Here is a 72089-nt window from a genome sequence, read left to right as displayed (position 1 = left end):
AAATTACATTTCTCGGCCATATCGCATAGATCTCACTGTGAAAAGGCTTAAATGACTTTTTTAATTAAGTTTGATGATTGCGCTCAAACAAAATTTCCTAGAACAAAATTTTCAAATGTAACTACTAGATTATGATACAATACACTATTGGGTGAAGTTTGGTTGACTTCTGCGCAGCGGTTTGGGAGTTAACATCAAAATTACATTTCTCGGCCATATCGCATAGATCTCACTGTGAAAAGGCTTAAATGGCTTTTTTGACCTAAGTTTAATGATTGCGCTCAAACCAAATGTCCTAGAACGAAATTTTCAAATGTAACTACTAGAATGTGATACAATACACTATTGGGTGAAGTTTGGTTGACTTCTGCGCAGCGGTTTGGGAGTTAACATCAAAATTACATTTCTCGGCCATATCGCATAGATCTCACTGTGAAAAGGCTTAAATGACTTTTTTTAAATAAGTTTGAAGATTGCTCTCAAATCAAATGTCCTAGAACTAAATTTCCAAATGTAACTACTAGATTGTGATAAAATACACTATTGGGTGAAGTTTGGTTGACTTCTGCGCAGCGGTTTGGGAGTTAACATCAAAATTACATTTCTCGGCCATATCGCATAGATCTCACTGTGAAAAGGCTTAAATGGCTTTTTTGACCTAAGTTTAATAATTGCGCTCAAACCAAATGTCCTAGAACGAAATTTTCAAATGTAACTACTAGAATGTGATACAAAACACTACTGGGTGAAGTTTGGTTGACTTCTGCGCAGCGGTTTGGGAGTTAACATCAAAATTACATTTCTCGGCCATATCGCATAGATCTCACTGTGAAAAGGCTTAAATGGCTTTTTTGACCTAAGTTTGAGGATTGCGCTCAAATCAAATGTCCTAGAACCAAATTTCCACATGTAACTACTAGATTGTGATACAATACACTAATGGGTGAAGTTTGGTTTACTTCTGCGCAGCGGTTTGGGAGTTAACATCAAAATTACATTTCTCGGCCATATCGCATAGATCTCACTGTGAAAAGGCTTAAATGGCTTTTTTGACCTAAGTTTAATAATTGCGCTCAAACCAAATGTCCTAGAACGAAATTTTCAAATGTAACTACTAGAATGTGATACAATACACTATTGGTTGAAGTTTGGTTGACTTCTGCGCAGCGGTTTGGGAGTTAACATCAAAATTACATTTCTCGGCCATATCGCATAGATCTCACTGTGAAAAGGCTTAAATGGCTTTTTTGACCTAAGTTTGAGGATTGCACTCAAATCAAATGTCCTAGAACCAAATTTTCACATGTAACTACTAGATTTTGATACAATACACTAATGGGTGAAGTTTGGTTGACTTCTGCGCAGCGGTTTGGGAGTTAACATCAAAATTACATTTCTCGGCCATATCGCATAGATCTCACTGTGAAAAGGCTTAAATGACTTTTTTAATTAAGATTGATGATTGCGCTCAAACAAAATTTCCTAGAACAAAATTTTCAAATGTAACTACTAGATTGTGATACAATACACTATTGGGTGAAGTTTGGTTGACTTCTGCGCAGCGGTTTGGGAGTTAACATCAAAATTACATTTCTCGGCCATATCGCATAGATCTCACTGTGAAAAGGCTTAAATGGCTTTTTTGACCTAAGTTTAATGATTGCGCTCAAACCAAATGTCCTAGAACGAAATTTTCAAATGTAACTACTAGAATGTGATACAATACACTATTGGGTGAAGTTTGGTTGACTTCTGCGCAGCGGTTTGGGAGTTAACATCAAAATTACATTTCTCGGCCATATCGCATAGATGTCACTGTGAAAAGGCTTAAATGGCTTTTTTGACCTAAGTTTGAGGATTGCGCTCAAATCAAATGTCCTAGAACCAAATGTTCACATGTAACTACTAGATTGTGATACAATACACTAATGGGTGAAGTTTGGTTGACTTCTGCGCAGCGGTTTGGGAGTTAACATCAAAATTACATTTCTCGGCCATATCGCATAGATCTCACTGTGAAAAGGCTTAAATGACTTTTTTAATTAAGTTTGATGATTGCGCTCAAACAAAATTTCCTAGAACAAAATTTTCAAATGTAACTACTAGATTGTGATACAATACACTATTGGGTGAAGTTTGGTTGACTTCTGCGCAGCGGTTTGGGAGTTAACATCAAAATTACATTTCTCGGCTATATCGGATAGATCTCACTGTGAAAAGGCTTAAATGGCTTTTTTGACCTAAGTTTAATGATTGCGCTCAAACCAAATGTCCTAGAACGAAATTTTCAAATGTAACTACTAGAATGTGATACAATACACTATTGGGTGAAGTTTGGTTGACTTCTGCGCAGCGGTTTGGGAGTTAACATCAAAATTACATTTCTCGGCCATATCGCATAGATCTCACTGTGAAAAGGCTTAAATGACTTTTTTTAATTAAGTTTGAAGATTGCTCTCAAATCAAATGTCCTAGAACTAAATTTCCAAATGTAACTACTAGATTGTGATAAAATACACTATTGGGTGAAGTTTGGTTGACTTCTGCGCAGCGGTTTGGGAGTTAACATCAAAATTACATTTCTCGGCCATATCGCATAGATCTCACTGTGAAAAGGCTTAAATGACTTTTTTAATTAAGTTTGATGATTGCGTTCAAACAAAATGTCCTAGAACAAAATTTTCAAATGTAACTACTAGATTGTGATACAATACACTATTGGGTGAAGTTTGGTTGACTTCTGCGCAGCGGTTTGGGAGTTAACATCAAAATTACATTTCTCGGCCATATCGCATAGATCTCACTGTGAAAAGGCTTAAATGGCTTTTTTGACCTAAGTTTGAGGATTGCGCTCAAATCAAATGTCCTAGAACCAAATTTCCACATGTAACTACTAGATTGTGATACAATACACTAATGGGTGAAGTTTGGTTGACTTCTGCGCAGCGGTTTGGGAGTGAACATCAAAATTACATTTCTCGGCCATATCGCATAGATCTCACTGTGAAAAGGCTTAAATGACTTTTTTAATTAAGTTTGATGATTGCGCTCAAACAAAATTTCCTAGAACGAAATTTTCAAATGTAACTACTAGAATGTGATACAATACACTATTGGGTGAAGTTTAGTTGACTTCTGCGCAGCGGTTTGGGAGTTAACATCAAAATTACATTTCTCGGCCATATCGCATAGATCTCACTGTGAAAAGGCTTAAATGGCTTTTTTGACCTAAGTTTGAGGATTGCGCTCAAATCAAATGTCCTAGAACCAAATTTCCACATGTAACTACTAGATTGTGATACAATACACTAATGGGTGAAGTTTGGTTTACTTCTGCGCAGCGGTTTGGGAGTTAACATCAAAATTACATTTCTCGGCCATATCGCATAGATCTCACTGTGAAAAGGCTTAAATGGCTTTTTTGACCTAAGTTTGAGGATTGCGCTCAAATCAAATGTCCTAGAACCAAATTTCCACATGTAACTACTAGATTGTGATACAATACACTAATGGGTGAAGTTTGGTTGACTTCTGCGCAGCGGTTTGGGAGTTAACATCAAAATTACATTTCTCGGCCATATCGCATAGATCTCACTGTGAAAAGGCTTAAATGACTTTTTTAATTAAGTTTGATGATTGCGCTCAAACAAAATTTCCTAGAACAAAATTTTCAAATGTAACTACTAGATTGTGATACAATACACTATTGGGTGAAGTTTGGTTGACTTCTGCGCAGCGGTTTGGGAGTTAACATCAAAATTACATTTCTCGGCCATATCGCATAGATCTCACTGTGAAAAGGCTTAAATGGTTTTTTTGACCTAAGTTTAATGATTGCGCTCAAACCAAATGTCCTAGAACGAAATTTTCAAATGTAACTACTAGAATGTGATACAATACACTATTGGGTGAAGTTTGGTTGACTTCTGCGCAGCGGTTTGGGAGTTAACATCAAAATTACATTTCTCGGCCATATCGCATAGATCTCACTGTGAAAAGGCTTAAATGGCTTTTTTGACCTAAGTTTGAGGATTGCGCTCAAATCAAATGTCCTAGAACGAAATTTTCAAATGTAACTACTAGAATGTGATACAATACACTATTGGGTGAAGTTTGGTTGACTTCTGCGCAGCGGTTTGGGAGTTAACATCAAAATTACATTTCTCGGCCATATCGCATAGATCTCACTGTGAAAAGGCTTAAATGGCTTTTTTGACCTAAGTTTGAGGATTGCGCTCAAATCAAATGTCCGAGAACCAAATTTTCACATGTAACTACTAGATTGTGATACAATACACTAATGGGTGAAGTTTGGTTGACTTCTGCGCAGCGGTTTGGGAGTTAACATCAAAATTACATTTCTCGGCCATATCGCATAGATCTCACTGTGAAAAGGCTTAAATGACTTTTTTAATTAAGTTTGATGATTGCGCTCAAACAAAATTTCCTAGAACAAAATTTTCAAATGTAACTACTAGATTATGAAACAATACACTATTGGGTGAAGTTTGGTTGACTTCTGCGCAGCGGTTTGGAAGTTAACATCAAAATTACATTTCTCGGCCATATCGCATAGATCTCACTGTGAAAAGGCTTAAATGGCTTTTTTACCTAAGTTTAATAATTGCGCTCAAACCAAATGTCCTAGAACGAAATTTTCAAATGTAACTACTAGAATGTGATACAATACACTATTGGGTGAAGTTTGGTTGACTTCTGCGCAGCGGTTTGGGAGTTAACATCAAAATTACATTTCTCGGCCATATCGCATAGATCTCACTGTGAAAAGGCTTAAATGGCTTTTTTACCTAAGTTTAATAATTGCGCTCAAACCAAATGTCCTAGAACGAAATTTTCAAATGTAACTACTAGAATGTGATACAATACACTATTGGGTGAAGTTTGGTTTACTTCTGCGCAGCGGTTTGGGAGTTAACATCAAAATTACATTTCTCGGCCATATCGCATAGATCTCACTGTGAAAAGGCTTAAATGGCTTTTTTGACCTAAGTTTAATGATTGCGCTCAAACCAAATGTCCTAGAACGAAATTTTCAAATGTAACTACTAGAATGTGATACAATACACTATTGGGTGAAGTTTGGTTGACTTCTGCGCAGCGGTTTGGGAGTTAACATCAAAATTACATTTCTCGGCCATATCGCATAGATCTCACTGTGAAAAGGCTTAAATGGCTTTTTTGACCTAAGTTTGAGGATTGCGCTCAAATCAAATGTCCTAGAACCAAATTTCCACATGTAACTACTAGATTGTGATACAATACACTAATGGGTGAAGTTTGGTTGACTTCTGCGCAGCGGTTTGGGAGTGAACATCAAAATTACATTTCTCGGCCATATCGCATAGATCTCACTGTGAAAAGGCTTAAATGACTTTTTTAATTAAGTTTGATGATTGCGCTCAAACAAAATTTCCTAGAACGAAATTTTCAAATGTAACTACTAGAATGTGATACAATACACTATTGGGTGAAGTTTAGTTGACTTCTGCGCAGCGGTTTGGGAGTTAACATCAAAATTACATTTCTCGGCCATATCGCATAGATCTCACTGTGAAAAGGCTTAAATGACTTTTTTAATTAAGTTTGATGATTGCGTTCAAACAAAATGTCCTAGAACAAAATTTTCAAATGTAACTACTAGATTGTGATACAATACACTATTGGGTGAAGTTTGGTTGACTTCTGCGCAGCGGTTTGGGAGTTAACATCAAAATTACATTTCTCGGCCATATCGCATAGATCTCACTGTGAAAAGGCTTAAATGGCTTTTTTGACCTAAGTTTGAGGATTGCGCTCAAATCAAATGTCCTAGAACCAAATTTCCACATGTAACTACTAGATTGTGATACAATACACTAATGGGTGAAGTTTGGTTGACTTCTGCGCAGCGGTTTGGGAGTGAACATCAAAATTACATTTCTCGGCCATATCGCATAGATCTCACTGTGAAAAGGCTTAAATGACTTTTTTAATTAAGTTTGATGATTGCGCTCAAACAAAATTTCCTAGAACGAAATTTTCAAATGTAACTACTAGAATGTGATACAATACACTATTGGGTGAAGTTTAGTTGACTTCTGCGCAGCGGTTTGGGAGTTAACATCAAAATTACATTTCTCGGCCATATCGCATAGATCTCACTGTGAAAAGGCTTAAATGGCTTTTTTGACCTAAGTTTGAGGATTGCGCTCAAATCAAATGTCCTAGAACCAAATTTCCACATGTAACTACTAGATTGTGATACAATACACTAATGGGTGAAGTTTGGTTTACTTCTGCGCAGCGGTTTGGGAGTTAACATCAAAATTACATTTCTCGGCCATATCGCATAGATCTCACTGTGAAAAGGCTTAAATGGCTTTTTTGACCTAAGTTTGAGGATTGCGCTCAAATCAAATGTCCTAGAACCAAATTTCCACATGTAACTACTAGATTGTGATACAATACACTAATGGGTGAAGTTTGGTTGACTTCTGCGCAGCGGTTTGGGAGTTAACATCAAAATTACATTTCTCGGCCATATCGCATAGATCTCACTGTGAAAAGGCTTAAATGGCTTTTTTACCTAAGTTTAATAATTGCTCTCAAACCAAATGTCCTAGAACGAAATTTTCAAATGTAACTACTAGAATGTGATACAATACACTATTGGGTGAAGTTTGGTTGACTTCTGCGCAGCGGTTTGGGAGTTAACATCAAAATTACATTTCTCGGCCATATCGCATAGATCTCACTGTGAAAAGGCTTAAATGGCTTTTTTGACCTAAGTTTAATAATTGCGCTCAAATCAAATGTCCTAGAACCAAATTTTTACATGTAACTACTAGATTGTGATACAATACACTAATGGGTGAAGTTTGGATGACTTCTGCGCAGCGGTTTGGGAGTTAACATCAAAATTATATTTCTCGGCCATACCGCATAGATCTCACTGTGAAAAGGCTTAAATGACTTTTTTAATTAAGTTTGATGATTGCGCTCAAACAAAATTTCCTAGAACAAAATTTTCAAATGTAACTACTAGATTGTGATACAAAACACTACTGGGTGAAGTTTGGTTGACTTCTGCGCAGCGGTTTGGGAGTTAACATCAAAATTACATTTCTCGGCCATATCGCATATATCTCACTGTGAAAAGGCTTAAATGGCTTTTTTGACCTAAGTTTGAGGATTGCGCTCAAATCAAATGTCCTAGAACCAAATTTCCACATGTAACTACTAGATTGTGATACAATACACTAATGGGTGAAGTTTGGTTTACTTCTGCGCAGCGGTTTGGGAGTTAACATCAAAATTACATTTCTCGGCCATATCGCATAGATCTCACTGTGAAAAGGCTTAAATGGATTTTTTTGACCTAAGTTTAATAATTGCGCTCAAACCAAATGTCCTAGAACGAAATTTTCAAATGTAACTACTAGAATGTGATACAATACACTATTGGTTGAAGTTTGGTTGACTTCTGCGCAGCGGTTTGGGAGTTAACATCAAAATTACATTTCTCGGCCATATCGCATAGATCTCACTGTGAAAAGGCTTAAATGGCTTTTTTGACCTAAGTTTGAGGATTGCACTCAAATCAAATGTCCTAGAACCAAATTTTCACATGTAACTACTAGATTTTGATACAATACACTAATGGGTGAAGTTTGGTTGACTTCTGCGCAGCGGTTTGGGAGTTAACATCAAAATTACATTTCTCGGCCATATCGCATAGATCTCACTGTGAAAAGGCTTAAATGACTTTTTTAATTAAGATTGATGATTGCGCTCAAACAAAATTTCCTAGAACAAAATTTTCAAATGTAACTACTAGATTGTGATACAATACACTATTGGGTGAAGTTTGGTTGACTTCTGCGCAGCGGTTTGGGAGTTAACATCAAAATTACATTTCTCGGCCATATCGCATAGATCTCACTGTGAAAAGGCTTAAATGGCTTTTTTGACCTAAGTTTAATGATTGCGCTCAAACCAAATGTCCTAGAACGAAATTTTCAAATGTAACTACTAGAATGTGATACAATACACTATTGGGTGAAGTTTGGTTGACTTCTGCGCAGCGGTTTGGGAGTTAACATCAAAATTACATTTCTCGGCCATATCGCATAGATGTCACTGTGAAAAGGCTTAAATGGCTTTTTTGACCTAAGTTTGAGGATTGCGCTCAAATCAAATGTCCTAGAACCAAATGTTCACATGTAACTACTAGATTGTGATACAATACACTAATGGGTGAAGTTTGGTTGACTTCTGCGCAGCGGTTTGGGAGTTAACATCAAAATTACATTTCTCGGCCATATCGCATAGATCTCACTGTGAAAAGGCTTAAATGACTTTTTTAATTAAGTTTGATGATTGCGCTCAAACAAAATTTCCTAGAACAAAATTTTCAAATGTAACTACTAGATTGTGATACAATACACTATTGGGTGAAGTTTGGTTGACTTCTGCGCAGCGGTTTGGGAGTTAACATCAAAATTACATTTCTCGGCTATATCGCATAGATCTCACTGTGAAAAGGCTTAAATGGCTTTTTTGACCTAAGTTTAATGATTGCGCTCAAACCAAATGTCCTAGAACGAAATTTTCAAATGTAACTACTAGAATGTGATACAATACACTATTGGGTGAAGTTTGGTTGACTTCTGCGCAGCGGTTTGGGAGTTAACATCAAAATTACATTTCTCGGCCATATCGCATAGATCTCACTGTGAAAAGGCTTAAATGACTTTTTTTAATTAAGTTTGAAGATTGCTCTCAAATCAAATGTCCTAGAACTAAATTTCCAAATGTAACTACTAGATTGTGATAAAATACACTATTGGGTGAAGTTTGGTTGACTTCTGCGCAGCGGTTTGGGAGTTAACATCAAAATTACATTTCTCGGCCATATCGCATAGATCTCACTGTGAAAAGGCTTAAATGACTTTTTTAATTAAGTTTGATGATTGCGTTCAAACAAAATGTCCTAGAACAAAATTTTCAAATGTAACTACTAGATTGTGATACAATACACTATTGGGTGAAGTTTGGTTGACTTCTGCGCAGCGGTTTGGGAGTTAACATCAAAATTACATTTCTCGGCCATATCGCATAGATCTCACTGTGAAAAGGCTTAAATGGCTTTTTTGACCTAAGTTTGAGGATTGCGCTCAAATCAAATGTCCTAGAACCAAATTTCCACATGTAACTACTAGATTGTGATACAATACACTAATGGGTGAAGTTTGGTTGACTTCTGCGCAGCGGTTTGGGAGTGAACATCAAAATTACATTTCTCGGCCATATCGCATAGATCTCACTGTGAAAAGGCTTAAATGACTTTTTTAATTAAGTTTGATGATTGTGCTCAAACAAAATTTCCTAGAACGAAATTTTCAAATGTAACTACTAGAATGTGATACAATACACTATTGGGTGAAGTTTAGTTGACTTCTGCGCAGCGGTTTGGGAGTTAACATCAAAATTACATTTCTCGGCCATATCGCATAGATCTCACTGTGAAAAGGCTTAAATGGCTTTTTTGACCTAAGTTTGAGGATTGCGCTCAAATCAAATGTCCTAGAACCAAATTTCCACATGTAACTACTAGATTGTGATACAATACACTAATGGGTGAAGTTTGGTTTACTTCTGCGCAGCGGTTTGGGAGTTAACATCAAAATTACATTTCTCGGCCATATCGCATAGATCTCACTGTGAAAAGGCTTAAATGGCTTTTTTGACCTAAGTTTGAGGATTGCGCTCAAATCAAATGTCCTAGAACCAAATTTCCACATGTAACTACTAGATTGTGATACAATACACTAATGGGTGAAGTTTGGTTGACTTCTGCGCAGCGGTTTGGGAGTTAACATCAAAATTACATTTCTCGGCCATATCGCATAGATCTCACTGTGAAAAGGCTTACATGACTTTTTTAATTAAGTTTGATGATTGCGCTCAAGTGAGGAAAAAGCGGCATGGAAAATGAATGAAAAAAAGGATTGCGCTCAAACAAAATTTCCTAGAACAAAATTTTCAAATGTAACTACTAGATTGTGATACAATACACTATTGGGTGAATTTTGGTTGACTTCTGCGCAGCGGTTTGGGAGTTAACATCAAAATTACATTTCTCGGCCATATCGCATAGATCTCACTGTGAAAAGGCTTAAATGGTTTTTTTGACCTAAGTTTAATGATTGCGCTCAAACCAAATGTCCTAGAACGAAATTTTCAAATGTAACTACTAGAATGTGATACAATACACTATTGGGTGAAGTTTGGTTGACTTCTGCGCAGCGGTTTGGGAGTTAACATCAAAATTACATTTCTCGGCCATATCGCATAGATCTCACTGTGAAAAGGCTTAAATGGCTTTTTTGACCTAAGTTTGAGGATTGCGCTCAAATCAAATGTCCTAGAACGAAATTTTCAAATGTAACTACTAGAATGTGATACAATACACTATTGGGTGAAGTTTGGTTGACTTCTGCGCAGCGGTTTGGGAGTTAACATCAAAATTACATTTCTCGGCCATATCGCATAGATCTCACTGTGAAAAGGCTTAAATGGCTTTTTTGACCTAAGTTTGAGGATTGCGCTCAAATCAAATGTCCTAGAACCAAATTTTCACATGTAACTACTAGATTGTGATACAATACACTAATGGGTGAAGTTTGGTTGACTTCTGCGCAGCGGTTTGGGAGTTAACATCAAAATTACATTTCTCGGCCATATCGCATAGATCTCACTGTGAAAAGGCTTAAATGACTTTTTTAATTAAGTTTGATGATTGCGCTCAAACAAAATTTCCTAGAACAAAATTTTCAAATGTAACTACTAGATTATGAAACAATACACTATTGGGTGAAGTTTGGTTGACTTCTGCGCAGCGGTTTGGAAGTTAACATCAAAATTACATTTCTCGCCCATATCGCATAGATCTCACTGTGAAAAGGCTTAAATGGCTTTTTTACCTAAGTTTAATAATTGCGCTCAAACCAAATGTCCTAGAACGAAATTTTCAAATGTAACTACTAGAATGTGATACAATACACTATTGGGTGAAGTTTGGTTGACTTCTGCGCAGCGGTTTGGGAGTTAACATCAAATTTACATTTCTCGGCCATATCGCATAGATCTCACTGTGAAAAGGCTTAAATGGCTTTTTTACCTAAGTTTAATAATTGCGCTCAAACCAAATGTCCTAGAACGAAATTTTCAAATGTAACTACTAGAATGTGATACAATACACTATTGGGTGAAGTTTGGTTGACTTCTGCGCAGCGGTTTGGGAGTTAACATCAAAATTACATTTCTCGGCCATATCGCATAGATCTCACTGTGAAAAGGCTTAAATGGCTTTTTTGACCTAAGTTTAATAATTGCGCTCAAATCAAATGTCCTAGAACCAAATTTTTACATGTAACTACTAGATTGTGATACAATACACTAATGGGTGAAGTTTGGATGACTTCTGCGCAGCGGTTTGGGAGTTAACATCAAAATTATATTTCTCGGCCATACCGCATAGATCTCACTGTGAAAAGGCTTAAATGACTTTTTTAATTAAGTTTGATGATTGCGCTCAAACAAAATTTCCTAGAACAAAATTTTCAAATGTAACTACTAGATTGTGATACAATACACTATTGGGTGAAGTTTGGTTGACTTCTGCGCAGCGGTTTGGGAGTTAACATCAAAATTACATTTCTCGGCCATATCGCATAGATCTCACTGTGAAAAGGCTTAAATGACTTTTTTTAATTAAGTTTGAAGATTGCTCTCAAATCAAATGTCCTAGAACTAAATTTCCAAATGTAACTACTAGATTGTGATAAAATACACTATTGGGTGAAGTTTGGTTGACTTCTGCGCAGCGGTTTGGGAGTTAACATCAAAATTACATTTCTCGGCCATATCGCATAGATCTCACTGTGAAAAGGCTTAAATGGCTTTTTTGACCTAAGTTTGAGGATTGCGCTCAAATCAAATGTCCTATAACCAAATTTCCACATGTAACTACTAGATTGTGATACAATACACTAATGGGTGAAGTTTGTTTGACTTCTGCGCAGCGGTTTGGGAGTTAACATCAAAATTACATTTCTCGGCCATATCGCATAGATCTCACTGTGAAAAGGCTTAAATGACTTTTTTAATTAAGTTTCAGGATTGCGCTCAAATCAAATGTCCTAGAACCAAATTTCTACATGTAACTACTAGATTGTGATACAATACACTAATGGGTGAAGTTTGGTTTACTTCTGCGCAGCGGTTTGGGAGTTAACATCAAAATTACATTTCTCGGCCATATCGCATAGATCTCACTGTGAAAAGGCTTAAATGGCTTTTTTGACCTAAGTTTAATGATTGCGCTCAAACAAAATGTCCTAGAACGAAATTTTCAAATGTAACTACTAGATTGTGATACAATACACTATTGGGTGAAGTTTGGTTGACTTCTGCGCAGCGGTTTGGGAGTTAACATCAAAATTACATTTCTCGGCCATATCGCATAGATCTCACTGTGAAAAGGCTTAAATGGCTTTTTTGACCTAAGTTTGAGGATTGCGCTCAAATCAAATGTCCTAGAACCAAATTTCCACATGTAACTACTAGATTGTGATACAATACACTATTGGGTGAAGTTTGGTTGACTTCTGCGCAGCGGTTTGGAAGTTAACATCAAAATTACATTTCTCGGCCATATCGCATAGATCTCACTGTGAAAAGGCTTAAATGGCTTTTTTGACCTAAGTTTAATGATTGCGCTCAAACCAAATGTCCTAGAACGAAATTTTCAAATGTAACTACTAGAATGTGATACAATACACTATTGGGTGAAGTTTGGTTGACTTCTGCGCAGCGGTTTGGGAGTTAACATCAAAATTACATTTCTCGGCCATATCGCATAGATCTCACTGTGAAAAGGCTTAAATGGCTTTTTTACCTAAGTTTAATAATTGCGCTCAAACCAAATGTCCTAGAACGAAATTTTCAAATGTAACTACTAGAATGTGATACAATACACTATTGGGTGAAGTTTGGTTGACTTCTGCGCAGCGGTTTGGGAGTTAACATCAAAATTACATTTCTCGGCCATATCGCATAGATCTCACTGTGAAAAGGCTTAAATGGCTTTTTTGACCTAAGTTTAATAATTGCGCTCAAATCAAATGTCCTAGAACCAAATTTTTACATGTAACTACTAGATTGTGATACAATACACTAATGGGTGAAGTTTGGATGACTTCTGCGCAGCGGTTTGGGAGTTAACATCAAAATTATATTTCTCGGCCATACCGCATAGATCTCACTGTGAAAAGGCTTAAATGACTTTTTTAATTAAGTTTGATGATTGCGCTCAAACAAAATTTCCTAGAACAAAATTTTCAAATGTAACTACTAGATTGTGATACAAAACACTACTGGGTGAAGTTTGGTTGACTTCTGCGCAGCGGTTTGGGAGTTAACATCAAAATTACATTTCTCGGCCATATCGCATAGATCTCACTGTGAAAAGGCTTAAATGGCTTTTTTGACCTAAGTTTGAGTATTGCGCTCAAATCAAATGTCCTATAACCAAATTTCCACATGTAACTACTAGATTGTGATACAATACACTAATGGGTGAAGTTTGTTTGACTTCTGCGCAGCGGTTTGGGAGTTAACATCAAAATTACATTTCTCGGCCATATCGCATAGATCTCACTGTGAAAAGGCTTAAATGACTTTTTTAATTAAGTTTGAGGATTGCGCTCAAATCAAATGTCCTAGAACCAAATTTCTACATGTAACTACTAGATTGTGATACAATACACTAATGGGTGAAGTTTGGTTTACTTCTGCGCAGCGGTTTGGGAGTTAACATCAAAATTACATTTCTCGGCCATATCGCATAGATCTCACTGTGAAAAGGCTTAAATGGCTTTTTTGACCTAAGTTTAATGATTGCGCTCAAACCAAATGTCCTAGAACGAAATTTTCAAATGTAACTACTAGAATGTGATACAATACACTATTGGGTGAAGTTTGGTTGACTTCTGCGCAGCGGTTTGGGAGTTAACATCAAAATTACATTTCTCGGCCATATCGCATAGATCTCACTGTGAAAAGGCTTAAATGGCTTTTTTGACCTAAGTTTGAGGATTGCGCTCAAACAAAATGTCCTAGAACAAAATTTTCAAATGTAACTACTAGAATGTGATACAATACACTATTGGGTGAAGTTTGGTTGACTTCTGCGCAGCGGTTTGGGAGTTAACATCAAAATTACATTTCTCGGCCATATCGCATAGATCTCACTGTGAAAAGGCTTAAATGACTTTTTAAATTAAGTTTGATGATTGCGTTCAAACAAAATGTCCTAGAAAAAAATTTTCAAATGTAACTACTAGATTGTGATACAATACACTATTGGGTGAAGTTTGGTTGACTTCTGCGCAGCGGTTTGGGAGTTAACATCAAAATTACATTTCTCGGCCATATCGCATAGATCTCACTGTGAAAAGGCTTAAATGGCTTTTTTGACCTAAGTTTGAGGATTGCGCTCAAATCAAATGTCCTAGAACCAAATTTCCACATGTAACTACTAGATTGTGATACAATACACTATTGGGTGAAGTTTGGTTGACTTCTGCGCAGCGGTTTGGGAGTTAACATCAAAATTACATTTCTCGGCCATATCGCATAGATCTCACTGTGAAAAGGCTTAAATGGCTTTTTTGACCTAAGTTTGAGGATTGCGCTCAAATCAAATGTCCTAGAACCAAATTTCCACATGTAACTACTAGATTGTGATACAATACACTATTGGGTGAAGTTTGGTTGACTTCTGCGCAGCGGTTTGGGAGTTAACATCAAAATTACATTTCTCGGCCATATCGCATAGATCTCACTGTGAAAAGACTTAAATGGCTTTTTTGACCTAAGTTTGAGGATTGCGCTCAAATCAAATGTCCTAGAACCAAATTTCCACATGTAACTACTAGATTGTGATACAATACACTAATGGGTGAAGTTTGGTTGACTTCTGCGCAGCGGTTTGGGAGTTAACATCAAAATTACATTTCTCGGCCATATCGCATAGATCTCACTGTGAAAAGGCTTAAATGACTTTTTTAATTAAGTTTGATGATTGCGCTCAAACAAAATTTCCTAGAACAAAATTTTCAAATGTAACTACTAGATTATGATACAATACACTATTGGGTGAAGTTTGGTTGACTTCTGCGCAGCGGTTTGGGAGTTAACATCAAAATTACATTTCTCGGCCATATCGCATAGATCTCACTGTGAAAAGGCTTAAATGGCTTTTTTGACCTAAGTTTAATGATTGCGCTCAAACCAAATGTCCTAGAACGAAATTTTCAAATGTAACTACTAGAATGTGATACAATACACTATTGGGTGAAGTTTGGTTGACTTCTGCGCAGCGGTTTGGGAGTTAACATCAAAATTACATTTCTCGGCCATATCGCATAGATCTCACTGTGAAAAGGCTTAAATGACTTTTTTTAATTAAGTTTGAAGATTGCTCTCAAATCAAATGTCCTAGAACTAAATTTCCAAATGTAACTACTAGATTGTGATAAAATACACTATTGGGTGAAGTTTGGTTGACTTCTGCGCAGCGGTTTGGGAGTTAACATCAAAATTACATTTCTCGGCCATATCGCATAGATCTCACTGTGAAAAGGCTTAAATGGCTTTTTTGACCTAAGTTTGAGGATTGCGCTCAAATCAAATGTCCTATAACCAAATTTCCACATGTAACTACTAGATTGTGATACAATACACTAATGGGTGAAGTTTGTTTGACTTCTGCGCAGCGGTTTGGGAGTTAACATCAAAATTACATTTCTCGGCCATATCGCATAGATCTCACTGTGAAAAGGCTTAAATGACTTTTTTAATTAAGTTTGAGGATTGCGCTCAAATCAAATGTCCTAGAACCAAATTTCTACATGTAACTACTAGATTGTGATACAATACACTAATGGGTGAAGTTTGGTTTACTTCTGCGCAGCGGTTTGGGAGTTAACATCAAAATTACATTTCTCGGCCATATCGCATAGATCTCACTGTGAAAAGGCTTAAATGGCTTTTTTGACCTAAGTTTAATGATTGCGCTCAAACCAAATGTCCTAGAACGAAATTTTCAAATGTAACTACTAGAATGTGATACAATACACTATTGGGTGAAGTTTGGTTGACTTCTGCGCAGCGGTTTGGGAGTTAACATCAAAATTACATTTCTCGGCCATATCGCATAGATCTCACTGTGAAAAGGCTTAAATGGCTTTTTTGACCTAAGTTTGAGGATTGCGCTCAAACAAAATGTCCTAGAACAAAATTTTCAAATGTAACTACTAGAATGTGATACAATACACTATTGGGTGAAGTTTGGTTGACTTCTGCGCAGCGGTTTGGGAGTTAACATCAAAATTACATTTCTCGGCCATATCGCATAGATCTCACTGTGAAAAGGCTTAAATGACTTTTTAAATTAAGTTTGATGATTGCGTTCAAACAAAATGTCCTAGAAAAAATTTTTCAAATGTAACTACTAGATTGTGATACAATACACTATTGGGTGAAGTTTGGTTGACTTCTGCGCAGCGGTTTGGGAGTTAACATCAAAATTACATTTCTCGGCCATATCGCATAGATCTCACTGTGAAAAGGCTTAAATGGCTTTTTTGACCTAAGTTTGAGGATTGCGCTCAAATCAAATGTCCTAGAACCAAATTTCCACATGTAACTACTAGATTGTGATACAATACACTATTGGGTGAAGTTTGGTTGACTTCTGCGCAGCGGTTTGGGAGTTAACATCAAAATTACATTTCTCGGCCATATCGCATAGATCTCACTGTGAAAAGGCTTAAATGGCTTTTTTGACCTAAGTTTGAGGATTGCGCTCAAATCAAATGTCCTAGAACCAAATTTCCACATGTATCTACTAGATTGTGATACAATACACTATTGGGTGAAGTTTGGTTGACTTCTGCGCAGCGGTTTGGGAGTTAACATCAAAATTACATTTCTCGGCCATATCGCATAGATCTCACTGTGAAAAGGCTTAAATGGCTTTTTTGACCTAAGTTTGAGGATTGCGCTCAAATCAAATGTCCTAGAACCAAATTTCCACATGTAACTACTAGATTGTGATACAATACACTAATGGGTGAAGTTTGGTTGACTTCTGCGCAGCGGTTTGGGAGTTAACATCAAAATTACATTTCTCGGCCATATCGCATAGATCTCACTGTGAAAAGGCTTAAATGACTTTTTTAATTAAGTTTAATGATTGCGCTCAAACCAAATGTCCTAGAACGAAATTTTCAAATGTAACTACTAGAATGTGATACAATACACTATTGGGTGAAGTTTGGTTGACTTCTGCGCAGCGGTTTGGGAGTTAACATCAAAATTACATTTCTCGGCCATATCGCATAGATCTCACTGTGAAAAGGCTTAAATGACTTTTTTTAAATAAGTTTGAAGATTGCTCTCAAATCAAATGTCCTAGAACTAAATTTCCAAATGTAACTACTAGATTGTGATAAAATACACTATTGGGTGAAGTTTGGTTGACTTCTGCGCAGCGGTTTGGGAGTTAACATCAAAATTACATTTCTCGGCCATATCGCATAGATCTCACTGTGAAAAGGCTTAAATGGCTTTTTTGACCTAAGTTTGAGGATTGCGCTCAAATCAAATGTCCTATAACCAAATTTCCACATGTAACTACTAGATTGTGATACAATACACTAATGGGTGAAGTTTGTTTGACTTCTGCGCAGCGGTTTGGGAGTTAACATCAAAATTACATTTCTCGGCCATATCGCATAGATCTCACTGTGAAAAGGCTTAAATGACTTTTTTAATTAAGTTTGAGGATTGCGCTCAAATCAAATGTCCTAGAACCAAATTTCCACATGTAACTACTAGATTGTGATACAATACACTAATGGGTGAAGTTTGGTTTACTTCTGCGCAGCGGTTTGGGAGTTAACATCAAAATTACATTTCTCGGCCATATCGCATAGATCTCACTGTGAAAAGGCTTAAATGGCTTTTTTGACCTAAGTTTAATGATTGCGCTCAAACCAAATGTCCTAGAACGAAATTTTTAAATGTAACTACTAGAATGTGATACAATACACTATTGGGTGAAGTTTGGTTGACTTCTGCGCAGCGGTTTGGGAGTTAACATCAAAATTACATTTCTCGGCCATATCGCATAGATCTCACTGTGAAAAGGCTTAAATGGCTTTTTTGACCTAAGTTTGAGGATTGCGCTCAAACAAAATGTCCTAGAACAAAATTTTCAAATGTAACTACTAGATTGTGATACAATACACTATTGGGTGAAGTTTGGTTGACTTCTGCGCAGCGGTTTGGGAGTTAACATCAAAATTACATTTCTCGGCCATATCGCATAGATCTCACTGTGAAAAGGCTTAAATGACTTTTTAAATTAAGTTTGATGATTGCGTTCAAACAAAATGTCCTAGAACAAAATTTTCAAATGTAACTACTAGATTGTGATACAATACACTATTGGGTGAAGTTTGGTTGACTTCTGCGCAGCGGTTTGGGAGTTAACATCAAAATTACATTTCTCGGCCATATCGCATAGATCTCACTGTGAAAAGGCTTAAATGACTTTTTAAATTAAGTTTGATGATTGCGTTCAAACAAAATGTCCTAGAACAAAATTTTCAAATGTAACTACTAGATTGTGATACAATACACTATTGGGTGAAGTTTGGTTGACTTCTGCGCAGCGGTTTGGGAGTTAACATCAAAATTACATTTCTCGGCCATATCGCATAGATCTCACTGTGAAAAGGCTTAAATGGCTTTTTTGACCTAAGTTTGAGGATTGCGCTCAAATCAAATGTCCTAGAACCAAATTTCCACATGTAACTACTAGATTGTGATTAAATACACTAATGGGTGAAGTTTGGTTTACTTCTGCGCAGCGGTTTGGGAGTTAACATCAAAATTACATTTCTCGGCCATATCGCATAGATCTCACTGTGAAAAGGCTAAAATGGCTTTTTTGACCTAAGTTTAATAATTGCGCTCAAACCAAATGTCCTAGAACGAAATTTTAAAATGTAACTACTAGAATGTGATACAATACACTATTGGGTGAAGTTTGGTTGACTTCTGCGCAGCGGTTTGGGAGTTAACATCAAAATTACATTTCTCGGCCATATCGCATAGATCTCACTGTGAAAAGGCTTAAATGGCTTTTTTGACCTAAGTTTGAGGATTGCGCTCAAATCAAATGTCCTAGAACCAAATTTCCACATGTAACTACTAGATTGTGATACAATACACTAATGGGTGAAGTTTGGTTTACTTCTGCGCAGCGGTTTGGGAGTTAACATCAAAATTACATTTCTCGGCCATATCGCATAGATCTCACTGTGAAAAGGCTTAAATGACTTTTTTAATTAAGTTTGATGATTGCGCTCAAACAAAATTTCCTAGAACAAAATTTTCAAATGTAACTACTAGATTGTGATACAATACACTATTGGGTGAAGTTTGGTTGACTTCTGCGCAGCGGTTTGGGAGTTAACATCAAAATTACATTTCTCGGCCATATCGCATAGATCTCACTGTGAAAAGGCTTAAATGACTTTTTTAATTAAGTTTGATGATTGCGTTCAAACAAAATGTCCTAGAACAAAATTTTCAAATGTAACTACTAGATTGTGATACAATACACTATTGGGTGAAGTTTGGTTGACTTCTGCGCAGCGGTTTGGGAGTTAACATCAAAATTACATTTCTCGGCCATATCGCATAGATCTCACTGTGAAAAGGCTTAAATGACTTTTTTAATTAAGTTTAACGATTGCGCTCAAACCAAATGTCCTAGACCGAAATTTTCAAATGTAACTACTAGAATGTGATACAATACACTATTGGGTGAAGTTTAGTTGACTTCTGCGCAGCGGTTTGGGAGTTAACATCAAAATTACATTTCTCGGCCATATCGCATAGATCTCACTGTGAAAAGGCTTAAATGGCTTTTTTGACCTAAGTTTGAGGATTGCGCTCAAATCAAATGTCCTAGAACCAAATTTCCACATGTAACTACTAGATTGTGATACAATACACTATTGGGTGAAGTTTGGTTGACTTCTGCGCAGCGGTTTGGGAGTTAACATCAAAATTACATTTCTCGGCCATATCGCATAGATCTCACTGTGAAAAGGCTTAAATGACTTTTTTAATTAAGTTTGATGATTGCGCTCAAACAAAATTTCCTAGAACAAAATTTTCAAATGTAACTACTAGATTATGATACAATACACTATTGGGTGAAGTTTGGTTGACTTCTGCGCAGCGGTTTGGGAGTTAACATCAAAATTACATTTCTCGGCCATATCGCATAGATCTCACTGTGAAAAGGCTTAAATGGCTTTTTTGACCTAAGTTTAATGATTGCGCTCAAACCAAATGTCCTAGAACGAAATTTTCAAATGTAACTACTAGAATGTGATACAATACACTATTGGGTGAAGTTTGGTTGACTTCTGCGCAGCGGTTTGGGAGTTAACATCAAAATTACATTTCTCGGCCATATCGCATAGATCTCACTGTGAAAAGGCTTAAATGACTTTTTTTAATTAAGTTTGAAGATTGCTCTCAAATCAAATGTCCTAGAACTAAATTTCCAAATGTAACTACTAGATTGTGATAAAATACACTATTGGGTGAAGTTTGGTTGACTTCTGCGCAGCGGTTTGGGAGTTAACATCAAAATTACATTTCTCGGCCATATCGCATAGATCTCACTGTGAAAAGGCTTAAATGGCTTTTTTGACCTAAGTTTGAGGATTGCGCTCAAATCAAATGTCCTATAACCAAATTTCCACATGTAACTACTAGATTGTGATACAATACACTAATGGGTGAAGTTTGTTTGACTTCTGCGCAGCGGTTTGGGAGTTAACATCAAAATTACATTTCTCGGCCATATCGCATAGATCTCACTGTGAAAAGGCTTAAATGACTTTTTTAATTAAGTTTGAGGATTGCGCTCAAATCAAATGTCCTAGAACCAAATTTCTACATGTAACTACTAGATTGTGATACAATACACTAATGGGTGAAGTTTGGTTTACTTCTGCGCAGCGGTTTGGGAGTTAACATCAAAATTACATTTCTCGGCCATATCGCATAGATCTCACTGTGAAAAGGCTTAAATGGCTTTTTTGACCTAAGTTTAATGATTGCGCTCAAACCAAATGTCCTAGAACGAAATTTTCAAATGTAACTACTAGAATGTGATACAATACACTATTGGGTGAAGTTTGGTTGACTTCTGCGCAGCGGTTTGGGAGTTAACATCAAAATTACATTTCTCGGCCATATCGCATAGATCTCACTGTGAAAAGGCTTAAATGGCTTTTTTGACCTAAGTTTGAGGATTGCGCTCAAACAAAATGTCCTAGAACAAAATTTTCAAATGTAACTACTAGAATGTGATACAATACACTATTGGGTGAAGTTTGGTTGACTTCTGCGCAGCGGTTTGGGAGTTAACATCAAAATTACATTTCTCGGCCATATCGCATAGATCTCACTGTGAAAAGGCTTAAATGACTTTTTAAATTAAGTTTGATGATTGCGTTCAAACAAAATGTCCTAGAAAACATTTTTCAAATGTAACTACTAGATTGTGATACAATACACTATTGGGTGAAGTTTGGTTGACTTCTGCGCAGCGGTTTGGGAGTTAACATCAAAATTACATTTCTCGGCCATATCGCATAGATCTCACTGTGAAAAGGCTTAAATGGCTTTTTTGACCTAAGTTTGAGGATTGCGCTCAAATCAAATGTCCTAGAACCAAATTTCCACATGTAACTACTAGATTGTGATACAATACACTATTGGGTGAAGTTTGGTTGACTTCTGCGCAGCGGTTTGGGAGTTAACATCAAAATTACATTCTCGGCCATATCGCATAGATCTCACTGTGAAAAGGCTTAAATGGCTTTTTTGACCTAAGTTTGAGGATTGCGCTCAAATCAAATGTCCTAGAACCAAATTTCCACATGTATCTACTAGATTGTGATACAATACACTATTGGGTGAAGTTTGGTTGACTTCTGCGCAGCGGTTTGGGAGTTAACATCAAAATTACATTTCTCGGCCATATCGCATAGATCTCACTGTGAAAAGGCTTAAATGGCTTTTTTGACCTAAGTTTGAGGATTGCGCTCAAATCAAATGTCCTAGAACCAAATTTCCACATGTAACTACTAGATTGTGATACAATACACTAATGGGTGAAGTTTGGTTGACTTCTGCGCAGCGGTTTGGGAGTTAACATCAAAATTACATTTCTCGGCCATATCGCATAGATCTCACTGTGAAAAGGCTTAAATGACTTTTTTAATTAAGTTTAATGATTGCGCTCAAACCAAATGTCCTAGAACGAAATTTTCAAATGTAACTACTAGAATGTGATACAATACACTATTGGGTGAAGTTTGGTTGACTTCTGCGCAGCGGTTTGGGAGTTAACATCAAAATTACATTTCTCGGCCATATCGCATAGATCTCACTGTGAAAAGGCTTAAATGACTTTTTTTAAATAAGTTTGAAGATTGCTCTCAAATCAAATGTCCTAGAACTAAATTTCCAAATGTAACTACTAGATTGTGATAAAATACACTATTGGGTGAAGTTTGGTTGACTTCTGCGCAGCGGTTTGGGAGTTAACATCAAAATTACATTTCTCGGCCATATCGCATAGATCTCACTGTGAAAAGGCTTAAATGGCTTTTTTGACCTAAGTTTGAGGATTGCGCTCAAATCAAATGTCCTATAACCAAATTTCCACATGTAACTACTAGATTGTGATACAATACACTAATGGGTGAAGTTTGTTTGACTTCTGCGCAGCGGTTTGGGAGTTAACATCAAAATTACATTTCTCGGCCATATCGCATAGATCTCACTGTGAAAAGGCTTAAATGACTTTTTTAATTAAGTTTGAGGATTGCGCTCAAATCAAATGTCCTAGAACCAAATTTCCACATGTAACTACTAGATTGTGATACAATACACTAATGGGTGAAGTTTGGTTTACTTCTGCGCAGCGGTTTGGGAGTTAACATCAAAATTACATTTCTCGGCCATATCGCATAGATCTCACTGTGAAAAGGCTTAAATGGCTTTTTTGACCTAAGTTTAATGATTGCGCTCAAACCAAATGTCCTAGAACGAAATTTTTAAATGTAACTACTAGAATGTGATACAATACACTATTGGGTGAAGTTTGGTTGACTTCTGCGCAGCGGTTTGGGAGTTAACATCAAAATTACATTTCTCGGCCATATCGCATAGATCTCACTGTGAAAAGGCTTAAATGGCTTTTTTGACCTAAGTTTGAGGATTGCGCTCAAACAAAATGTCCTAGAACAAAATTTTCAAATGTAACTACTAGATTGTGATACAATACACTATTGGGTGAAGTTTGGTTGACTTCTGCGCAGCGGTTTGGGAGTTAACATCAAAATTACATTTCTCGGCCATATCGCATAGATCTCACTGTGAAAAGGCTTAAATGACTTTTTAAATTAAGTTTGATGATTGCGTTCAAACAAAATGTCCTAGAACAAAATTTTCAAATGTAACTACTAGATTGTGATACAATACACTATTGGGTGAAGTTTGGTTGACTTCTGCGCAGCGGTTTGGGAGTTAACATCAAAATTACATTTCTCGGCCATATCGCATAGATCTCACTGTGAAAAGGCTTAAATGACTTTTTAAATTAAGTTTGATGATTGCGTTCAAACAAAATGTCCTAGAACAAAATTTTCAAATGTAACTACTAGATTGTGATACAATACACTATTGGGTGAAGTTTGGTTGACTTCTGCGCAGCGGTTTGGGAGTTAACATCAAAATTACATTTCTCGGCCATATCGCATAGATCTCACTGTGAAAAGGCTTAAATGGCTTTTTTGACCTAAGTTTGAGGATTGCGCTCAAATCAAATGTCCTAGAACCAAATTTCCACATGTAACTACTAGATTGTGATTAAATACACTAATGGGTGAAGTTTGGTTTACTTCTGCGCAGCGGTTTGGGAGTTAACATCAAAATTACATTTCTCGGCCATATCGCATAGATCTCACTGTGAAAAGGCTAAAATGGCTTTTTTGACCTAAGTTTAATAATTGCGCTCAAACCAAATGTCCTAGAACGAAATTTTAAAATGTAACTACTAGAATGTGATACAATACACTATTGGGTGAAGTTTGGTTGACTTCTGCGCAGCGGTTTGGGAGTTAACATCAAAATTACATTTCTCGGCCATATCGCATAGATCTCACTGTGAAAAGGCTTAAATGGCTTTTTTGACCTAAGTTTGAGGATTGCGCTCAAATCAAATGTCCTAGAACCAAATTTCCACATGTAACTACTAGATTGTGATACAATACACTAATGGGTGAAGTTTGGTTTACTTCTGCGCAGCGGTTTGGGAGTTAACATCAAAATTACATTTCTCGGCCATATCGCATAGATCTCACTGTGAAAAGGCTTAAATGACTTTTTTAATTAAGTTTGATGATTGCGCTCAAACAAAATTTCCTAGAACAAAATTTTCAAATGTAACTACTAGATTGTGATACAATACACTATTGGGTGAAGTTTGGTTGACTTCTGCGCAGCGGTTTGGGAGTTAACATCAAAATTACATTTCTCGGCCATATCGCATAGATCTCACTGTGAAAAGGCTTAAATGACTTTTTTAATTAAGTTTGATGATTGCGTTCAAACAAAATGTCCTAGAACAAAATTTTCAAATGTAACTACTAGATTGTGATACAATACACTATTGGGTGAAGTTTGGTTGACTTCTGCGCAGCGGTTTGGGAGTTAACATCAAAATTACATTTCTCGGCCATATCGCATAGATCTCACTGTGAAAAGGCTTAAATGACTTTTTTAATTAAGTTTAACGATTGCGCTCAAACCAAATGTCCTAGACCGAAATTTTCAAATGTAACTACTAGAATGTGATACAATACACTATTGGGTGAAGTTTAGTTGACTTCTGCGCAGCGGTTTGGGAGTTAACATCAAAATTACATTTCTCGGCCATATCGCATAGATCTCACTGTGAAAAGGCTTAAATGGCTTTTTTGACCTAAGTTTGAGGATTGCGCTCAAACAAAATGTCCTAGAACAAAATTTTCAAATGTAACTACTAGATTGTGATACAATACACTATTGGGTGAAGTTTGGTTGACTTCTGCGCAGCGGTTTGGGAGTTAACATCAAAATTACATTTCTCGGCCATATCGCATAGATCTCACTGTGAAAAGGCTTAAATGACTTTTTAAATTAAGTTTGATGATTGCGTTCAAACAAAATGTCCTAGAACAAAATTTTCAAATGTAACTACTAGATTGTGATACAATACACTATTGGGTGAAGTTTGGTTGACTTCTGCGCAGCGGTTTGGGAGTTAACATCAAAATTACATTTCTCGGCCATATCGCATAGATCTCACTGTGAAAAGGCTTAAATGGCTTTTTTGACCTAAGTTTGAGGATTGCGCTCAAATCAAATGTCCTAGAACCAAATTTCCACATGTAACTACTAGATTGTGATACAATACACTAATGGGTGAAGTTTGGTTGACTTCTGCGCAGCGGTTTGGGAGTTAACATCAAAATTACATTTCTCGGCCATATCGCATAGATCTCACTGTGAAAAGGCTTAAATGGCTTTTTTGACCTAAGTTTAATAATTGCGCTCAAACCAAATGTCCTAGAACGAAATTTTAAAATGTAACTACTAGAATGTGATACAATACACTATTGGGTGAAGTTTGGTTGACTTCTGCGCAGCGGTTTGGGAGTTAACATCAAAATTACATTTCTCGGCCATATCGCATAGATCTCACTGTGAAAAGGCTTAAATGGCTTTTTTGACCTAAGTTTGAGGATTGCGCTCAAATCAAATGTCCTAGAACCAAATTTCCACATGTAACTACTAGATTGTGATACAATACACTAATGGGTGAAGTTTGGTTTACTTCTGCGCAGCGGTTTGGGAGTTAACATCAAAATTACATTTCTCGGCCATATCGCATGGATCTCACTGTGAAAAGGCTTAAATGACTTTTTTAATTAAGTTTGATGATTGCGCTCAAACAAAATTTCCTAGAACAAAATTTTCAAATGTAACTACTAGATTGTGATACAATACACTATTGGGTGAAGTTTGGTTGACTTCTGCGCAGCGGTTTGGGAGTTAACATCAAAATTACATTTCTCGGCCATATCGCATAGATCTCACTGTGAAAAGGCTTAAATGACTTTTTTAATTAAGTTTGATGATTGCGTTCAAACAAAATGTCCTAGAACAAAATTTTCAAATGTAACTACTAGATTGTGATACAATACACTATTGGGTGAAGTTTGGTTGACTTCTGCGCAGCGGTTTGGGAGTTAACATCAAAATTACATTTCTCGGCCATATCGCATAGATCTCACTGTGAAAAGGCTTAAATGACTTTTTTAATTAAGTTTAACGATTGCGCTCAAACCAAATGTCCTAGACCGAAATTTTCAAATGTAACTACTAGAATGTGATACAATACACTATTGGGTGAAGTTTAGTTGACTTCTGCGCAGCGGTTTGGGAGTTAACATCAAAATTACATTTCTCGGCCATATCGCATAGATCTCACTGTGAAAAGTTTTAAATGGCTTTTTTGACCTAAGTTTGAGGATTGCGCTCAAATCAAATGTCCTAGAACCAAATTTCCACATGTAACTACTAGATTGTGATACAATACACTAATGGGTGAAGTTTGGTTTACTTCTGCGCAGCGGTTTGGGAGTTAACATCAAAATTACATTTCTCGGCCATATCGCATAGATCTCACTGTGAAAAGGCTTAAATGGCTTTTTTGACCTAAGTTTAATAATTGCGCTCAAACCAAATGTCCTAGAACGAAATTTTCAAATGTAACTACTAGAATGTGATACAATACACTATTGGTTGAAGTTTGGTTGACTTCTGCGCAGCGGTTTGGGAGTTAACATCAAAATTACATTTCTCGGCCATATCGCATAGATCTCACTGTGAAAAGGCTTAAATGGCTTTTTTGACCTAAGTTTGAGGATTGCGCTCAAATCAAATGTCCTAGAACCAAATTTTCACATGTAACTACTAGATTTTGATACAATACACTAATGGGTGAAGTTTGGTTGACTTCTGCGCAGCGGTTTGGGAGTTAACATCAAAATTACATTTCTCGGCCATATCGCATAGATCTCACTGTGAAAAGGCTTAAATGACTTTTTTAATTAAGATTGATGATTGCGCTCAAACAAAATTTCCTAGAACAAAATTTTCAAATGTAACTACTAGATTGTGATACAATACACTATTGGGTGAAGTTTGGTTGACTTCTGCGCAGCGGTTTGGGAGTTAACATCAAAATTACATTTCTCGGCCATATCGCATAGATCTCACTGTGAAAAGGCTTAAATGGCTTTTTTGACCTAAGTTTAATGATTGCGCTCAAACCAAATGTCCTAGAACGAAATTTTCAAATGTAACTACTAGAATGTGATACAATACACTATTGGGTGAAGTTTGGTTGACTTCTGCGCAGCGGTTTGGGAGTTAACATCAAAATTACATTTCTCGGCCATATCGCATAGATGTCACTGTGAAAAGGCTTAAATGGCTTTTTTGACCTAAGTTTGAGGATTGCGCTCAAATCAAATTTCCTAGAACCAAATGTTCACATGTAACTACTAGATTGTGATACAATACACTAATGGGTGAAGTTTGGTTGACTTCTGCGCAGCGGTTTGGGAGTTAACATCAAAATTACATTTCTCGGCCATATCGCATAGATCTCACTGTGAAAAGGCTTAAATGACTTTTTTAATTAAGTTTGATGATTGCGCTCAAACAAAATTTCCTAGAACAAAATTTTCAAATGTAACTACTAGATTGTGATACAATACACTATTGGGTGAAGTTTGGTTGACTTCTGCGCAGCGGTTTGGGAGTTAACATCAAAATTACATTTCTCGGCTATATCGCATAGATCTCACTGTGAAAAGGCTTAAATGGCTTTTTTGACCTAAGTTTAATGATTGCGCTCAAACCAAATGTCCTAGAACGAAATTTTCAAATGTAACTACTAGAATGTGATACAATACACTATTGGGTGAAGTTTGGTTGACTTCTGCGCAGCGGTTTGGGATTTAACATCAAAATTACATTTCTCGGCCATATCGCATAGATCTCACTGTGAAAAGGCTTAAATGACTTTTTTTAATTAAGTTTGAAGATTGCTCTCAAATCAAATGTCCTAGAACTAAATTTCCAAATGTAACTACTAGATTGTGATAAAATACACTATTGGGTGAAGTTTGGTTGACTTCTGCGCAGCGGTTTGGGAGTTAACATCAAAATTACATTTCTCGGCCATATCGCATAGATCTCACTGTGAAAAGGCTTAAATGACTTTTTTAATTAAGTTTGATGATTGCGTTCAAACAAAATGTCCTAGAACAAAATTTTCAAATGTAACTACTAGATTGTGATACAATACACTATTGGGTGAAGTTTGGTTGACTTCTGCGCAGCGGTTTGGGAGTTAACATCAAAATTACATTTCTCGGCCATATCGCATAGATCTCACTGTGAAAAGGCTTAAATGGCTTTTTTGACCTAAGTTTGAGGATTGCGCTCAAATCAAATGTCCTAGAACCAAATTTCCACATGTAACTACTAGATTGTGATACAATACACTAATGGGTGAAGTTTGGTTTACTTCTGCGCAGCGGTTTGGGAGTTAACATCAAAATTACATTTCTCGGCCATATCGCATAGATCTCACTGTGAAAAGGCTTAAATGGCTTTTTTGACCTAAGTTTAATGATTGCGCTCAAACCAAATGTCCTAGAACGAAATTTTCAAATGTAACTACTAGAATGTGATACAATACACTATTAGGTGAAGTTTGGTTGACTTCTGCGCAGCGGTTTGGGAGTTAACATCAAAATTACATTTCTCGGCCATATCGCATAGATCTCACTGTGAAAAGGCTTAAATGGCTTTTTTGACCTAAGTTTGAGGATTGCGCTCAAACAAAATGTCCTAGAACAAAATTTTCAAATGTAACTACTAGATTGTGATACAATACACTATTGGGTTAAGTTTGGTTGACTTCTGCGCAGCGGTTTGGGAGTTAACATCAAAATTACATTTCTCGGCCAAATCGCATAGATCTCACTGTGAAAAGGCTTAAATGACTTTTTAAATTAAGTTTGATGATTGCGTTCAAACAAAATGTCCTAGAACAAAATTTTCAAATGTAACTACTAGATTGTGATACAATACACTATTGGGTGAAGTTTGGTTGACTTCTGCGCAGCGGTTTGGGAGTTAACATCAAAATTACATTTCTCGGCCATATCGCATAGATCTCACTGTGAAAAGGCTTAAATGGCTTTTTTGACCTAAGTTTGAGGATTGCGCTCAAATCAAATGTCCTAGAACAAAATTTCCACATGTAACTACTAGATTGTGATACAATACACTAATGGGTGAAGTTTGGTTTACTTCTGCGCAGCGGTTTGGGAGTTAACATCAAAATTACATTTCTCGGCCATATCGCATAGATCTCACTGTGAAAAGGCTTAAATGGCTTTTTTGACCTAAGTTTAATAATTGCGCTCAAACCAAATGTCCTAGAACGAAATTTTAAAATGTAACTACTAGAATGTGATAAAATACACTATTGGGTGAAGTTTGGTTGACTTCTGCGCAGCGGTTTGGGAGTTAACATCAAAATTACATTTCTCGGCCATATCGCATAGATCTCACTGTGAAAAGGCTTAAATGGCTTTTTTGACCTAAGTTTGAGGATTGCGCTCAAATCAAATGTCCTAGAACCAAATTTCCACATGTAACTACACTGTAAAATATTAAAAGTTGACTTTACTAAAAAAATATATGCAAACTTGCTGCCTTAAAAAAATTAATTTATGTTGACTTAGATGAATTAGATTTGATTAACTTAATTATTGTGAGTTGGCAGTACTCAAATTAACTTAAAAAATTTGGATTATAGTCACTTGTTTTTATTGAGTTGGCAGTACTCAAACTAACTAAAATAACTGGATTACAGTAACTTGTTTATTTTGAGTGTACAGTACTCCCATCATATTCAGGTCAACTTAATTTTCTTGACCTAAAAGAATTCCACAATAGAAATTACATCTGCACATACTAATTTCATTAAAAACACATTATCTAACAGTAATGACCCCCAAAACACAATAAATGGAGAACACTTATTGGATTAATTCAATGGAATTAAAATTTACTTTAAAATGCTCAAAAGTGCATTTAATGAGAGACACTGGCTCCTGGCAGGCTGAACGGTGTTTGGTTAATGCTCAGTATCAATGAACAATCAGTGGATTAATTATAAACCTACTTTTGCAAACATTTTGCACCTCATACAAAGTATAAGTACCTAAAATAACCTTTTGCTACAGAAATTACTGAATAATACCTGAACTGCATCAATGTCCACTCCTATCCTGTAATTTCCAAAGACTAACAGGCGAGATCCTATTATCATAATTTCAGGACATTAACTCAGCATTGAAGACATGGCGTCAAACTAGTTTCCCATTACAACATGAGCTTGAGCTCTGGTAAAGCTAACAGTTCTGATTTCTCCAACAATATTAGTGATCAAAACTGGAACTACAATCAACATTGTGCCATGGTTTAAACTGTGCAGCAGTGATAAAATAAACATAAAAATACAGAACTCTTTTTAAAACACACAACTCAGTTCAAATTCAAATTTCACTTTAACACCTGATACAGTAAACAAGATACTTTGTTTTTTTCACATCACTAAAAGAGTAAATGCAAAACGTGTACTGGAGTTATACACCTGAGAAACCTAAAATCTTACCAAGAATATGTGTCTTATTTTTATTCAAATTCTAATTTCATATTAAGCTTTTTCCTCAAAAAAAAAAAAAAAAAAAAGTAATTTCTATTCAAAAATATTTCATTAGTATATATATATATTATTATTTTTTTTTTCAATCAAAGAAAAAGTCATGTCAATCAAAAAAATTTGTTTGAATGCAAAAATAAATCTGTAAGTCAAAAAATATGTTTGAAAACTATTTTTCTTTGAAATTTTTTTTAAAAAATTTAATTCTTTTTTTTTTATTGAAACAACTTTTTTGATTGATGTAATTCTGCGTTTGGACCACATTTTGGCTAGGATATTTGTGTCTTTATTATTCAATCCAAAAATAAGTTGCTTCAAACAAAAAATGTATATTTTCAAAATAAAATCACTTCAATTAAAAAAAAAAAAAAAAAAAAAACAATTGTAGAAAAAAAGGTTTGAATGTGAAAAAATATTTGAGACTCAGAAATTTACGCTTTATTTTTCATTGAAACTGTTTTCTTTGACGGAAGCAATCCTTTTTGTTTTTGAGCCATATTATGGGTAGGACATTTGTGTCCAAATTATTCAATCCCAATAAAAGTTGCTTCAATCAAAAAACTATTTTTAATCAAAGAAAAAAAAAACTTTTGCAAAAATATTTTTTTGAAAATATATTTTTTTTTTATTTTTATGTTTTAATTGACGTGTCACTTTTTTTTGAAAAGCAAAAAGTTTTAAACTTTTTTTTTTTTTTTTTTTGAAGTGGAAAAAGTTTTGAAGGCACTTTTTTTTTTGAAGTGGAAAAAGTTTTGAAGGCACTTTTTTTCGGTTGAATCATTTAGACACGAAGATCCAACTTCAACGCTACTTCTGACATGTTTGAGTGGCAGGTGATTACGCCAATGGCATAAAAGCAGGAAGCAAAAATAATGGCCACCAGGGCTCCATCCAGCCATCGGACTCTGCTCGAGTCCAAGCCGAAAATAGGGCACCGGTACGGGGGTGTGACATCGGCATCTCACCGGTGTGCCGGCGATGGTACGGTGCCCTGTTGCGGCACACTGGCGGACCCCGATATCACTACCCCGGCGCGGAGGCCGGCTGTTGAGTAGACGGCCCGCGACTGACATGACACTCATTCAAAGCTGAAGCGACGGGGCTCCCGGCGCGGGCTACTTGGCAGGCTAGTGTCGGGCCACTCGTCGGCCACTCCCATACCGGCGCGTCGCGACACTGCGGTTGGACCCCGATTGCCAACCGTCACGTCAGGGCAGTGGGTGAAGTTCCCCTCTTGAATCACATTAAGCAGCAGCGCACCATACCAGCGCGGGCACTCCGGTGAGATACCGATGTCACCCCCCCGTACCCGTGCCCTATTTTCGGCTTGGACTCGAGCAGAGTCCGATGGCTCGATGGAGCCCTGGTGGCCATTAGTCATTCTTTTATGCCATTGGTGTAGTCACCTGCCACTCAAACATGTCGGAAGTAGCGTTGAAGTCGTATCTTTGTGTCAAAATGATTCAATCGAAAAAAAAAGTGCCTTTAAAACCTTTTCCACTTCAAAAAGAAAAAAAGAAATGCGTTCAAAACTTTTTCCACTTTAAAAAAAAAGTTTTAAACTTTTTCCTTTAAAAAAAAAAGTGACACGTCAATAAAAAATATATATATTTAAAAATATATATATTTTCAAAAAAATATATTTTTGCAAAAGGTTCTTTTTCTTTGATTAAAAATAAGTTTTTTTTTTATTAAAGCAACTTTTATTGGGATTGAATGATTTAGACACAAATGTCCTACCCACACTATGGCTCAAACACATTTCACATTTCTTTGCTTTTGTGTGCAGTGAAGGTCGAATAAATACTGCTCTGAAAGTTAGTCTTGATATGGGCAAGTAACCATTTGCCTCAGCTTAAGATGTCCTCGCAAATGGGTAAAGAAGTCTGCTTCTGAGCAGGGCTCCACAAAGTTGCACAACTGACGGTCAAATGCAGTTTCTCCACTTTTGCCTGCATCTTTTTGAGAGTGCCATGTCGATAGGTGTACTTTGAGTGCATTAAAAGATTTAAATGTGCAGAGGCAGTCCTTATGAAGACATGGGAGTAGGGATGTCCGAGTGTGGTATCCATGTTTTAAGCGGTAATGCTTAAGCAAGTAGGCTCTTTTCAGCAGAAAATGTGCAGTACTTGCAAGTCCACTGCATTAGAGAATACTGCTTTGGTTGACCTGAAAAGACATGATAATTTCAGCATTGAGAACTTGTTAGAAAAAAAAAAGTTAAATTTTTTCTTAACAGTCACAAATTAAAATGTCCAATTATTTTTAATCACAAATTAAAATCTGCAATAAATTATTTTAATATTCACAAACTAAAATGTTTAACAATGAGTTATTTTTAAATTAACGTAATTGATTATTATGAACATTCAAATTGAGATGTACAATTAATTTCTTAATCCATCTGTAAAAACATTAATGCATGTTTGTTATCCCAACCCATGAAACAAATACAAATATTAAATGATTCATTGATCAGTGTATGAAACATACCTGTAATTGCTGAGACTGAGGTATGTGTGGACTTTTGACCATTTGCTTCAGCCTGATTGGGGGATGGTGAAAAAGAACACAAAATTAAGGCAACAGTTTCAAAATATAGGCACATAAATGACCAACCTTAAACACACCAGGTTGTTATGGCGTCGTGTGTGATCTCTGCACTCTTTCTATCTGTATTCCTATATTAGGTTAGACCAAAGTTAAAGTGGTGAAATAACAGGGGGAAATGTGATCTAGTCCTCTGATTTTTGCGATTAATGCATTTTAAAACAATTTCAAATTATCAGTGCAGTTTGATCAAACATGGAGGGGGAGCACTGCACATGAAGAAAAGCAAATGGAAGGGCAGATGACAAACACTCTAAAGCAGGGGTCCCCAAACCTTTTCCTGTGAAGGCCACATGACTTTTCCCTTCTCTGATGAGGGGCCGGGTCAGTTTGTAACAGAAAAAGTATGACGATTGCAGCAGTGCCTAAATGTAAAAAAATTATTGTTTTTCAGAAAGCCATAATTAAATAACCCTTTCTGAATTCTTCTTGGAACAAAATAAAATAAAAATAATTATAACATAATATAATATCATATAATAATGAATAATAATAACACAATTAATTAAATAGATAATAACCAAATAACCCTGTCTGGGTTCTTCACAGAAAAAAGCCAGGAAATAATAACACTATTTTGGGGGGGTTTCAGGGGGCCGGACCAATTGTGGAGGCGGGCCGTATCCGGCCGGCCCGCGGGCCGTAGTTTGGGGACCCCTGCTCCAACGCAAGAACCGATTACGTTGGCGCACATAAGGTCTGACTGTGCATTTAGCTCTTACCTGAGCCGAAATAGACAGACTGAAGCTGACTTAATTCTAGCACTAACTCTGTAAATAAATCACTTTATCGACATTTCTAACATTTTTACGTGAGAAAGTAGCCGTTTAGATCCACAACGTGCAAATTCGGCGCTACTCAAGCTAGCCGTAGTGATTAAGGCACTTCCTGTTAGTTTCACAAAATAAAACACCCGCTAACGATAGAATTAGTGTTTTTATTTTTAAAACAGGAAGCGAACCTCCCCTCGGTCTAGCTAACTTAAAACCGCTCGGTAACTGTTTTAAATCGGTTTTAAAAACCTCTCCCATCGCCTAAAAACGTTACGAGCCCCGTCTGTCAAGAATTCAAAACGCCGGCCGGCATAAAATGGGAGTCTACCATAAACTGTAGTCTACATTTGTTTCTGAAAATGATGAGGTTCCTGTCACGGTCATATAGCATGCTTGCTAGCGGTGATATTTGATGTAATTGACACTTCTCCTCCCTGGCAGCACACAGGCTACTACACTACAACAAGACAAATCGACGGTTTACAAAAGAGTAAAATATGTACTTACCAAATCAGTGTGCTGAGGACAAGTAAACCCACAATGGCGAAAATAACTGAGAAAGGTGTTGTAAAGAGCGCGAAAGTGGGCAGGGCAGATCTGCGCATGTCTGATAGAACGCCCAAAGGACACTGGGTACAAGAAATTATTTTTTCTAATTTGACTTAACTGGGATATATCAAGTTAAGCAAGTTCTCCAACCCCAAATTACTACTTACTTATTTAAAAGTAGTGTTCACAACAGGTTGATGAAAATTGAGTTTAGTTCACTTATCACATTTAATTAATTTGAATGTTAGCATTTACAGTGTACTAGATTGTGATACAATACACTAATGGGTGAAGTTTGGTTGACTTCTGCGCAGCGGTTTGGGAGTTAACATCAAAATTACATTTCTCGGCCATATCGCATAGATCTCACTGTGAAAAGGCTTAAATGACTTTTTTAATTAAGTTTGATGATTGCGCTCAAACAAAATTTCCTAGAACAAAATTTTCAAATGTAACTACTAGATTGTGATACAATACACTATTGGGTGAAGTTTGGTTGACTTCTGCGCAGCGGTTTGGGAGTTAACATCAAAATTACATTTCTCGGCCATATCGCATAGATCTCACTGTGAAAAGGCTTAAATGGCTTTTTTGACCTAAGTTTAATGATTGCGCTCAAACCAAATGTCCTAGAACGAAATTTTCAAATGTAACTACTAGAATGTGATACAATACACTATTGGGTGAAGTTTGGTTGACTTCTGCGCAGCAGTTTGGGAGTTAACATCAAAATTACATTTCTCGGCCATATCGCATAGATCTCACTGTGAAAAGGCTTAAATGACTTTTTTTAAATAAGTTTGAAGATTGCTCTCAAATCAAATGTCCTAGAACTAAATTTCCAAATGTAACTACTAGATTGTGATAAAATACACTATTGGGTGAAGTTTGGTTGACTTCTGCGCAGCGGTTTGGGAGTTAACATCAAAATTACATTTCTCGGCCATATCGCATAGATCTCACTGTGAAAAGGCTTAAATGGCTTTTTTGACCTAAGTTTGAGGATTGCGCTCAAATCAAATGTCCTATAACCAAATTTCCACATGTAACTACTAGATTGTGATACAATACACTAATGGGTGAAGTTTGTTTGACTTCTGCGCAGCGGTTTGGGAGTTAACATCAAAATTACATTTCTCGGCCATATCGCATAGATCTCACTGTGAAAAGGCTTAAATGACTTTTTTAATTAAGTTTGAGGATTGCGCTCAAATCAAATGTCCTAGAACCAAATTTCCACATGTAACTACTAGATTGTGATACAATACACTAATGGGTGAAGTTTGGTTTACTTCTGCGCAGCGGTTTGGGAGTTAACATCAAAATTACATTTCTCGGCCATATCGCATAGATCTCACTGTGAAAAGGCTTAAATGGCTTTTTTGACCTAAGTTTAATGATTGCGCTCAAACCAAATGTCCTAGAACGAAATTTTCAAATGTAATTACTAGAATGTGATACAATACACTATTGGGTGAAGTTTGGTTGACTTCTGCGCAGCGGTTTGGGAGTTAACATCAAAATTACATTTCTCGGCCATATCGCATAGATCTCACTGTGAAAAGGCTTAAATGGCTTTTTTGACCTAAGTTTGAGGATTGCGCTCAAACAAAATGTCCTAGAACAAAATTTTCAAATGTAACTACTAGATTGTGATACAATACACTATTGGGTGAAGTTTGGTTGACTTCTGCGCAGCGGTTTGGGAGTTAACATCAAAATTACATTTCTCGGCCATATCGCATAGATCTCACTGTGAAAAGGCTTAAATGGCTTTTTTGACCTAAGTTTGAGGATTGCGCTCAAATCAAATGTCCTAGAACCAAATTTCCACATGTAACTACTAGATTGTGATACAATACACTAATGGGTGAAGTTTGGTTTACTTCTGCGCAGCGGTTTGGGAGTTAACATCAAAATTACATTTCTCGGCCATATCGCATAGATCTCACTGTGAAAAGGCTTAAATGGCTTTTTTGACCTAAGTTTAATAATTGCGCTCAAACCAAATGTCCTAGAACGAAATTTTAAAATGTAACTACTAGAATGTGATACAATACACTATTGGGTGAAGTTTGGTTGACTTCTGCGCAGCGGTTTGGGAGTTAACATCAAAATTACATTTCTCGGCCATATCGCATAGATCTCACTGTGAAAAGGCTTAAATGGCTTTTTTGACCTAAGTTTGAGGATTGCGCTCAAATCAAATGTCCTAGAACCAAATTTCCACATGTAACTACTAGATTGTGATACAATACACTAATGGGTGAAGTTTGGTTTACTTCTGCGCAGCGGTTTGGGAGTTAACATCAAAATTACATTTCTCGGCCATATCGCATAGATCTCACTGTGAAAAGGCTTAAATGGCTTTTTTGACCTAAGTTTGAGGATTGCGCTCAAATCAAATGTCCTAGAACCAAATTTTCACATGTAACTACTAGATTTTGATACAATACACTAATGGGTGAAGTTTGGTTGACTTCTGCGCAGCGGTTTGGGAGTTAACATCAAAATTACATTTCTCGGCCATATCGCATAGATCTCACTGTGAAAAGGCTTAAATGACTTTTTTAATTAAGATTGATGATTGCGCTCAAACAAAATTTCCTAGAACAAAATTTTCAAATGTAACTACTAGATTGTGATACAATACACTATTGGGTGAAGTTTGGTTGACTTCTGCGCAGCGGTTTGGGAGTTAACATCAAAATTACATTTCTCGGCCATATCGCATAGATCTCACTGTGAAAAGGCTTAAATGGCTTTTTTGACCTAAGTTTAATGATTGCGCTCAAACCAAATGTCCTAGAACGAAATTTTCAAATGTAACTACTAGAATGTGATACAATACACTATTGGGTGAAGTTTGGTTGACTTCTGCGCAGCGGTTTGGGAGTTAACATCAAAATTACATTTCTCGGCCATATCGCATAGATCTCACTGTGAAAAGGCTTAAATGGCTTTTTTGACCTAAGTTTGAGGATTGCGCTCAAATCAAATGTCCTAGAACCAAATGTTCACATGTAACTACTAGATTGTGATACAATACACTAATGGGTGAAGATTGGTTGACTTCTGCGCAGCGGTTTGGGAGTTAACATCAAAATTACATTTCTCGGCCATATCGCATAGATCTCACTGTGAAAAGGCTTAAATGACTTTTTTAATTAAGTTTGATGATTGCGCTCAAAAAAAATTTCCTAGAACAAAATTTTCAAATGTAACTACTAGATTGTGATACAATACACTATTGGGTGAAGTTTGGTTGACTTCTGCGCAGCGGTTTGGGAGTTAACATCAAAATTACATTTCTCGGCCATATCGCATAGATCTCACTGTGAAAAGGCTTAAATGGCTTTTTTGACCTAAGTTTAATGATTGCGCTCAAACCAAATGTCCTAGAACGAAATTTTCAAATGTAACTACTAGAATGTGATACAATACACTATTGGGTGAAGTTTGGTTGACTTCTGCGCAGCGGTTTGGGAGTTAACATCAAAATTACATTTCTCGGCCATATCGCATAGATCTCACTGTGAAAAGGCTTAAATGACTTTTTTTAATTAAGTTTGAAGATTGCTCTCAAATCAAATGTCCTAGAACTAAATTTCCAAATGTAACTACTAGATTGTGATAAAATACACTATTGGGTGAAGTTTGGTTGACTTCTGCGCAGCGGTTTGGGAGTTAACATCAAAATTACATTTCTCGGCCATATCGCATAGATCTCACTGTGAAAAGGCTTAAATGACTTTTTTTAATTAAGTTTGAAGATTGCTCTCAAATCAAATGTCCTAGAATTAAATTTCCAAATGTAACTACTAGATTGTGATAAAATACACTATTGGGTGAAGTTTGGTTGACTTCTGCGCAGCGGTTTGGGAGTTAACATCAAAATTACATTTCTCGGCCATATCGCATAGATCTCACTGTGAAAAGGCTTAAATGGCTTTTTTGACCTAAGTTTGAGGATTGCGCTCAAACAAAATGTCCTAGAACAAAATTTTCAAATGTAACTACTAGATTGTGATACAATACACTATTGGGTGAAGTTTGGTTGACTTCTGCGCAGCGGTTTGGGAGTTAACATCAAAATTACATTTCTCGGCCATATCGCATAGATCTCACTGTGAAAAGGCTTAAATGGCTTTTTTGACCTAAGTTTGAGGATTGCGCTCAAATCAAATGTCCTAGAACCAAATTTTCACATGTAACTACTAGATTGTGATACAATACACTAATGGGTGCAGTTTGGTTTACTTCTGCGCAGCGGTTTGGGAGTTAACATCAAAATTACATTTCTCGGCCATATCGCATAGATCTCACTGTGAAAAGGCTTAAATGGCTTTTTTGACCTAAGTTTAATAATTGCGCTCAAACCAAATGTCCTAGAACGAAATTTTAAAATGTAACTACTAGAATGTGATACAATACACTATTGGGTGAAGTTTGGTTGACTTCTGCGCAGCGGTTTGGGAGTTAACATCAAAATTACATTTCTCGGCCATATCGCATAGATCTCACTGTGAAAAGGCTTAAATGGCTTTTTTGACCTAAGTTTAATGATTGCGCTCAAATCAAATGTCCTAGAACCAAATTTCCACATGTAACTACTAGATTGTGATACAATACACTAATGGGTGAAGTTTGGTTGACTTCTGCGCAGCGGTTTGGGAGTTAACATCAAAATTACATTTCTCGGCCATATCGCATAGATCTCACTGTGAAAAGGCTTAAATGACTTTTTTAATTAAGTTTGATGATTGCGCTCAAACAACATTTCCTAGAACAAAATTTTCAAATGTAACTACTAGATTGTGATACAATACACTATTGGGTGAAGTTTGGTTGACTTCTGCGCAGCGGTTTGGGAGTTAACATCAAAATTACATTTCTCGGCCATATCGCATAGATCTCACTGTGAAAAGGCTTAAATGGCTTTTTTGACCTAAGTTTAATGATTGCGCTCAAACCAAATGTCCTAGAACGAAATTTTCAAATGTAACTACTAGAATGTGATACAATACACTATTGGGTGAAGTTTGGTTGACTTCTGCGCAGCGGTTTGGGAGTTAACATCAAAATTACATTTCTCGGCCATATCGCATAGATCTCACTGTGAAAAGGCTTAAATGACTTTTTTTAAATAAGTTTGAAGATTGCTCTCAAATCAAATGTCCTAGAACTAAATTTCCAAATGTAACTACTAGATTGTGATAAAATACACTATTGGGTGAAGTTTGGTTGACTTCTGCGCAGCGGTTTGGGAGTTAACATCAAAATTACATTTCTCGGCCATATCGCATAGATCTCACTGTGAAAAGGCTTAAATGGCTTTTTTGACCTAAGTTTGAGGATTGCGCTCAAATCAAATGTCCTATAACCAAATTTCCACATGTAACTACTAGATTGTGATACAATACACTAATGGGTGAAGTTTGTTTGACTTCTGCGCAGCGGTTTGGGAGTTAACATCAAAATTACATTTCTCGGCCATATCGCATAGATCTCACTGTGAAAAGGCTTAAATGACTTTTTTAATTAAGTTTGAGGATTGCGCTCAAATCAAATGTCCTAGAACCAAATTTCCACATGTAACTACTAGATTGTGATACAATACACTAATGGGTGAAGTTTGGTTTACTTCTGCGCAGCGGTTTGGGAGTTAACATCAAAATTACATTTCTCGGCCATATCGCATAGATCTCACTGTGAAAAGGCTTAAATGGCTTTTTTGACCTAAGTTTAATAATTGCGCTCAAACCAAATGTCCTAGAACGAAATTTTAAAATGTAACTACTAGAATGTGATACAATACACTATTGGGTGAAGTTTGGTTGACTTCTGCGCAGCGGTTTGGGAGTTAACATCAAAATTACATTTCTCGGCCATATCGCATAGATCTCACTGTGAAAAGGCTTAAATGGCTTTTTTGACCTAAGTTTGAGGATTGCGCTCAAATCAAATGTCCTAGAACCAAATTTCCACATGTAACTACTAGATTGTGATACAATACACTAATGGGTGAAGTTTGGTTTACTTCTGTGCAGCGGTTTGGGAGTTAACATCAAAATTACATTTCTCGGCCATATCGCATAGATCTCACTGTGAAAAGGCTTAAATGACTTTTTTAATTAAGTTTGATGATTGCGCTCAAACAAAATTTCCTAGAACAAAATTTTCAAATGAAACTACTAGATTGTGATACAATACACTATTGGGTGAAGTTTGGTTGACTTCTGCGCAGCGGTTTGGGAGTTAACATCAAAATTACATATCTCGGCCATATCGCATAGATCTCACTGTGAAAAGGCTTAAATGACTTTTTAAATTAAGTTTAACGATTGCGCTCAAACCAAATGTCCTAGACCGAAATTTTCAAATGTAACTACTAGAATGTGATACAATACACTATTGGGTGAAGTTTAGTTGACTTCTGCGCAGCGGTTTGGGAGTTAACATCAAAATTACATTTCTCGGCCATATCGCATAGATCTCACTGTGAAAAGGCTTAAATGGCTTTTTTGACCTAAGTTTGAGGATTGCGCTCAAATCAAATGTCCTAGAACCAAATTTCCACATGTAACTACTAGATTGTGATACAATACACTAATGGGTGAAGTTTGGTTTACTTCTGCGCAGCGGTTTGGGAGTTAACATCAAAATTACATTTCTCGGCCATATCGCATAGATCTCACTGTGAAAAGGCTTAAATGGCTTTTTTGACCTAAGTTTAATAATTGCGCTCAAACCAAATGTCCTAGAACGAAATTTTCAAATGTAACTACTAGAATGTGATACAATACACTATTGGTTGAAGTTTGGTTGACTTCTGCGCAGCGGTTTGGGAGTTAACATCAAAATTACATTTCTCGGCCATATCGCATAGATCTCACTGTGAAAAGGCTTAAATGGCTTTTTTGACCTAAGTTTGAGGATTGCGCTCAAATCAAATGTCCTAGAACCAAATTTTCACATGTAACTACTAGATTTTGATACAATACACTAATGGGTGAAGTTTGGTTGACTTCTGCGCAGCGGTTTGGGAGTTAACATCAAAATTACATTTCTCGGCCATATCGCATAGATCTCACTGTGAAAAGGCTTAAATGACTTTTTTAATTAAGATTGATGATTGCGCTCAAACAAAATTTCCTAGAACAAAATTTTCAAATGTAACTACTAGATTGTGATACAATACACTATTGGGTGAAGTTTGGTTGACTTCTGCGCAGCGGTTTGGGAGTTAACATCAAAATTACATTTCTCGGCCATATCGCATAGATCTCACTGTGAAAAGGCTTAAATGGCTTTTTTGACCTAAGTTTAATGATTGCGCTCAAACCAAATGTCCTAGAACGAAATTTTCAAATGTAACTACTAGAATGTGATACAATACACTATTGGGTGAAGTTTGGTTGACTTCTGCGCAGCGGTTTGGGAGTTAACATCAAAATTACATTTCTCGGCCATATCGCATAGATGTCACTGTGAAAAGGCTTAAATGGCTTTTTTGACCTAAGTTTGAGGATTGCGCTCAAATCAAATGTCCTAGAACCAAATGTTCACATGTAACTACTAGATTGTGATACAATACACTAATGGGTGAAGTTTGGTTGACTTCTGCGCAGCGGTTTGGGAGTTAACATCAAAATTACATTTCTCGGCCATATCGCATAGATCTCACTGTGAAAAGGCTTAAATGACTTTTTTAATTAAGTTTGATGATTGCGCTCAAACAAAATTTCCTAGAACAAAATTTTCAAATGTAACTACTAGATTGTGATACAATACACTATTGGGTGAAGTTTGGTTGACTTCTGCGCAGCGGTTTGGGAGTTAACATCAAAATTACATTTCTCGGCCATATCGCATAGATCTCACTGTGAAAAGGCTTAAATGGCTTTTTTGACCTAAGTTTAATGATTGCGCTCAAACCAAATGTCCTAGAACGAAATTTTCAAATGTAACTACTAGAATGTGATACAATACACTATTGGGTGAAGTTTGGTTGACTTCTGCGCAGCGGTTTGGGAGTTAACATCAAAATTACATTTCTCGGCCATATCGCATAGATCTCACTGTGAAAAGGCTTAAATGACTTTTTTTAATTAAGTTTGAAGATTGCTCTCAAATCAAATGTCCTAGAACTAAATTTCCAAATGTAACTACTAGATTGTGATAAAATACACTATTGGGTGAAGTTTGGTTGACTTCTGCGCAGCGGTTTGGGAGTTAACATCAAAATTACATTTCTCGGCCATATCGCATAGATCTCACTGTGAAAAGGCTTAAATGACTTTTTTTAATTAAGTTTGAAGATTGCTCTCAAATCAAATGTCCTAGAACTAAATTTCCAAATGTAACTACTAGATTGTGATAAAATACACTATTGGGTGAAGTTTGGTTGACTTCTGCGCAGCGGTTTGGGAGTTAACATCAAAATTACATTTCTCGGCCATATCGCATAGATCTCACTGTGAAAAGGCTTAAATGACTTTTTTAATTAAGTTTGATGATTGCGTTCAAAGAAAATGTCCTAGAACAAAATTTTCAAATGTAACTACTAGATTGTGATACAATACACTATTGGGTGAAGTTTGGTTGACTTCTGCGCAGCGGTTTGGGAGTTAACATCAAAATTACATTTCTCGGCCATATCGCATAGATCTCACTGTGAAAAGGCTTAAATGGCTTTTTTGACCTAAGTTTGAGGATTGCGCTCAAATCAAATGTCCTAGAACCAAATTTCCACATGTAACTACTAGATTGTGATACAATACACTAATGGGTGAAGTTTGGTTTACTTCTGCGCAGCGGTTTGGGAGTTAACATCAAAATTACATTTCTCGGCCATATCGCATAGATCTCACTGTGAAAAGGCTTAAATGGCTTTTTTGACCTAAGTTTAATGATTGCGCTCAAACCAAATGTCCTAGAACGAAATTTTCAAATGTAACTACTAGAATGTGATACAATACACTATTAGGTGAAGTTTGGTTGACTTCTGCGCAGCGGTTTGGGAGTTAACATCAAAATTACATTTCTCGGCCATATCGCATAGATCTCACTGTGAAAAGGCTTAAATGGCTTTTTTGACCTAAGTTTGAGGATTGCGCTCAAACAAAATGTCCTAGAACAAAATTTTCAAATGTAACTACTAGATTGTGATACAATACACTATTGGGTGAAGTTTGGTTGACTTCTGCGCAGCGGTTTGGGAGTTAACATCAAAATTACATTTCTCGGCCATATCGCATAGATCTCACTGTGAAAAGGCTTAAATGACTTTTTAAATTAAGTTTGATGATTGCGTTCAAACAAAATGTCCTCGAACAAAATTTTCAAATGTAACTACTAGATTGTGATACAATACACTATTGGGTGAAGTTTGGTTGACTTCTGCGCAGCGGTTTGGGAGTTAACATGAAAATTACATTTCTCGGCCATATCGCATAGATCTCACTGTGAAAAGGCTTAAATGGCTTTTTTGACCTAAGTTTGAGGATTGCGCTCAAATCAAATGTCCTAGAACCAAATTTTCACATGTAACTACTAGATTGTGATACAATACACTAATGGGTGCAGTTTGGTTTACTTCTGCGCAGCGGTTTGGGAGTTAACATCAAAATTACATTTCTCGGCCATATCGCATAGATCTCACTGTGAAAAGGCTTAAATGGCTTTTTTGACCTAAGTTTAATAATTGCGCTCAAACCAAATGTCCTAGAACGAAATTTTAAAATGTAACTACTAGAATGTGATACAATACACTATTGGGTGAAGTTTGGTTGACTTCTGCGCAGCGGTTTGGGAGTTAACATCAAAATTACATTTCTCGGCCATATCGCATAGATCTCACTGTGAAAAGGCTTAAATGGCTTTTTTGACCTAAGTTTGAGGATTGCGCTCAAATCAAATGTCCTAGAACCAAATTTCCACATGTAACTACTAGATTGTGATACAATACACTAATGGGTGAAGTTTGGTTGACTTCTGCGCAGCGGTTTGGGAGTTAACATCAAAATTACATTTCTCGGCCATATCGCATAGATCTCACTGTGAAAAGGCTTAAATGACTTTTTTAATTAAGTTTGATGATTGCGATCAAACAAAATTTCCTAGAACAAAATTTTCAAATGTAACTACTAGATTGTGATACAATACACTATTGGGTGAAGTTTGGTTGACTTCTGCGCAGCGGTTTGGGAGTTAACATCAAAATTATATTTCTCGGCCATATCGCATAGATCTCACTGTGAAAAGGCTTAAATGACTTTTTTAATTAAGTTTGATGATTGCGTTCAAACAAAATGTCCTAGAACAAAATTTTCAAATGTAACTACTAGATTGTGATACAATACACTAATGGGTGAAGTTTGGTTTACTTCTGCGCAGCGGTTTGGGAGTTAACATCAAAATTACATTTCTCGGCCATATCGCATAGATCTCACTGTGAAAAGGCTTAAATGGCTTTTTTGACCTAAGTTTAATAATTGCGCTCAAACCAAATGTCCTAGAACGAAATTTTCAAATGTAACTACTAGAATGTGATACAATACACTATTGGTTGAAGTTTGGTTGACTTCTGCGCAGCGGTTTGGGAGTTAAAATCAAAATTACATTTCTCGGCCATATCGCATAGATCTCACTGTGAAAAGGCTTAAATGGCTTTTTTGACCTAAGTTTGAGGATTGCGCTCAAATCAAATGTCCTAGAACCAAATTTCCACATGTAACTACTAGATTGTGATACAATACACTAATGGGTGAAGTTTGGTTTACTTCTGCGCAGCGGTTTGGGAGTTAACATCAAAATTACATTTCTCGGCCATATCGCATAGATCTCACTGTGAAAAGGCTTAAATGACTTTTTTAATTAAGTTTGATGATTGCGCTCAAACAAAATTTCCTAGAACAAAATTTTCAAATGAAACTACTAGATTGTGATACAATACACTATTGGGTGAAGTTTGGTTGACTTCTGCGCAGCGGTTTGGGAGTTAACATCAAAATTACATATCTCGGCCATATCGCATAGATCTCACTGTGAAAAGGCTTAAATGACTTTTTAAATTAAGTTTAACGATTGCGCTCAAACCAAATGTCCTAGACCGAAATTTTCAAATGTAACTACTAGAATGTGATACAATACACTATTGGGTGAAGTTTAGTTGACTTCTGCGCAGCGGTTTGGGAGTTAACATCAAAATTACATTTCTCGGCCATATCGCATAGATCTCACTGTGAAAAGGCTTAAATGGCTTTTTTGACCTAAGTTTGAGGATTGCGCTCAAATCAAATGTCCTAGAACCAAATTTCCACATGTAACTACTAGATTGTGATACAATACACTAATGGGTGAAGTTTGGTTTACTTCTGCGCAGCGGTTTGGGAGTTAACATCAAAATTACATTTCTCGGCCATATCGCATAGATCTCACTGTGAAAAGGCTTAAATGGCTTTTTTGACCTAAGTTTAATAATTGCGCTCAAACCAAATGTCCTAGAACGAAATTTTCAAATGTAACTACTAGATTGTGATACAATACACTATTGGGTGAAGTTTGGTTGACTTCTGCGCAGCGGTTTGGGAGTTAACATCAAAATTACATTTCTCGGCCATATCGCATAGATCTCACTGTGAAAAGGCTTAAATGGCTTTTTTGACCTAAGTTTAATGATTGCGCTCAAACCAAATGTCCTAGAACGAAATTTTCAAATGTAACTACTAGAATGTGATACAATACACTATTGGGTGAAGTTTGGTTGACTTCTGCGCAGCGGTTTGGGAGTTAACATCAAAATTACATTTCTCGGCCATATCGCATAGATCTCACTGTGAAAAGGCTTAAATGGCTTTTTTGACCTAAGTTTGAGGATTGCGCTCAAATCAAATGTCCTAGAACCAAATGTTCACATGTAACTACTAGATTGTGATACAATACACTAATGGGTGAAGTTTGGTTGACTTCTGCGCAGCGGTTTGGGAGTTAACATCAAAATTACATTTCTCGGCCATATCGCATAGATCTCACTGTGAAAAGGCTTAAATGACTTTTTTAATTAAGTTTGATGATTGCGCTCAAACAAAATTTCCTAGAACAAAATTTTCAAATGTAACTACTAGATTGTGATACAATACACTATTGGGTGAAGTTTGGTTGACTTCTGCGCAGCGGTTTGGGAGTTAACATCAAAATTACATTTCTCGGCCATATCGCATAGATCTCACTGTGAAAAGGCTTAAATGGCTTTTTTGACCTAAGTTTAATGATTGCGCTCAAACCAAATGTCCTAGAACGAAATTTTCAAATGTAACTACTAGAATGTGATACAATACACTATTGGGTGAAGTTTGGTTGACTTCTGCGCAGCGGTTTGGGAGTTAACATCAAAATTACATTTCTCGGCCATATCGCATAGATCTCACTGTGAAAAGGCTTAAATGACTTTTTTTAATTAAGTTTGAAGATTGCTCTCAAATCAAATGTCCTAGAACTAAATTTCCAAATGTAACTACTAGATTGTGATAAAATACACTATTGGGTGAAGTTTGGTTGACTTCTGCGCAGCGGTTTGGGAGTTAACATCAAAATTACATTTCTCGGCCATATCGCATAGATCTCACTGTGAAAAGGCTTAAATGACTTTTTTTAATTAAGTTTGAAGATTGCTCTCAAATCAAATGTCCTAGAACTAAATTTCCAAATGTAACTACTAGATTGTGATAAAATACACTATTGGGTGAAGTTTGGTTGACTTCTGCGCAGCGGTTTGGGAGTTAACATCAAAATTACATTTCTCGGCCATATCGCATAGATCTCACTGTGAAAAGGCTTAAATGACTTTTTTAATTAAGTTTGATGATTGCGTTCAAAGAAAATGTCCTAGAACAAAATTTTCAAATGTAACTACTAGATTGTGATACAATACACTATTGGGTGAAGTTTGGTTGACTTCTGCGCAGCGGTTTGGGAGTTAACATCAAAATTACATTTCTCGGCCATATCGCATAGATCTCACTGTGAAAAGGCTTAAATGGCTTTTTTGACCTAAGTTTAATGATTGCGCTCAAACCAAATGTCCTAGAACGAAATTTTCAAATGTAACTACTAGAATGTGATACAATACACTATTGGGTGAAGTTTGGTTGACTTCTGCGCAGCGGTTTGGGAGTTAACATCAAAATTACATTTCTCGGCCATATCGCATAGATCTCACTGTGAAAAGGCTTAAATGGCTTTTTTGACCTAAGTTTGAGGATTGCGCTCAAATCAAATGTCCTAGAACCAAATGTTCACATGTAACTACTAGATTGTGATACAATACACTAATGGGTGAAGTTTGGTTGACTTCTGCGCAGCGGTTTGGGAGTTAACATCAAAATTACATTTCTCGGCCATATCGCATAGATCTCACTGTGAAAAGGCTTAAATGACTTTTTTAATTAAGTTTGATGATTGCGCTCAAACAAAATTTCCTAGAACAAAATTTTCAAATGTAACTACTAGATTGTGATACAATACACTATTGGGTGAAGTTTGGTTGACTTCTGCGCAGCGGTTTGGGAGTTAACATCAAAATTACATTTCTCGGCCATATCGCATAGATCTCACTGTGAAAAGGCTTAAATGGCTTTTTTGACCTAAGTTTGAGGATTGCGCTCAAATCAAATGTCCTAGAACCAAATTTTCACATGTAACTACTAGATTGTGATACAATACACTAATGGGTGCAGTTTGGTTTACTTCTGCGCAGCGGTTTGGGAGTTAACATCAAAATTACATTTCTCGGCCATATCGCATAGATCTCACTGTGAAAAGGCTTAAATGGCTTTTTTGACCTAAGTTTAATAATTGCGCTCAAACCAAATGTCCTAGAACGAAATTTTAAAATGTAACTACTAGAATGTGATACAATACACTATTGGGTGAAGTTTGGTTGACTTCTGCGCAGCGGTTTGGGAGTTAACATCAAAATTACATTTCTCGGCCATATCGCATAGATCTCACTGTGAAAAGGCTTAAATGGCTTTTTTGACCTAAGTTTGAGGATTGCGCTCAAATCAAATGTCCTAGAACCAAATTTCCACATGTAACTACTAGATTGTGATACAATACACTAATGGGTGAAGTTTGGTTGACTTCTGCGCAGCGGTTTGGGAGTTAACATCAAAATTACATTTCTCGGCCATATCGCATAGATCTCACTGTGAAAAGGCTTAAATGACTTTTTTAATTAAGTTTGATGATTGCGATCAAACAAAATTTCCTAGAACAAAATTTTCAAATGTAACTACTAGATTGTGATACAATACACTATTGGGTGAAGTTTGGTTGACTTCTGCGCAGCGGTTTGGGAGTTAACATCAAAATTATATTTCTCGGCCATATCGCATAGATCTCACTGTGAAAAGGCTTAAATGACTTTTTTAATTAAGTTTGATGATTGCGTTCAAACAAAATGTCCTAGAACAAAATTTTCAAATGTAACTACTAGATTGTGATACAATACACTAATGGGTGAAGTTTGGTTTACTTCTGCGCAGCGGTTTGGGAGTTAACATCAAAATTACATTTCTCGGCCATATCGCATAGATCTCACTGTGAAAAGGCTTAAATGGCTTTTTTGACCTAAGTTTAATAATTGCGCTCAAACCAAATGTCCTAGAACGAAATTTTCAAATGTAACTACTAGAATGTGATACAATACACTATTGGTTGAAGTTTGGTTGACTTCTGCGCAGCGGTTTGGGAGTTAAAATCAAAATTACATTTCTCGGCCATATCGCATAGATCTCACTGTGAAAAGGCTTAAATGGCTTTTTTGACCTAAGTTTGAGGATTGCGCTCAAATCAAATGTCCTAGAACCAAATTTTCACATGTAACTACTAGATTGTGATACAATACACTAATGGGTGAAGTTTGGTTGACTTCTGCGCAGCGGTTTGGGAGTTAACATCAAAATTACATTTCTCGGCCATATCGCATAGATCTCACTGTGAAAAGGCTTAAATGACTTTTTTAATTAAGATTGATGATTGCGCTCAAACAAAATTTCCTAGAACAAAATTTTCAAATGTAACTACTAGAATGTGATACAATACACTATTGGGTGAAGTTTGGTTGACTTCTGCGCAGCGGTTTGGGAGTTAACATCAAAATTACATTTCTCGGCCATATCGCATAGATCTCACTGTGAAAAGGCTTAAATGGCTTTTTTGACCTAAGTTTAATGATTGCGCTCAAACCAAATGTCCTAGAACGAAATTTTCAAATGTAACTACTAGAATGTGATACAATACACTATTGGGTGAAGTTTGGTTGACTTCTGCGCAGCGGTTTGGGAGTTAACATCAAAATTACATTTCTCGGCCATATCGCATAGATCTCACTGTGAAAAGGCTTAAATGGCTTTTTTGACCTAAGTTTGAGGATTGCGCTCAAATCAAATGTCCTAGAACCAAATGTTCACATGTAACTACTAGATTGTGATACAATACACTAATGGGTGAAGTTTGGTTGACTTCTGCGCAGCGGTTTGGGAGTTAACATCAAAATTACATTTCTCGGCCATATCGCATAGATCTCACTGTGAAAAGGCTTAAATGACTTTTTTAATTAAGTTTGATGATTGCGCTCAAACAAAATTTCCTAGAACAAAATTTTCAAATGTAACTACTAGATTGTGATACAATACACTATTGGGTGAAGTTTGGTTGACTTCTGCGCAGCGGTTTGGGAGTTAACATCAAAATTACATTTCTCGGCCCTATCGCATAGATCTCACTGTGAAAAGGCTTAAATGGCTTTTTTGACCTAAGTTTAATGATTGCGCTCAAACCAAATGTCCTAGAACGAAATTTTCAAATGTAACTACTAGAATGTGATACAATACACTATTGGGTGAAGTTTGGTTGACTTCTACGCAGCGGTTTGGGAGTTAACATCAAAATTACATTTCTCGGCCATATCGCATAGATCTCACTGTGAAAAGGCTTAAATGACTTTTTTTAATTAAGTTTGAAGATTGCTCTCAAATCAAATGTCCTAGAACTAAATTTCCAAATGTAACTACTAGATTGTGATAAAATACACTATTGGGTGAAGTTTGGTTGACTTCTGCGCAGCGGTTTGGGAGTTAACATCAAAATTACATTTCTCGGCCATATCGCATAGATCTCACTGTGAAAAGGCTTAAATGGCTTTTTTGACCTAAGTTTAATGATTGCGCTCAAACCAAATGTCCTAGAACGAAATTTTCAAATGTAACTACTAGAATGTGATACAATACACTATTGGGTGAAGTTTGGTTGACTTCTGCGCAGCGGTTTGGGAGTTAACATCAAAATTACATTTCTCGGCCATATCGCATAGATCTCACTGTGAAAAGGCTTAAATGGCTTTTTTGACCTAAGTTTGAGGATTGCGCTCAAATCAAATGTCCTAGAACCAAATGTTCACATGTAACTACTAGATTGTGATACAATACACTAATGGGTGAAGTTTGGTTGACTTCTGCGCAGCGGTTTGGGAGTTAACATCAAAATTACATTTCTCGGCCATATCGCATAGATCTCACTGTGAAAAGGCTTAAATGACTTTTTTAATTAAGTTTGATGATTGCGCTCAAACAAAATTTCCTAGAACAAAATTTTCAAATGTAACTACTAGATTGTGATACAATACACTATTGGGTGAAGTTTGGTTGACTTCTGCGCAGCGGTTTGGGAGTTAACATCAAAATTACATTTCTCGGCCATATCGCATAGATCTCACTGTGAAAAGGCTTAAATGGCTTTTTTGACCTAAGTTTAATGATTGCGCTCAAACCAAATGTCCTAGAACGAAATTTTCAAATGTAACTACTAGAATGTGATACAATACACTATTGGGTGAAGTTTGGTTGACTTCTGCGCAGCGGTTTGGGAGTTAACATCAAAATTACATTTCTCGGCCATATCGCATAGATCTCACTGTGAAAAGGCTTAAATGACTTTTTTTAATTAAGTTTGAAGATTGCTCTCAAATCAAATGTCCTAGAACTAAATTTCCAAATGTAACTACTAGATTGTGATAAAATACACTATTGGGTGAAGTTTGGTTGACTTCTGCGCAGCGGTTTGGGAGTTAACATCAAAATTACATTTCTCGGCCATATCGCATAGATCTCACTGTGAAAAGGCTTAAATGGCTTTTTTGACCTAAGTTTGAGGATTGCGCTCAAATCAAATGTCCTATAACCAAATTTCCACATGTAACTACTAGATTGTGATACAATACACTAATGGGTGAAGTTTGGTTGACTTCTGCGCAGCGGTTTGGGAGTTAACATCAAAATTACATTTCTCGGCCATATCGCATAGATCTCACTGTGAAAAGGCTTAAATGACTTTTTTAATTAAGTTTGATGATTGCGTTCAAACAAAATGTCCTAGAACAAAATTTTAAATTGTAACTACTAGATTGTGATACAATACACTATTGGGTGAAGTTTGGTTGACTTCTGCGCAGCGGTTTGGGAGTTAACATCAAAATTACATTTCTCGGCCATATCGCATAGATCTCACTGTGAAAAGGCTTAAATGGCTTTTTTGACCTAAGTTTGAGGATTGCGCTCAAATCAAATGTCCTAGAACCAAATTTCCACATGTAACTACTAGATTGTGATACAATACACTAATGGGTGAAGTTTGGTTTACTTCTGCGCAGCGGTTTGGGAGTTAACATCAAAATTACATTTCTCGGCCATATCGCATAGATCTCACTGTGAAAAGGCTTAAATGGCTTTTTTGACCTAAGTTTAATGATTGCGCTCAAACCAAATGTCCTAGAACGAAATTTTCAAATGTAACTACTAGAATGTGATACAATACACTATTGGGTGAAGTTTGGTTGACTTCTGCGCAGCGGTTTGGGAGTTAACATCAAAATTACATTTCTCGGCCATATCGCATAGATCTCACTGTGAAAAGGCTTAAATGGCTTTTTTGACCTAAGTTTGAGGATTGCGCTCAAACAAAATGTCCTAGAACAAAATTTTCAAATGTAACTACTAGATTGTGATACAATACACTATTGGGTGAAGTTTGGTTGACTTCTGCGCAGCGGTTTGGGAGTTAACATCAAAATTACATTTCTCGGCCATATCGCATTGATATCACTGTGAAAAGGCTTAAATGACTTTTTTAATTAAGTTTAATGATTGCGCTCAAACCAAATGTCCTAGAACGAAATTTTCAAATGTAACTACTAGAATGTGATACAATACACTATTGGGTGAAGTTTAGTTGACTTCTGCGCAGCGGTTTGGGAGTTAACATCAAAATTACATTTCTCGGCCATATCGCATAGATCTCACTGTGAAAAGGCTTAAATGGCTTTTTTGACCGAAGTTTGAGGATTGCGCTCAAATCAAACGTCCTAGAACCAAATTTCCACATATAACTACTAGATTGTGATACAATACACTAATGGGTGAAGTTTGGTTTACTTCTGCGCAGCGGTTTGGGAGTTAACATCAAAATTACATTTCTCGGCCATATCGCATAGATCTCACTGTGAAAAGGCTTAAATGGCTTTTTTGACCTAAGTTTGAGGATTGCGCTCAAATCAAATGTCCTAGAACCAAATTTCCACATGTAACTACTAGATTGTGATACAATACACTAATGGGTGAAGTTTGGTTGACTTCTGCGCAGCGGTTTGGGAGTTAACATCAAAATTACATTTCTCGGCCATATCGCATAGATCTCACTGTGAAAAGGCTTAAATGGCTTTTTTACCTAAGTTTAATAATTGCGCTCAAACCAAATGTCCTAGAACGAAATTTTCAAATGTAACTACTAGAATGTGATACAATACACTATTGGGTGAAGTTTGGTTGACTTCTGCGCAGCGGTTTGGGAGTTAACATCAAAATTACATTTCTCGGCCATATCGCATAGATCTCACTGTGAAAAGGCTTAAATGGCTTTTTTGACCTAAGTTTGAGGATTGTGCTCAAATCAAATGTCCTAGAACCAAATTTTCACATGTAACTACTAGATTGTGATACAATACACTAATGGGTGAAGTTTGGTTGACTTCTGCGCAGCGGTTTGGGAGTTAACATCAAAATTACATTTCTCGGCCATATCGCATAGATCTCACTGTGAAAAGGCTTAAATGACTTTTTTTAATTAAGTTTGATGATTGCGCTCAAACAAAATTTCCTAGAACAAAATTTTCAAATGTAACTACTAGATTGTGATGCAATACACTATTGGGTGAAGTTTGGTTGACTTCTGCGCAGCGGTTTGGGAGTTAACATCAAAATTACATTTCTCGGCCATATCGCATAGATCTCACTGTGAAAAGGCTTAAATGGCTTTTTTGACCTAAGTTTAATGATTGCGCTCAAACCAAATGTCCTAGAACGAAATTTTCAAATGTAACTACTAGAATGTGATACAATACACTATTGGGTGAAGTTTGGTTGACTTCTGCGCAGCGGTTTGGGAGTTAACATCAAAATTACATTTCTCGGCCATATCGCATAGATCTCACTGTGAAAAGGCTTAAATGACTTTTTTTAATTAAGTTTGAAGATTGCGCTCAAATCAAATGTCCTAGAACCAAATTTCCACATGTAACTACTAGATTGTGATACAATACACTAATGGGTGAAGTTTGGTTTACTTCTGCGCAGCGGTTTGGGAGTTAACATCAAAATTACATTTCTCGGCCATATCGCACAGATCTCACTGTGAAAAGGCTTTAATGGCTTTTTTGACCTAAGTTTAATAATTGCGCTCAAACCAAATGTCCTAGAACGAAATTTTCAAATGTAACTACTAGAATGTGATACAATACACTATTGGGTGAAGTTTGGTTGACTTCTGCGCAGCGGTTTGGGAGTTAACATCAAAATTACATTTCTCGGCCATATCGCATAGATCTCACTGTGAAAAGGCTTAAATGACTTTTTTAATTAAGTTTGATGATTGCGTTCAAACAAAATGTCCTAGAACAAAATTTTCAAATGTAACTACTAGATTGTGATACAATACACTATTGGGTGAAGTTTGGTTGACTTCTGCGCAGCGGTTTGGGAGTTAACATCAAAATTACATTTCTCGGCCATATCGCATAGATCTCACTGTGAAAAGGCTTAAATGACTTTTTAAATTAAGTTTGATGATTGCGTTCAAACAAAATGTCCTAGAACAAAATTTTCAAATGTAACTACTAGATTGTGATACAATACACTATTGGGTGAAGTTTGGTTGACTTCTGCGCAGCGGTTTGGGAGTTAACATCAAAATTACATTTATCGGCCATATCGCATAGATCTCACTGTGAAAAGGCTTAAATGGCTTTTTTGACCTAAGTTTGAGGATTGCGCTCAAATCAAATGTCCTAGAACCAAATTTCCACATGTAACTACTAGATTGTGATACAATACACTAATGGGTGAAGTTTGGTTTACTTCTGCGCAGCGGTTTGGGAGTTAACATCAAAATTACATTTCTCGGCCATATCGCATAGATCTCACTGTGAAAAGGCTTAAATGGCTTTTTTGACCTAAGTTTAATAATTGCGCTCAAACCAAATGTCCTAGAACGAAATTTTAAAATGTAACTACTAGAATGTGATACAATACACTATTGGGTGAAGTTTGGTTGACTTCCGCGCAGCGGTTTGGGAGTTAACATCAAAATTACATTTCTCGGCCATATCGCATAGATCTCACTGTGAAAAGGCTTAAATGGCTTTTTTGACCTAAGTTTGAGGATTGCGCTCAAATCAAATGTCCTAGAACAAAATTTTCAAATGTAACTACTAGATTGTGATACAATACACTATTGGGTGAAGTTTGGTTGACTTCTGCGCAGCGGTTTGGGAGTTAACATCAAAATTACATTTCTCGGCCATATCGCATAGATCTCACTGTGAAAAGGCTTAAATGACTTTTTAAATTAAGTTTGATGATTGCGTTCAAACAAAATGTCCTAGAACAAAATTTTCAAATGTAACTACTAGATTGTGATACAATACACTATTGGGTGAAGTTTGGTTGACTTCTGCGCAGCGGTTTGGGAGTTAACATCAAAATTACATTTATCGGCCATATCGCATAGATCTCACTGTGAAAAGGCTTAAATGGCTTTTTTGACCTAAGTTTGAGGATTGCGCTCAAATCAAATGTCCTAGAACCAAATTTCCACATGTAACTACTAGATTGTGATACAATACACTAATGGGTGAAGTTTGGTTTACTTCTGCGCAGCGGTTTGGGAGTTAACATCAAAATTACATTTCTCGGCCATATCGCATAGATCTCACTGTGAAAAGGCTTAAATGGCTTTTTTGACCTAAGTTTAATAATTGCGCTCAAACCAAATGTCCTAGAACGAAATTTTAAAATGTAACTACTAGAATGTGATACAATACACTATTGGGTGAAGTTTGGTTGACTTCCGCGCAGCGGTTTGGGAGTTAACATCAAAATTACATTTCTCGGCCATATCGCATAGATCTCACTGTGAAAAGGCTTAAATGGCTTTTTTGACCTAAGTTTGAGGATTGCGCTCAAATCAAATGTCCTAGAACCAAATTTCCACATGTAACTACTAGATTGTGATACAATACACTAATGGGTGAAGTTTGGTTGACTTCTGCGCAGCGGTTTGGGAGTTAACATCAAAATTACATTTCTCGGCCATATCGCATAGATCTCACTGTGAAAAGGCTTAAATGACTTTTTTAATTAAGTTTGATGATTGCGCTCAAACAAAATTTCCTAGAACAAAATTTTCAAATGTAACTACTAGATTGTGATACAATACACTATTGGGTGAAGTTTGGTTGACTTCTGCGCAGCGGTTTGGGAGTTAACATCAAAATTACATTTCTCGGCCATATCGCATAGATCTCACTGTGAAAAGGCTTAAATGACTTTTTTAATTAAGTTTGATGATTGCGTTCAAACAAAATGTCCTAGAACAAAATTTTCAAATGTAACTACTAGAATGTGATACAATACACTATTGGGTGAAGTTTAGTTGACTTCTGCGCAGCGGTTTGGGAGTTAACATCAAAATTACATTTCTCGGCCATATCGCATAGATCTCACTGTGAAAAGGCTTAAATGGCTTTTTTGACCTAAGTTTGAGGATTGCGCTCAAATCAAATGTCCTAGAACCAAATTTCCACATGTAACTACTAGATTGTGATACAATACACTAATGGGTGAAGTTTGGTTTACTTCTGCGCAGCGGTTTGGGAGTTAACATCAAAATTACATTTCTCGGCCATATCGCATAGATCTCACTGTGAAAAGGCTTAATGGCTTTTTTGACCTAAGTTTAATAATTGCGCTGAAACCAAATATCCTAGAACGAAATTTTCAAATGTAACTACTAGAATGTGATACAATACACTATTGGGTGAAGTTTGGTTGACTTCTGCGCAGCGGTTTGGGAGTTAACATCAAAATTACATTTCTCGGCCATATCGCATAGATCTCACTGTGAAAAGGCTTAAATGGCTTTTTTGACCTAAGTTTAATGATTGCGCTCAAACCAAATGTCCTAGAACGAAATTTTCAAATGTAACTACTAGAATGTGATACAATACACTATTGGGTGAAGTTTGGTTGACTTCTGCGCAGCGGTTTGGGAGTTAACATCAAAATTACATTTCTCGGCCATATCGCATAGATCTCACTGTGAAAAGGCTTAAATGACTTTTTTTAATTAAGTTTGAAGATTGCTCTCAAATCAAATGTCCTAGAACTAAATTTCCAAATGTAACTACTAGATTGTGATAAAATACACTATTGGGTGAAGTTTGGTTGACTTCTGCGCAGCGGTTTGGGAGTTAACATCAAAATTACATTTCTCGGCCATATCGCATAGATCTCACTGTGAAAAGGCTTAAATGGCTTTTTTGACCTAAGTTTGAGGATTGCGCTCAAATCAAATGTCCTATAACCAAATTTCCACATGTAACTACTAGATTGTGATACAATACACTAATGGGTGAAGTTTGGTTGACTTCTGCGCAGCGGTTTGGGAGTTAACATCAAAATTACATTTCTCGGCCATATCGCATAGATCTCACTGTGAAAAGGCTTAAATGACTTTTTTAATTAAGTTTGATGATTGCGTTCAAACAAAATGTCCTAGAACAAAATTTTAAATTGTAACTACTAGATTGTGATACAATACACTATTGGGTGAAGTTTGGTTGACTTCTGCGCAGCGGTTTGGGAGTTAACATCAAAATTACATTTCTCGGCCATATCGCATAGATCTCACTGTGAAAAGGCTTAAATGGCTTTTTTGACCTAAGTTTGAGGATTGCGCTCAAATCAAATGTCCTAGAACCAAATTTCCACATGTAACTACTAGATTGTGATACAATACACTAATGGGTGAAGTTTGGTTTACTTCTGCGCAGCGGTTTGGGAGTTAACATCAAAATTACATTTCTCGGCCATATCGCATAGATCTCACTGTGAAAAGGCTTAAATGGCTTTTTTGACCTAAGTTTAATGATTGCGCTCAAACCAAATGTCCTAGAACGAAATTTTCAAATGTAACTACTAGAATGTGATACAATACACTATTGGGTGAAGTTTGGTTGACTTCTGCGCAGCGGTTTGGGAGTTAACATCAAAATTACATTTCTCGGCCATATCGCATAGATCTCACTGTGAAAAGGCTTAAATGGCTTTTTTGACCTAAGTTTGAGGATTGCGCTCAAACAAAATGTCCTAGAACAAAATTTTCAAATGTAACTACTAGATTGTGATACAATACACTATTGGGTGAAGTTTGGTTGACTTCTGCGCAGCGGTTTGGGAGTTAACATCAAAATTACATTTCTCGGCCATATCGCATTGATATCACTGTGAAAAGGCTTAAATGACTTTTTTAATTAAGTTTAATGATTGCGCTCAAACCAAATGTCCTAGAACGAAATTTTCAAATGTAACTACTAGAATGTGATACAATACACTATTGGGTGAAGTTTAGTTGACTTCTGCGCAGCGGTTTGGGAGTTAACATCAAAATTACATTTCTCGGCCATATCGCATAGATCTCACTGTGAAAAGGCTTAAATGGCTTTTTTGACCGAAGTTTGAGGATTGCGCTCAAATCAAACGTCCTAGAACCAAATTTCCACATATAACTACTAGATTGTGATACAATACACTAATGGGTGAAGTTTGGTTTACTTCTGCGCAGCGGTTTGGGAGTTAACATCAAAATTACATTTCTCGGCCATATCGCATAGATCTCACTGTGAAAAGGCTTAAATGGCTTTTTTGACCTAAGTTTGAGGATTGCGCTCAAATCAAATGTCCTAGAACCAAATTTCCACATGTAACTACTAGATTGTGATACAATACACTAATGGGTGAAGTTTGGTTGACTTCTGCGCAGCGGTTTGGGAGTTAACATCAAAATTACATTTCTCGGCCATATCGCATAGATCTCACTGTGAAAAGGCTTAAATGGCTTTTTTACCTAAGTTTAATAATTGCGCTCAAACCAAATGTCCTAGAACGAAATTTTCAAATGTAACTACTAGAATGTGATACAATACACTATTGGGTGAAGTTTGGTTGACTTCTGCGCAGCGGTTTGGGAGTTAACATCAAAATTACATTTCTCGGCCATATCGCATAGATCTCACTGTGAAAAGGCTTAAATGGCTTTTTTGACCTAAGTTTAATGATTGCGCTCAAACCAAATGTCCTAGAACGAAATTTTCAAATGTAACTACTAGATTGTGATGCAATACACTATTGGGTGAAGTTTGGTTGACTTCTGCGCAGCGGTTTGGGAGTTAACATCAAAATTACATTTCTCGGCCATATCGCATAGATCTCACTGTGAAAAGGCTTAAATGGCTTTTTTGACCTAAGTTTAATGATTGCGCTCAAACCAAATGTCCTAGAACGAAATTTTCAAATGTAACTACTAGAATGTGATACAATACACTATTGGGTGAAGTTTGGTTGACTTCTGCGCAGCGGTTTGGGAGTTAACATCAAAATTACATTTCTCGGCCATATCGCATAGATCTCACTGTGAAAAGGCTTAAATGACTTTTTTTAATTAAGTTTGAAGATTGCGCTCAAATCAAATGTCCTAGAACCAAATTTCCACATGTAACTACTAGATTGTGATACAATACACTAATGGGTGAAGTTTGGTTTACTTCTGCGCAGCGGTTTGGGAGTTAACATCAAAATTACATTTCTCGGCCATATCGCATAGATCTCACTGTGAAAAGGCTTTAATGGCTTTTTTGACCTAAGTTTAATAATTGCGCTCAAACCAAATGTCCTAGAACGAAATTTTCAAATGTAACTACTAGAATGTGATACAATACACTATTGGGTGAAGTTTGGTTGACTTCTGCGCAGCGGTTTGGGAGTTAACATCAAAATTACATTTCTCGGCCATATCGCATAGATCTCACAGTGAAAAGGCTTAAATGACTTTTTTAATTAAGTTTGATGATTGCGTTCAAACAAAATGTCCTAGAACAAAATTTTCAAATGTAACTACTAGATTGTGATACAATACACTATTGGGTGAAGTTTGGTTGACTTCTGCGCAGCGGTTTGGGAGTTAACATCAAAATTACATTTCTCGGCCATATCGCATAGATCTCACTGTGAAAAGGCTTAAATGACTTTTTAAATTAAGTTTGATGATTGCGTTCAAACAAAATGTCCTAGAACAAAATTTTCAAATGTAACTACTAGATTGTGATACAATACACTATTGGGTGAAGTTTGGTTGACTTCTGCGCAGCGGTTTGGGAGTTAACATCAAAATTACATTTATCGGCCATATCGCATAGATCTCACTGTGAAAAGGCTTAAATGGCTTTTTTGACCTAAGTTTGAGGATTGCGCTCAAATCAAATGTCCTAGAACCAAATTTCCACATGTAACTACTAGATTGTGATACAATACACTAATGGGTGAAGTTTGGTTTACTTCTGCGCAGCGGTTTGGGAGTTAACATCAAAATTACATTTCTCGGCCATATCGCATAGATCTCACTGTGAAAAGGCTTAAATGGCTTTTTTGACCTAAGTTTAATAATTGCGCTCAAACCAAATGTCCTAGAACGAAATTTTAAAATGTAACTACTAGAATGTGATACAATACACTATTGGGTGAAGTTTGGTTGACTTCCGCGCAGCGGTTTGGGAGTTAACATCAAAATTACATTTCTCGGCCATATCGCATAGATCTCACTGTGAAAAGGCTTAAATGGCTTTTTTGACCTAAGTTTGAGGATTGCGCTCAAATCAAATGTCCTAGAACAAAATTTTCAAATGTAACTACTAGATTGTGATACAATACACTATTGGGTGAAGTTTGGTTGACTTCTGCGCAGCGGTTTGGGAGTTAACATCAAAATTACATTTCTCGGCCATATCGCATAGATCTCACTGTGAAAAGGCTTAAATGACTTTTTAAATTAAGTTTGATGATTGCGTTCAAACAAAATGTCCTAGAACAAAATTTTCAAATGTAACTACTAGATTGTGATACAATACACTATTGGGTGAAGTTTGGTTGACTTCTGCGCAGCGGTTTGGGAGTTAACATCAAAATTACATTTATCGGCCATATCGCATAGATCTCACTGTGAAAAGGCTTAAATGGCTTTTTTGACCTAAGTTTGAGGATTGCGCTCAAATCAAATGTCCTAGAACCAAATTTCCACATGTAACTACTAGATTGTGATACAATACACTAATGGGTGAAGTTTGGTTTACTTCTGCGCAGCGGTTTGGGAGTTAACATCAAAATTACATTTCTCGGCCATATCGCATAGATCTCACTGTGAAAAGGCTTAAATGGCTTTTTTGACCTAAGTTTAATAATTGCGCTCAAACCAAATGTCCTAGAACGAAATTTTAAAATGTAACTACTAGAATGTGATACAATACACTATTGGGTGAAGTTTGGTTGACTTCCGCGCAGCGGTTTGGGAGTTAACATCAAAATTACATTTCTCGGCCATATCGCATAGATCTCACTGTGAAAAGGCTTAAATGGCTTTTTTGACCTAAGTTTGAGGATTGCGCTCAAATCAAATGTCCTAGAACCAAATTTCCACATGTAACTACTAGATTGTGATACAATACACTAATGGGTGAAGTTTGGTTGACTTCTGCGCAGCGGTTTGGGAGTTAACATCAAAATTACATTTCTCGGCCATATCGCATAGATCTCACTGTGAAAAGGCTTAAATGACTTTTTAAATTAAGTTTGATGATTGCGTTCAAACAAAATGTCCTAGAACAAAATTTTCAAATGTAACTACTAGATTGTGATACAATACACTATTGGGTGAAGTTTGGTTGACTTCTGCGCAGCGGTTTGGGAGTTAACATCAAAATTACATTTATCGGCCATATCGCATAGATCTCACTGTGAAAAGGCTTAAATGGCTTTTTTGACCTAAGTTTGAGGATTGCGCTCAAATCAAATGTCCTAGAACCAAATTTCCACATGTAACTACTAGATTGTGATACAATACACTAATGGGTGAAGTTTGGTTTACTTCTGCGCAGCGGTTTGGGAGTTAACATCAAAATTACATTTCTCGGCCATATCGCATAGATCTCACTGTGAAAAGGCTTAAATGGCTTTTTTGACCTAAGTTTAATAATTGCGCTCAAACCAAATGTCCTAGAACGAAATTTTAAAATGTAACTACTAGAATGTGATACAATACACTATTGGGTGAAGTTTGGTTGACTTCCGCGCAGCGGTTTGGGAGTTAACATCAAAATTACATTTCTCGGCCATATCGCATAGATCTCACTGTGAAAAGGCTTAAATGGCTTTTTTGACCTAAGTTTGAGGATTGCGCTCAAATCAAATGTCCTAGAACAAAATTTTCAAATGTAACTACTAGATTGTGATACAATACACTATTGGGTGAAGTTTGGTTGACTTCTGCGCAGCGGTTTGGGAGTTAACATCAAAATTACATTTCTCGGCCATATCGCATAGATCTCACTGTGAAAAGGCTTAAATGACTTTTTAAATTAAGTTTGATGATTGCGTTCAAACAAAATGTCCTAGAACAAAATTTTCAAATGTAACTACTAGATTGTGATACAATACACTATTGGGTGAAGTTTGGTTGACTTCTGCGCAGCGGTTTGGGAGTTAACATCAAAATTACATTTATCGGCCATATCGCATAGATCTCACTGTGAAAAGGCTTAAATGGCTTTTTTGACCTAAGTTTGAGGATTGCGCTCAAATCAAATGTCCTAGAACCAAATTTCCACATGTAACTACTAGATTGTGATACAATACACTAATGGGTGAAGTTTGGTTTACTTCTGCGCAGCGGTTTGGGAGTTAACATCAAAATTACATTTCTCGGCCATATCGCATAGATCTCACTGTGAAAAGGCTTAAATGGCTTTTTTGACCTAAGTTTAATAATTGCGCTCAAACCAAATGTCCTAGAACGAAATTTTAAAATGTAACTACTAGAATGTGATACAATACACTATTGGGTGAAGTTTGGTTGACTTCCGCGCAGCGGTTTGGGAGTTAACATCAAAATTACATTTCTCGGCCATATCGCATAGATCTCACTGTGAAAAGGCTTAAATGGCTTTTTTGACCTAAGTTTGAGGATTGCGCTCAAATCAAATGTCCTAGAACCAAATTTCCACATGTAACTACTAGATTGTGATACAATACACTAATGGGTGAAGTTTGGTTGACTTCTGCGCAGCGGTTTGGGAGTTAACATCAAAATTACATTTCTCGGCCATATCGCATAGATCTCACTGTGAAAAGGCTTAAATGACTTTTTTAATTAAGTTTGATGATTGCGCTCAAACAAAATTTCCTAGAACAAAATTTTCAAATGTAACTACTAGATTGTGATACAATACACTATTGGGTGAAGTTTGGTTGACTTCTGCGCAGCGGTTTGGGAGTTAACATCAAAATTACATTTCTCGGCCATATCGCATAGATCTCACTGTGAAAAGGCTTAAATGACTTTTTTAATTAAGTTTGATGATTGCGTTCAAACAAAATGTCCTAGAACAAAATTTTCAAATGTAACTACTAGAATGTGATACAATACACTATTGGGTGAAGTTTAGTTGACTTCTGCGGAGCGGTTTGGGAGTTAACATCAAAATTACATTTCTCGGCCATATCGCATAGATCTCACTGTGAAAAGGCTTAAATGGCTTTTTTGACCTAAGTTTGAGGATTGCGCTCAAATCAAATGTCCTAGAACCAAATTTCCACATGTAACTACTAGATTGTGATACAATACACTAATGGGTGAAGTTTGGTTTACTTCTGCGCAGCGGTTTGGGAGTTAACATCAAAATTACATTTCTCGGCCATATCGCATAGATCTCACTGTGAAAAGGCTTAATGGCTTTTTTGACCTAAGTTTAATAATTGCGCTGAAACCAAATATCCTAGAACGAAATTTTCAAATGTAACTACTAGAATGTGATACAATACACTATTGGGTGAAGTTTGGTTGACTTCTGCGCAGCGGTTTGGGAGTTAACATCAAAATTACATTTCTCGGCCATATCGCATAGATCTCACTGTGAAAAGGCTAAAAATGGCTTTTTTGACCTAAGTTTGAGGATTGCGCTCAAATCAAATGTCCTAGAACCAAATTTTCACATGTAACTACTAGATTGTGATACAATACACTAATGGGTGAAGTTTGGTTGACTTCTGCGCAGCGGTTTGGGAGTTAACATCAAAATTACATTTCTCGGCCATATCGCATAGATCTCACTGTGAAAAGGCTTAAATGGCTTTTTTGACCTAAGTTTAATGATTGCGCTCAAACCAAATGTCCTAGAACGAAATTTTCAAATGTAACTACTAGAATGTGATACAATACACTATTGGGTGAAGTTTGGTTGACTTCTGCGCAGCGGTTTGGGAGTTAACATCAAAATTACATTTCTCGGCCATATCGCATAGATCTCACTGTGAAAAGGCTTAAATGGCTTTTTTGACCTAAGTTTAATAATTGCGCTCAAACCAAATGTCCTAGAACGAAATTTTCAAATGTAACTACTAGAATGTGATACAATACACTTTTGGGTGAAGTTTGGTTGACTTCTGCGCAGCGGTTTGGGAGTTAACATCAAAATTACATTTCTCGGCCATATCGCATAGATCTCACTGTGAAAAGGCTTAAATGACTTTTTTAATTAAGTTTGATGATTGCGCTCAAACAAAAATTCCTAGAACAAAATTTTCAAATGTAACTACTAGATTGTGATACAATACACTATTGGGTGAAGTTTGGTTGACTTCTGCGCAGCGGTTTGGGAGTTAACATCAAAATTACATTTCTCGGCCATATCGCATAGATCTCACTGTGAAAAGGCTTAAATGGCTTTTTTGACCTAAGTTTGAGGATTGCGCTCAAATCAAATGTCCTAGAACCAAATTTTCACATGTAACTACTAGTGTGTGATACAATACACTAATGGGTGAAGTTTGGTTGACTTCTGCGCAGCGGTTTGGGAGTTAACATCAAAATTACATTTCTCGGCCATATCGCATAGATCTCGCTGTGAAAAGGCTTAAATGACTTTTTTAATTAAGTTTGATGATTGCGCTCAAACAAAATTTCCTAGAACAAAATTTTCAAATGTAACTACTAGATTGTGATACAATACACTATTGGGTGAAGTTTGGTTGACTTCTGCGCAGCGGTTTGGGAGTTAACATCAAAATTACATTTCTCGGCCATATCGCATAGATCTCACTGTGAAAAGGCTTAAATGGCTTTTTTGACCTAAGTTTAATGATTGCGCTCAAACCAAATGTCCTAGAACGAAATTTTCAAATGTAACTACTAGAATGTGATACAATACACTATTGGGTGAAGTTTGGTTGACTTCTGCGCAGTGGTTTGGGAGTTAACATCAAAATTACATTTCTCGGCCATATCGCATAGATCTCACTGTGAAAAGGCTTAAATGGCTTTTTTGACCTAAGTTTGAGGATTGCGCTCAAATCAAATGTCCTAGAACCAAATTTCCACATGTAACTACTAGATTGTGATACAATACACTAATGGGTGAAGTTTGGTTTACTTCTGCGCAGCGGTTTGGGAGTTAACATCAAAATTACATTTCTCGGCCATATCGCATAGATCTCACTGTGAAAAGGCTTAATGGCTTTTTTGACCTAAGTTTAATAATTGCGCTCAAACCAAATGTCCTAGAACGAAATTTTCAAATGTAACTACTAGAATGTGATACAATACACTATTGGGTGAAGTTTGGTTGACTTCTGCGCAGCGGTTTGGGAGTTAACATCAAAATTACATTTCTCGGCCATATCGCATAGATCTCACTGTGAAAAGGCTTAAATGGCTTTTTTGACCTAAGTTTGAGGATTGCGCTCAAATCAAATGTCCTAGAACCAAATTTTCACATGTAACTACTAGATTGTGATACAATACACTAATGGGTGAAGTTTGGTTGACTTCTGCGCAGCGGTTTGGGAGTTAACATCAAAATTACATTTCTCGGCCATATCGCATAGATCTCACTGTGAAAAGGCTTAAATGACTTTTTTAATTAAGTTTGATGATTGCGCTCAAACAAAATTTCCTAGAACAAAATTTTCAAATGTAACTACTAGATTGTGATACAATACACTATTGGGTGAAGTTTGGTTGACTTCTGCGCAGCGGTTTGGGAGTTAACATCAAAATTACATTTCTCGGCCATATCGCATAGATCTCACTGTGAAAAGGCTTAAATGGCTTTTTTGACCTAAGGTTAATGATTGCGCTCAAACCAAATGTCCTAGAACGAAATTTTCAAATGTAACTACTAGAATGTGATACAATACACTATTGGGTGAAGTTTGGTTGACTTCTGCGCAGCGGTTTGGGAGTTAACATCAAAATTACATTTCTCGGCCATATCGCATAGATCTCACTGTGAAAAGGCTTAAATGGCTTTTTTGACCTAAGTTTAATAATTGCGCTCAAACCAAATGTCCTAGAACGAAATTTTCAAATGTAACTACTAGAATGTGATACAATACACTTTTGGGTGAAGTTTGGTTGACTTCTGCGCAGCGGTTTGGGAGTTAACATCAAAATTACATTTCTCGGCCATATCGCATAGATCTCACTGTGAAAAGGCTTAAATGGCTTTTTTGACCTAAGTTTAACAATTGCGCTCAAACCAAATGTCCTAGAACGAAATTTTCAAATGTAACTACTAGAATGTGATACAATACACTATTGGGTGAAGTTTGGTTGACTTCTGCGCAGCGGTTTGGGAGTTAACATCAAAATTACATTTCTCGGCCATATCGCATAGATCTCACTGTGAAAAGGCTTAAATGGCTTTTTTGACCTAAGTTTAATAATTGCGCTCAAACCAAATGTCCTAGAACGAAATTTTCAAATGTAACTACTAGAATGTGATACAATACACTATTGGGTGAAGTTTGGTTGACTTCTGCGCAGCGGTTTGGGAGTTAACATCAAAATTACATTTCTCGGCCATATCGCATAGATCTCACTGTGAAAAGGCTTAAATGGCTTTTTTGACCTAAGTTTGAGGATTGCGCTCAAATCAAATGTCCTAGAACCAAATTTTCACATGTAACTACTAGATTGTGATACAATACACTAATGGGTGAAGTTTGGTTGACTTCTGCGCAGCGGTTTGGGAGTTAACATCAAAATTACATTTCTCGGCCATATCGCATAGATCTCACTGTGAAAAGGCTTAAATGACTTTTTTAATTAAGTTTGATGATTGCGCTCAAACAAAATTTCCTAGAACAAAATTTTCAAATGTAACTACTAGATTGTGATAAAATACACTATTGGGTGAAGTTTGGTTGACTTCTGCGCAGCGGTTTGGGAGTTAACATCAAAATTACATTTCTCGGCCATATCGCATAGATCTCACTGTGAAAAGGCTTAAATGGCTTTTTTGACCTAAGTTTGAGGATTGCGCTCAAATCAAATGTCCTAGAACCAAATTTCCACATGTAACTACTAGATTGTGATACAATACACTAATGGGTGAAGTTTGGTTGACTTCTGCGCAGCGGTTTGGGAGTTAACATCAAAATTACATTTCTCGGCCATATCGCATAGATCTCACTGTGAAAAGGCTTAAATGACTTTTTTAATTAAGTTTGATGATTGCGCTCAAACAAAATTTCCTAGAACAAAATTTTCAAATGTAACTACTAGATTGTGATACAATACACTATTGGGTGAAGTTTGGTTGACTTATGCGCAGCGGTTTGGGAGTTAACATCAAAATTACATTTCTCGGCCATATCGCATAGATCTCACTGTGAAAAGGCTTAAATGGCTTTTTTGACCTAAGTTTAATGATTGCGCTCAAACCAAATGTCCTAGAACGAAATTTTCAAATGTAACTACTAGAATGTGATACAATACACTATTGGGTGAAGTTTGGTTGACTTCTGCGCAGCGGTTTGGGAGTTAACATCAAAATTACATTTCTCGGCCATATCGCATAGATCTCACTGTGAAAAGGCTTAAATGGCTTTTTTGACCTAAGTTTAATAATTGCGCTCAAACCAAATGTCCTAGAACGAAATTTTCAAATGTAACTACTAGAATGTGATACAATACACTATTGGGTGAAGTTTGGTTGACTTCTGCGCAGCGGTTTGGGAGTTAACATCAAAATTACATTTCTCGGCCATATCGCATAGATCTCACTGTGAAAAGGCTTAAATGGCTTTTTTGACCTAAGTTTGAGGATTGCGCTCAAATCAAATGTCCTAGAACCAAATTTTCACATGTAACTACTAGATTGTGATACAATACACTAATGGGTGAAGTTTGGTTGACTTCTGCGCAGCGGTTTGGGAGTTAACATCAAAATTACATTTCTCGGCCATATCGCATAGATCTCACTGTGAAAAGGCTTAAATGACTTTTTTAATTAAGATTGATGATTGCGCTCAAACAAAATTTCCTAGAACAAAATTTTCAAATGTAACTACTAGATTGTGATACAATACACTGTTGGGTGAAGTTTGGTTGACTTCTGCGCAGCGGTTTGGGAGTTAACATCAAAATTACATTTCTCGGCCATATCGCATAGATCTCACTGTGAAAAGGCTTAAATGACTTTTTTAATTAAGATTGATGATTGCGCTCAAACAAAATTTCCTAGAACAAAATTTTCAAATGTAACTACTAGATTGTGATACAATACACTGTTGGGTGAAGTTTGGTTGACTTCTGCGCAGCGGTTTGGGAGTTAACATCAAAATTACATTTCTCGGCCATATCGCATAGATCTCACTGTGAAAAGGCTTAAATGGCTTTTTTGACCTAAGTTTAATAATTGCGCTCAAACCAAATGTCCTAGAACGAAATTTTCAAATGTAACTACTAGAATGTGATACAATACACTATTGGGTGAAGTTTGGTTGACTTCTGCGCAGCGGTTTGGGAGTTAACATCAAAATTACATTTCTCGGCCATATCGCATAGATCTCACTGTGAAAAGGCTTAAATGGCTTTTTTGACCTAAGTTTAATAATTGCGCTCAAACCAAATGTCCTAGAACGAAATTTTCAAATGTAACTACTAGAATGTGATACAATACACTATTGGGTGAAGTTTGGTTGACTTCTGCGCAGCGGTTTGGGAGTTAACATCAAAATTACATTTCTCGGCCATATCGCATAGATCTCACTGTGAAAAGGCTTAAATGACTTTTTTTAATTAAGTTTGATGATTGCGCTCAAACAAAATTTCCTAGAACAAAATTTTCAAATGTAACTACTAGATTGTGATACAATACACTATTGGGTGAAGTTTGGTTGACTTCTGCGCAGCGGTTTGGGAGTTAACATCAAAATTACATTTCTCGGCCATATCGCATAGATCTCACTGTGAAAAGGCTTAAATGGCTTTTTTGACCTAAGTTTAATGATTGCGCTCAAACCAAATGTCCTAGAACCAAATTTTCAAATGTAACTACTAGAATGTGATACAATACACTATTGGGTGAAGTTTGGTTGACTTCTGCGCAGCGGTTTGGGAGTTAACATCAAAATTACATTTCTCGGCCATATCGCATAGATCTCACTGTGAAAAGGCTTAAATGACTTTTTTTTAATTAAGTTTGAAGATTGCGCTCAAATCAAATGTCCTAGAACCAAATTTCCACATGTAACTACTAGATTGTGATACAATACACTAATGGGTGAAGTTTGGTTTACTTCTGCGCAGCGGTTTGGGAGTTAACATCAAAATTACATTTCTCGGCCATATCGCATAGATCTCACTGTGAAAAGGCTTTAATGGCTTTTTTGACCTAAGTTTAATAATTGCGCTCAAACCAAATGTCCTAGAACGAAATTTTCAAATGTAACTACTAGAATGTGATACAATACACTATTGGGTGAAGTTTGGTTGACTTCTGCGCAGCGGTTTGGGAGTTAACATCAAAATTACATTTCTCGGCCATATCGCATAGATCTCACTGTGAAAAGGCTTAAATGACTTTTTTAATTAAGTTTGATGATTGCGTTCAAACAAAATGTCCTAGAACAAAATTTTCAAATGTAACTACTAGATTGTGATACAATACACTATTGGGTGAAGTTTGGTTGACTTCTGCGCAGCGGTTTGGGAGTTAACATCAAAATTACATTTCTCGGCCATATCGCATAGATCTCACTGTGAAAAGGCTTAAATGACTTTTTAAATTAAGTTTGATGATTGCGTTCAAACAAAATGTCCTAGAACAAAATTTTCAAATGTAACTACTAGATTGTGATACAATACACTATTGGGTGAAGTTTGGTTGACTTCTGCGCAGCGGTTTGGGAGTTAACATCAAAATTACATTTATCGGCCATATCGCATAGATCTCACTGTGAAAAGGCTTAAATGGCTTTTTTGACCTAAGTTTGAGGATTGCGCTCAAATCAAATGTCCTAGAACCAAATTTCCACATGTAACTACTAGATTGTGATACAATACACTAATGGGTGAAGTTTGGTTTACTTCTGCGCAGCGGTTTGGGAGTTAACATCAAAATTACATTTCTCGGCCATATCGCATAGATCTCACTGTGAAAAGGCTTAAATGGCTTTTTTGACCTAAGTTTAATAATTGCGCTCAAACCAAATGTCCTAGAACGAAATTTTAAAATGTAACTACTAGAATGTGATACAATACACTATTGGGTGAAGTTTGGTTGACTTCCGCGCAGCGGTTTGGGAGTTAACATCAAAATTACATTTCTCGGCCATATCGCATAGATCTCACTGTGAAAAGGCTTAAATGGCTTTTTTGACCTAAGTTTGAGGATTGCGCTCAAATCAAATGTCCTAGAACAAAATTTTCAAATGTAACTACTAGATTGTGATACAATACACTATTGGGTGAAGTTTGGTTGACTTCTGCGCAGCGGTTTGGGAGTTAACATCAAAATTACATTTCTCGGCCATATCGCATAGATCTCACTGTGAAAAGGCTTAAATGACTTTTTAAATTAAGTTTGATGATTGCGTTCAAACAAAATGTCCTAGAACAAAATTTTCAAATGTAACTACTAGATTGTGATACAATACACTATTGGGTGAAGTTTGGTTGACTTCTGCGCAGCGGTTTGGGAGTTAACATCAAAATTACATTTATCGGCCATATCGCATAGATCTCACTGTGAAAAGGCTTAAATGGCTTTTTTGACCTAAGTTTGAGGATTGCGCTCAAATCAAATGTCCTAGAACCAAATTTCCACATGTAACTACTAGATTGTGATACAATACACTAATGGGTGAAGTTTGGTTTACTTCTGCGCAGCGGTTTGGGAGTTAACATCAAAATTACATTTCTCGGCCATATCGCATAGATCTCACTGTGAAAAGGCTTAAATGGCTTTTTTGACCTAAGTTTAATAATTGCGCTCAAACCAAATGTCCTAGAACGAAATTTTAAAATGTAACTACTAGAATGTGATACAATACACTATTGGGTGAAGTTTG

The 72089-nt window shown here is 36.5% G+C and overlaps 1 long non-coding RNA gene across 1 annotated transcript; it reads right to left on the bottom strand.

Moving 5' to 3' along the window:
- Positions 1 to 32605: 32605 nt before the first annotated feature.
- LOC130906683 (uncharacterized) lies at positions 32606 to 34018 on the bottom strand. The gene is made up of 3 exons (XR_009061357.1): positions 33704 to 34018; positions 33578 to 33629; positions 32606 to 33253 (listed from the first exon to the last, which is right to left on the bottom strand). It is a non-coding gene; the product is annotated as an uncharacterized LOC130906683 (long non-coding RNA).
- Between the last annotated feature and the right edge of the window lie 38071 nt (positions 34019 to 72089).

Source organism: Corythoichthys intestinalis, chromosome 18, assembly GCF_030265065.1.
Source record: "Corythoichthys intestinalis isolate RoL2023-P3 chromosome 18, ASM3026506v1, whole genome shotgun sequence".
Taxonomy (NCBI): domain Eukaryota; kingdom Metazoa; phylum Chordata; class Actinopteri; order Syngnathiformes; family Syngnathidae; genus Corythoichthys; species Corythoichthys intestinalis.
This window is presented reverse-complemented; position numbering and strand designations above follow the sequence as displayed.